The sequence below is a fragment of the Rhincodon typus genome, chromosome 26 (genome assembly GCF_021869965.1).
Source record: "Rhincodon typus isolate 14 chromosome 26, sRhiTyp1.1, whole genome shotgun sequence".
Lineage (NCBI taxonomy): Eukaryota > Metazoa > Chordata > Chondrichthyes > Orectolobiformes > Rhincodontidae > Rhincodon > Rhincodon typus.
The window spans coordinates 25,075,581-25,146,409 of NC_063357.1; the positions used below are offsets into that span (position 1 = coordinate 25,075,581).

The 70,829-nt window shown below is 40.1% G+C and overlaps 2 protein-coding genes across 2 annotated transcripts; one reads left to right on the plus strand and one right to left on the minus strand.

Moving 5' to 3' along the window:
• Positions 1–1,979: 1,979 nt before the first annotated feature.
• On the plus strand, positions 1,980–37,202 carry asl (argininosuccinate lyase). Its single transcript, XM_020528469.2, has 16 exons — positions 1,980–2,277; positions 4,192–4,386; positions 5,424–5,507; positions 12,663–12,719; positions 14,840–14,937; positions 18,927–19,004; positions 20,011–20,088; positions 23,014–23,066; positions 23,473–23,535; positions 25,536–25,650; positions 27,401–27,485; positions 31,771–31,830; positions 32,770–32,853; positions 33,490–33,570; positions 35,013–35,119; positions 36,671–37,202. Exons 1-16 carry the CDS (start codon positions 2,263–2,265, stop codon positions 36,816–36,818), a joined length of 1,401 nt encoding a protein of 466 aa, XP_020384058.1. The 5' UTR covers positions 1,980–2,262; the 3' UTR covers positions 36,819–37,202.
• A 13,116-nt stretch (positions 37,203–50,318) lies between these two features.
• On the minus strand, positions 50,319–65,935 carry LOC125486193 (chymotrypsin-like elastase family member 2A). The gene is made up of 5 exons (XM_048612752.1): positions 65,806–65,935; positions 62,511–62,709; positions 59,632–59,894; positions 53,594–53,736; positions 50,319–50,963 (listed from the first exon to the last, which is right to left on the minus strand). The coding sequence occupies exons 1-5, from the start codon at positions 65,912–65,914 to the stop codon at positions 50,595–50,597; spliced, it is 1,083 nt and encodes a 360-aa protein (XP_048468709.1). The 5' UTR covers positions 65,915–65,935; the 3' UTR covers positions 50,319–50,594.
• Between the last annotated feature and the right edge of the window lie 4,894 nt (positions 65,936–70,829).

The window sequence follows — 70,829 nt, forward strand, 5'->3', positions numbered from 1 at the left end:
CCCTCATTCTTCTGAATTCCAATGAGTATAATCCCAGTCTACTCAGTCTCTCCGCATAATCCAACCCTCTCAACTCTGGAATCAACCCAGTGAATCTCCTCTGCACCCCCTCCAGTGCTAGTATATCTCTTAAGTAAGGAGACCAAAACTGCACACAGTACTCCAGGTGTGGCCTCACCAGGACCCTATATAGCTGCAGCATAGCCTCCCTGTTTTTAAACTCCATCCCTCGAGCAATGGCAGACAAAATTCCATTTGCCTTTTTAATCACCTGCTGCACCTGCAATCCTACTTTTAGCGATTCATGCACAAGGACACCCAAGTCCCTCTGCACAGCAGCGTGCTGCAATTTTTTACCGTTTAAAACATAGTCCATTTTGCTGTTATTCCTACCAAAATGGATGATCTCACACTTATCAACATTGTACTCCATCTGCCAGACCTTTGCCCACTCACTTGGACTATCTATATCCCTCTGCAGACTTTCAGTGTCTTCTGCACACTTTGCTCTACCACTCACCTCAGTGTCATCTGCAAATTTTGACACACCACACTTAGTCCCCAACTCGAAATCATCTGTGTAAATTGTAAACAATTGCAGTCCCAACACTGATCTCTGAGGCACACCACTAGCCACTGACCACCAACCAGAAAAAAACACCATTTATGCCTACTCTTTGCTTTCTACTGGTCAACCAATCCTCTATCCATGCCAATACATTACCTGTAATACCATGCAACTTTATCTTATGTAGCAGCCTTTGGTGTGGCACCTTGTCAAATGCCTTCCGGAAATCCAGATACACCACATCCACAGGTTCCCCATTGTCCACCATGCAAGTAATGTCCTCAAAAAATTCCACCAAATTAGTTAAACATGACCTACCCTTCATGAACCAATGCTGGGTGTTCCCAATGGGACAATTTATATCCAGATGTCTTACTATTTCTTCTTTAATGATAGATTCAAGCATTTTCCCCACTACATAAGTTAAGCTAACTGGCCTATAGTTACCTGCTTTTTGTCTACTTCCTTTTTTAAACAGTGGCGTCACATTGGCTGTTTTCCAGTCTGTGGGAACCACGCCAGAGTCCAGTGAATTTTGGAAAATAATTACTAGTGCATTTGTTATTTCCCCCATCACCTCTTTTAGTACCCTGGGATGCATTTCATCAGGGCCAGGAGACTTGTCTACCTTTAGCCCCATTAGCTTGCCCAGCACTGTCTCTTTAGCACGTAGACTTCCATTACCACACACAGGGCATGAAAAAAAGTAGGAACAAAAACAGAAGTTGCTGGAAAAGCTCAGCTGAACCCAACCACCCCAACACCCACCCGCACAACTATGATGCACATTGTCATTTTCACCTTGGAATTTTGAATTCCCAACATTGGATGCAATTCCCTGGTTAAAGCTGAATCAACGTGATTTAAAGGCTCATCAAAAACTGCCCTGTTTCATAGTTTATGTCTCTATTTTGATCAGGATCCCATGTGCCCTTAAGCATTTTCCCAGTTACTTCCAACAATTTGTGCCACATAAACCCCAGCTCCCTCACATCTTGGGTCGTGTATTTTAAGTTGCCTTTCCCAATTTTAACTCCACACAATTTCCACCTGGCTCTCACCTTCACCTGTTGGATTGGTCCCTTCCCTTTCTCAACATCTCTGTTTCCACTTCTGGGGATAGACTGGCCACTGATATCCATTACAAACCCACAATTACTTTGACTATACATTCTCATACCCCGCTTCCTGTAAAGACTCCGTCCTACTCTCCCAGTATAAATAATACAAAAATAAATTTAGCTGAATACAGTTTCGAACGCTAAGCTCAGCAACACAGAGAACGCTATCACCCTGTCAGCTGAGAGAGGTTTATTTTATTTCAGGACTTGGTAAATGTTAGTGGTCTATATTCGGTTGGGAATTATTTTAACAGGTTTGAATATGGACTACGATTCCCAGCAGCCTCAGATAGTGATTTGCATTCCGCTTCCTGGAACTGGGAGTTTCTGGGCTGAAACCGATCAGAATTGAACTGAGAGAGAGCAGCTGTTACTCCTGACATTGGGTGTTTCACAGAGCGCTGTAGTGCATCCAAAGATCGGTGTGCAGAGCTGAACTGAGCGTTTTGGGGTTGTGTAAACACTAATACTTGTTTATCCCACAGACGGATCGAACATATACCTCCAGGTTGCTTTTTAAAGGCTTCGACTTAACCTGAACTGTTCCTACTGTGCTGAATCCTTGTGTTCGAAATGGCCAGTTCAAAGGTAATGTTTCCCTCAATTTTGTTTTAAATTCAAGACTTAGCTCCATTTTTATACGTCAAGGAGATGTTGCCTAGTATCTCCTGCTGTTGTGTTTTCTTTTTGTCCTGTATTACATAGCTGTCCTATTTTCTTGTTGTCTAGCTAACTTCTTCCTTTAATGTGTGACTCGGGAAGGTGCAGGGGGGAACATTAACTACTGTTCTCACAGACGTGTGGACTGAAGTGATTTGGAGGGCTCTTTCAGAATTGGGCGAAATCCTGTCGATATTTTCCTTTTTGTCCTTATGTTGCCATATTAGTCACGATTGCTACAATGATAGTTTCCATTCAGAACGTGATGAAAGCAGCTGGTTTGAGACACTCTGTTTCCCATATTAACATGGGACAGCACAGAGAGGTTATAGGATGAAAGTTTGTTTTTCACAAGAGGAGACAGATACTTAAGCGTCTGTAAGCATCAATACTCTTTCTTTTTTCCCTACCATTATCTTCTCAATGTTGGCATATTTGGTTTACGTTGTCGTTTGTGGCAGGGGTGTGTGGGTTCTTCACTTCCCCTGTATGGATTTGTCATACAATTCGAGGTAGCTATCTGCTCGCTAATGGAGTATTTTCCTGTATGTTGCAATACACGTTATTTTCAACAGTTCCACAAGGAGTTGCGTATGTTGCTGAACTGAACCAACATCTAAAACATATTTAATTGGGGAGGTGCATTTCCTGCGCCAGTTTAAATTGTTACAAAATAACCTGGGAGGATTTCTTGATCATAAACAGGAGGTATTCCTGTGCACCTTATACCCCTACAATTCTTTTGGACTTGGTTGAATTTCAACAGTGTTGCTCTTTGTGTAAAGCAAACTTTGATAAGGGGAATGTTTTCTGTTTTTTACGTATTGATTTTTTTTAAACAGTAAAGCTCAGTTGCCCTTGTTTCATTGGAATGCCGAAGAAGAGGCAACATAGTTAACTCTTTGTTTAAAATTGTTTTTGTACCCTTGAGAAGTTCTATTCCCAGTCCATTCTATGAATTCATGCAGTAACATATGGAACCTTTACACACATTTTCTGCTTCCAGCCTGGCTCCAGGTTTAGCACATTCCTATGGGCTTCAAACCCCACTGTCAGACTGCAGTGTTAGAATTAAACATTTTTGCTGTGTGGGGAACAGTCACTCACTGGAAATGTCCCCCCCCCCACCAACCCCTGTATTGGCTAATTAAGAACCAGAGGGTAAGCTTGTTGACCAGTTAAGGATGGTGGGCATGAACTCAAAGCCAGAGGGCCAATAGGAGGCCCTTCAGCACAGAAACATCAGCAGGGCGCCTTTAAAGGCTAATGAGGATGACAGCATACCTTTGAAGATTGCCCTTCTCCAACTTTTTCCAAGTTACAATAAAACCCAGAAGCCACTACTGGGGAGTTGGGGGAAACCTTTCCACAGGGTGGCCAATGACTCCAATTGAAACCCAGCCTGCTACACTGAGGCCAATTCCAGCCATCTGCCATGTCCCCCACTGTCTTTGGGAACCTGGAAAATCCCTGCTGACCTCTCTCAATAGACCCCTAACTCCCTCCCCTTCCCATCTCGAGTAAAATGGCCTAGGGTGAAACTAGGGAAACAGTCAACTGTTGGTGGTATGACATTGTAAGTAAACACACCCTTATCAGGGGCTAAGAAATATATCTCACATGTTTATAAAAGTGTAGAGCAAGGCTACTCGGAACACAAAGAAGGTTTAGAAGTTTATCTTTAGAATTAATATTTTGGGACAGTTCAACTGACTATATTCCTAATGGGTCACATAATCATATGTTATTGTTTCAGCAACATAACAGATGATGAATGAATTTCTTGGTGTGCAAATCAAGTCAAACTTTGTAGCCAATGCCAAATATTTTCATGTCCACCAGGAAACTAAACTATGGGGTGGAAGATTTGTAGGAAACGTTGATCCAATTATGGAAAAGTTTAATTCCTCCATATCTTATGATAAGCGAATGTGGGCCGAAGATATTAAAGGAAGCAAAGCCTATGTCAAGGCTTTAGAAAAAGCTGGACTGGTAACAAAAACAGAAATGGATCAAATTCTAAACGGGATGGACAAGGTAAGAAACTTGGCAATGAACTGACCTAACTATCAAAGTAATGAGGTCTTTTGTCCTTATTACAACTTTAGTCTCTCCACAGTTATTATTGAAAAGTCTTGTGAAAGTAAAACCATCTAAAATTGAGTTAAACAGAATTCTATTTTTGTGTTCCGGTGAAATTTGTACAATGGGATTTTCTGGTTGATAGTTCATAGTTGTTCTCCACGTCTATTCTGATGGACAGGAAAGTGTCAGACTGATGAACATGCAGGTGGAACATCCCGATGATAGTCTCTGTTTGTTCACATCACTCTCAAATGACTACCAAACTATATGGTTCTCTCACTTCCTGATACACTGTAATGTGTGATGGTCTCAAGCAAAGGGTCATCAGACCAGTAACTAAGGCCTTATGCCTGACCAATGCCGTAAGGAACCTGATAATTAAGGACTTTGGAAGCAGTAGACGGATGGAAAAGGTGGAGTCTGAATTATTCTGCTTCAAGTCATACAATGTGATTCAGTTCGCATATTTTCTTAGTTCTGATGAAAAGAAATTAGTTGGATCCCTTTCTCTTTCCCTTTAGGTCGGATTAGTATTTTAATTATTTCATGGAAGTTACTATTGAATATGCTTCTTTCTCCTTTGCATTTGGAGCACTCCAAATTGTATCAATTTATATTTTTAAAAACAAGTTTCCTTAATTTTCTACTTTGCTCTTGCCAATTATCTTAAATTCATCCTCTGATTACTGACACTTCTGCAGGCAGAAACAGTTCCTCATTTACTTCATCAGAACCTTTCATTGTTTTGAACACCACCATTAAATCTTCCCTTAACCTTCATTGCTCTAAAGATATCAATCGCAGTTTCCCTGCTGCATGAAGCTGTTAAGTACACATGTTGCAGAACGTGGTACTCATCTTCTTTCAAAGCCTAAACACCAATGTTTCTGAAAGCTGCTGTCCTGATTTTGACTGGTGGAGATGGGATTATCTTTGTGCAAATGGAGTTGTGAATTTAATGCTGAAAGATTTTACTTTCAAACTGATAGATTTATGAAGAATGGCTAAATGGAACTTTCCAGATTAGAGAAGGAGATGAGGACATTCATACAGCTCATGAACGAAGACTAAAGGTAAGAGTGGCTGCTAAATATATTTTTCTCAAAATGAGGTTTTTTTTTAAACCAGTAAGAAAAAGGCAACCTCAGGAATATTCCCATTTAGGCTTAGAATTGCAATTTGAATTGATGACCTGAATTACAGTCACTGATGTTCTGATGCTATTTGATTCAAAATCTATTGCTATATTACACCATTATCTTCATGTTAGTCTGCTTGTGAAGTAACGTTTTTATCAACTGGACAAAAACAAGAGAATGCTGGAGAAACACAACAGGTCTTGCAGTGTCTGTGGAGGGAAAATCAATTAATGTTTTGAAACTCAGTTCTGACGATAGGTTACTGGGCTTGGAAAATTAACTCTGTTTCTCTCTCAACAGATGATGCCGGACCTCCTGAGTTTCTCAGCACTGTCTCTTGTGTTTGTTTCAGATATCCAGCATCCACATTTTTTTGTGTTATATTATCAACTGGACATGTGGTTTGATGTTAATTTTGGACAGCAAGGAATACAAGAAAAGAAATGATACATTAGAGACAGTCTCAATGACAAGTTATTGATTGGCATTTTAATTGCTACATAGGTCAACAAATCTGTCATTAAGTACAGCAATCATTAATCATTCTCAGTGTGAGCTGAATATTGATTCTGTTGTATGTGGGGGATAAATCCTAACAGTCTTAACTTGCTCATTCTAATCTGTTTTTAAGCCCCCAAGGTAGCCCCTTGTCAAGAATTGTTTCAAAATGCTGAATTTACTTTAGGCTAGTTTACTGATTGTAAAGTAGGAATTTTAAAGTTAATGATTTTTTAAATTTTTTGCTTTGTGAATAGTTTGGTTTCTATGCCGCCCAAGTCTTTTAATGAATAATGTAAATATTAACTAATCTTAATGAATAAATGTCTTAATGGAAGATTAGATTTATTAATCAAAATTGATCTGAAGTTTGCTCACAGGTAATTTGTTTTTATTTAAGGAGCTCCCAGCTGTTAGTTATTTGTTAGTGTTATTCAACAATGCTTCAAATGGTGCTGCTAAACATTCAAAGTAGCGAAGGGGAAGATGCTGAAGAGGTGTTGAATGAAGAGTCATGGGACAGAATCAAAGAATTCCATTTTAAGGAAGATCTTAAAAAGGGAAAAACATGTAATACATTTGAGGTGTTTGGGGATTCCAGTGTGCAGAAACCTTATGACTGAATATTGTGTCTTTGAGGGTACTACTGTTACAATTAAAGGCTTTTACAAATTTTTTTTGGGGCAATAGCTTTAAATGTAAGATGAATGACATCTACTTGACAGTAGATCTAGCTGGTTTGAATGTTAGAGATTAAAGGCTGAAATTGTTTTACTGAAAAGGTAAAAGTTGTTTATGCTTGGTGACATTAGCAGTAGTGTCATGTAGCTAACTGAATTTGAGCCTTAACTTTCACACAGATGGAGAGTCTCTCCATCTTTACAAAATTGGCAGGAGAACCCAAGTTCGAAGTCTCACCCCCAATATGACACCCGCTATTTTTGCAGAGGTATGTTCTAATTTGCACAGCTGGGGTCCAGAGAGACACTTACACCTAGTAAAGCACAGTTACCTCAGGATGACCTGTTTTTCATTAGTGAGAAGCCCACAATCTGATTGAAAACTTTAGACCTGGTAGGAGAAAGACTTAAGCTGTCAGACTGCTTTGGAAAGGTAGGGTACACTTTTGGATATGGTGCTGTGTCAAATTCAGAGAACGTAAGGTGTCCTTTGGGAGTACTGTCATGCTCATAGGCATTTTGAATTGTAGTTACTAATGTGAGTGTGGAAGCATATTGGATCTGACAAGCTCATTGGAATTCTCAAGAGGACCATCAGGGAAATTGTCATTCTGATCTTTGAATATTTGAATATAAAAGCTGTCCTTGGTGTAAGCCTGAGGAGTATCATTGCAGGATAAATGCTGCAAGACTGATTTCACAATCTTTCATTAACACACCAGAGTTCTTGTCAGTTTGAGTTATAACTCTAAATGGTTATAAACTCTTTGAAGTGGGATTTGAATTCAAGTGCTTGTTTTTTCATTAGAGATTAAAGAAAGTTAAATGCATGGAATAAGTTTATATCATGAGCCTTTCTCTTTAAAAGAGTCAATTCAGTCAGGGCTATGAGGCATGTGTGCTGGAAGGCTTTTTGTTTGGTTTGTCTCCATTTCCCTGATAAATTGGCAGTGTACCAAGGCTGGCTTCCACCAGAATGAAAATCTGAATTTCTGGGACACTTTTTCCTGAATTACTCTTCTCAGGAGCCAGGAAGTTCAGCACTCAGTCTCTCAAAGCCCCAGGGAAATGTAGTTGGTATTGGATTGAAAATAATTGTGCTGTAAACTGTTTACTTCTAAGGTGAAAGGAATCAAGAATCAATTGTTAGCACTTCTGCCAGCCTTTGTGCAGTGTTAATGTGTTTCGCATTGTCATGGGGTAGAGGTCAGAAGAAGACATTTATTTTTCTTGGATAACAAGGTGTAGAGCTGGATGAACACAGCAGGCCAAGCAGCATCAGAGGAGCAGGAAAGCTGATGTTTTGGGTCTAGATCCTTCTTCAGAAGCAGGGTCTAGGCCCGAAACGTCAGCTTTCCTGCTCCTCTGATGCTGCTTGGCCTGCTGTGTTCATCCAGCTGTACACCTTGTTATCTCAGATTCTCCAGCATCTGCAGTTCCTACTATCTCCGAAACAATTTTTATTTTCTTGGTCAGGATACAGACTTCTCTACTGATCAATGACTGACGCGGCAGAGAATGTATGTGGTCAACAGACAGAAAAGGTTGCATTAGTTTGCAAGCTGATTCTGGAAGGGAGAAGGTCTCTAGTCAAAGAGAGGCATCTTCTACAGACATTGGGAGATTTGGTCTGTCATGGCCAGATGGAATAAAGAATTATTGGAACAGGCTTTCCCACTGTGGTAGATTTAAGAAACTCTCCAAAACCTAAGTCCAGAGACTATCATTCACATTTGGTGAAACAGGGTTACAGGAACATATTGGAAGCTGGAACTAGTGGAGCTCATTAGCTAGAATTCCCCTGAGCATATGATGTGTGACAAATCTAAAGCGAACCTCATGCATATGTCCACACAGAGTCACTAGTAGATCTCCCATGTAATGCTCATGGTGAGTTAATAGACAAGTTGTCTTTTAAGAAGTGTATTATTAATAAAACCTGACAGGGAAGAGTTCATGCTACACACTAGAATTTGTCTTTAGTCATCTACTTTCAAGAAGATAAACAACACACACAAATACATTAAAGTCAATTAGTGTTATTGCAAGTGTATGTTGCCTACAAAAGAGTAGTGTTTAGTCATTTTTGTTTTTGTCTTACTGCAAAAATAGTAAGATTTATGATCATGCCTATTATTCTTTTAGTTGTTAACTTAAAGTTTGATTTGATTTAGAAGTCATCTGTCTTTACAGAGATAGTGACACATGAAAGAGATGAAGGATGCATAAAACACTCAGGTTGATTTTTTTTTTCTGCCACCTGCCCCCGTGTCATTTGTTCTTTTTCCCTCCAGACTTGAAAACTGAAAGATTTGGAGAGAAGTCTGCCAAAATAGAACATATGTATACTTGTTCCAAATATTGGGAGAAATTTGTATTTTGTTTTTAAAGTTCAGCTTGTTTTAACAGGTAGACAGGTTGTAGCATGGTGTATTCGACAAGAATAACAGGTTCCCCTGTAATTGAATATCTTTTCCAATGGTTTCTCAATACCACAGCAGAACTGTCCTCCACCTGTGAGAAAGCAATTTCTCATGTTTTTCCTGCCTTGGGCATCGAGCAAAGTCCAAGCTCAGCTGTAAGCTTAAATAATTAGAAGGAAATTGGAACACCACTTCGTCATCAATTATGGAGCTTGGGAGGTTTAGGGCCTTTTGGTGACTAATGGAGATCAGTATCCAGAAAATCCTTAGCTAAGAGGGGAAGCTGAACCTCATTAGGTCCCTTCAAATGTCTTGCAAGATACTTGAGTCAGCAGGGAATCTGAGTCTTACTGCTACTGTTAGGTTCTCATGTTTCCCACTATGCTGGGAGAAGATTTTAACAAAAATTGAGCAGGGCTGCTGGCACTCCTTATTATTTTAGAAAAACGTTGCAATGTTGGTTGTGTGTGCTATAGGAACAGAGATAGTTTCGCATCTTAGGAAACCCTTGCAAACCGTAGAGCAGTACAAAGGGAGTGAAGACTTGATTTACTGAAACTCTGCTTTTTTACACACTCCGTAAACCTGCGAAATCCTGGAGTTCTCCAGGCAAAGGACAAATGAGAAGATCGTTTTAAGATGTTGCTTGGCCATTTCTGGAGGAAGCAAAAATTGGTGGACATTAACCATTAAAACATTTTAAATGGTTTAATGGGGTGATGTTAGGACAATATTTTCCCAGGCTGGGGAAATCCAAAACTAGGTGATCACTGTCTCAAAATAAAGGCTGTTTGGGGCTGAGACAGTGAGAAAATCCTTCACTCAAAGGATTGTGAAACTGGATTTATTTAATCCCAAAGATCTGTGGCTACTCAGCTGTGAAGCATGTTCAGTAGAGGGGTCAATAAAGTTTCCGAAACAAAGGGAGTTAGGAGATATGGTGAGGAAAATGAAGTTAAGGTGGAAGATTTGTCATGATTATATTGAAGAGCTGAATTGGCTATTCTGCTCCTCTTGTTTACATTGTTAGTAATTGATTTTAATGTATTTGAAAGTAGATGAGCTAAAAACACAGACTGGCGTGTAGCGTGAACTTGGTTCTTTCCTGTCAGGTTTTATAAATAATACCCTTCTCAAAAGACAACTTTTCCATTAACTCAACATGTGCATATCATGGGAGATCTGCTGGTGACTCTGTTTTGAATAGGCGTGAGGTTTTCTCTCAATGATAGCAAGGTAAGGCAGCATCTGGGCTCCTGGCTGCTCTGCTCCGGGGAGCTGCTTCCTCCCTTCTTTCCTTATCCTTTTTGCCTTCTTTCTTTCTTCTTTATCTTCATCTTCTTTCTGGTGGTAGTGGTGGAGAAGGTGACATTGCGGAGGAGGGTGGTCGGAGCAGGACTCTTGGCAAGGCGGTGGCCTGGCCTGGCCTGGCGGTGAAGGTGGGGACTCCTGGTTGTGTTAGGCCCAGAGTGGGGACTCCTGGTTATCAGGGTGGAGGTGGCTGCAGCTCCTGGTTATGGTAGGGCCAGAGCGGGGGTGTCTCCTGGTTGCAGGGCGAGTGTGTGGGTCCAGCATGGGAACCATCGATGGTGTGGGCCTAGCGAAGAAAAGATGGTGCCTGAAGCGTGGCAACACCAACGTTGGGGGTTGTCTGACGCAGGGGGCGGCGCGGGTGTCATTGAACAGCCGGCTCAGGGCTCGGGGCTCATGGTGAAGACGGTAGATTGAAGATAGACTTTCTTTCACCTTTGTCCTTTTAATCTTGAGGTATTTGAATGGTGCCAGATTGTGGCAACAGTTGAAGCTTTTCACTATATTTTACCGTGTAGAGTACAAGTGACAATTAATCATCGTTAATTCAATGGCGAAGGAACCCTACTCCCTGGTTCACCTTGCTGATGGTTTCTCAGAGATTTAGTGGGGTTTTTCTGTGGGAATACCCTGTGACTTGGGGCAGATAGAAAGCCAGGGCAAGCTGACAGACCAAAGCGAAGCCCTCTCTGTAGCCATGATGTGCAGCAGGCAGATAGGAACTCTGGAGAGCCAGACTTCTGCCTCTTACTGAGGTGGATGTCCCACCTTCTGGAGCTGTTGGTCAATCAGATAGCCGGCAGCACCAGCGCTGGGTAGTGGGTCATTGCCAGGAGGACTGAAATGCCCACAAAGGATGTCAGATGAATCCTGGAATGAAGTAAGTCAGAGGTATCACTGAGGGAGCTTTGGACCACCTTTGAAGGAGGGGGATGAGGGGTGGGCTTTGATGGGTAGGAAGGCAAGGAGGGTACCACCTTCTCAGGGCACCTCAATGAGCAAAGGGCACCTGCTAGAGATAGAATTGCCCTTGTTTCCCACCATTTTTAAAATGGTAGCCCACTGCCTCCTGGTTGCACATGCCTTCAGTTTTATGGCATGGGCAGCATAATATTGTGGTCAGTGAAGCTTTTTACAATCTCGGTTAATCCTCAACTGCTTAACTACACATGGTCAATGATCTGCAAGTTTCAGCATCTGCCCACTCTCAATGTTAAATTGCTGGGTTTGCTTCCCACACATCAACAAAAATACATTGAGCGGAGCACGTCATATCCAGTCTCCAGTTTCTGTTTCAGTGTGGTGGCTTCAACAGCGAATATGTTTGTGCAAATTCAGCCAGATTGAAGGTCATTGTAACACGCAGAGTCTGAACCAGAAAGTCCAAAACTGGAAATATAAGATAAATATTCTGAAATACGGATGGGAGTTTTTCATATTCTTTCATGGAATGTGAGCATTGCTGATGAGAAATGTATTAATTGCCCTTGAGATGGTCAGGATGAACCACCATCTTGAGTCACGGTAGTCCAATCGAGTGGCTTGCTCAGTCACTTGAGAAGCCGTTTAAGCTTCAACCCAATCATATTAGGCTGGAGTCACATGTAGACTGGACCATTTAAGGACACTAGATTTCATTTGCTGAAGAACATTAGTGAACCAGATGGTTGATATTAAGAGAAAAATTAAAGATTGATAGAAAACATAATGAATATATATCTTTTTCCAAATCTTCAGCAACAAATTTTGTCTGAAGGAATGAAATTCCATGTTTATAAAATTAATTTTTTGGGGCTGGGTATGTTATTCAGCAGTAATAATCCCTCATTATGCTGTTTTCAATTAACTTTGCTTCTGAATACTATAGCTTTAATATTTTTCAGCTATTTCTATTTCAGAGCTACTCATAAATTCAGAAGATCACTACTTTGCAGTTATGTTTGTATAGACATTTGGAAGAGCAGAAAACCTCTGACAGCAGTTTTTATTGTTATCTATTGCAGTCATCCTAGACAGAAGTTGCTATAAGATTTACCTTGGAAAAATGAGTCCAGATAGTGTGACTACTGATATTAGAGTCTGAGCCATATTTGTTTATGTCAACAAAAATTATTAATGCCTTCTAATCTGTTCTGATTAAAAAAAAAACCATTGGTGTGATTTGCTTTTTCTTTCAGGAATTGATTGGAGAAGCTGGAGGAAAACTGCATACTGGTCGAAGCAGGAATGATCAGGTAAATTGGATATGTGTTACCACCATAATGTCTTGCAGTGCACAAATAATGCATTATAGATTATAACTGTTGTATAGGGTAATAGGAGCCTTGAGCAATATTGCTGTGATGTCACAGAGCTACACATTACTGGGTATAAATACCACAGTGTGGGTGGAGTTAAAGCAATCTGGAAAGAACACAGGAAGAAGCACACTTGAATATGTGATTCCCTAAAGCAGAGACAGAGAATACGTGGACAAGAAGACACAAAGAAAATGGATTAGTAATTATGCACGTCACAGCCTGGTAAAGGATTGTGATATCTGATAATGTTTAGTATGGAAGCCTAGTAAATAGTGTTACTTTGAAGAATGAGCCTGAAGGCAGTTGTCAACTTGCCTTCTCAAACAGTCTGGCTGGATCCAAAATTTAACATGTGGCGTGTAAACACGTGACAAAATATGGAACTAAAGCAAAATATTATGATGCTTGGAGTCTGATAAAGAAACAGAAAATATAGGAGAAACTCAGCCGGTCTGGCAGCATCTGTGGAGACGGAGAGAGACAGATGAGGTGTCAAGTCTAGTATGATTCTTTATGAAGCATTTTCCGCTTTTATGGCAAAACGTGGTGGTAGCTCATGGTAAACTGCTGAAGAAATTATGTCAGCTGTGAAGATTGAGAAGCAGACCTGAAATTACCTGGCAAGAGAAACATTCAGAAAAGCAACTTTTCACATGATCTTCGGTAAAGCTTTAAGAAAAAAGACAGCACCAGAAATAATCCAAGCTGAGACTTTTGTGAAGAAAAGCCACTGAGGGGAAGAAAAAATATACTCCAAACAGCAGAATCCTGTGGAAAAGATCATGACAAGTAACTATATATCTAATTGTTTTACAGCTAGTTATAGTGGAAATGAGCTTTACAAAGACTGTGAGCCCAATTTAAAAAAAAAAGTCCCCTGCACCTAACGTTTGGATTGACTATCTAAGCAGTCAATTACTGTAACCCAAAGCAGATTTGTTCCTCGAGAAAAAGGGAGATAAAATTTAAGTCACTGTTATAAATCATAATTTTGCTTCCAAGCCCAGTTTCTTAGGTGACTTTAACAGCTTATAACCACTCTCTTGATGGTGAGTTAAAAGAACAGCAAGTTAAGATTGACTTTCAAAAACAGGCTTACATAGACAGATTGGAAAAATCAGTAATAATAATTGATTATTGGAATGTGGAGTCTTAGAACTCTAAGAGGGAAGAAAGTGATTTTATTTTTTCAGACATGTTTGAGTGATAAAGCACAATATTATTTATGTTTGCATTTTTAATGCAGCATCTGTGGAGGGAAAATGAGGAAATATTTTGAGTCCAATATGACTCTTCACACAACAAAGAATAATGTTACTGCATTTATAATAATAAAGGCTTTGCATTTCCCTGTTTCCCTACCACCTTCCCTGTTCTTTTACAAATATTTTAACTTTTGTCTGACTCTCAAACTAGTAACAGTTTCTCTTAATCTACTCTATTTAACCACTTCACGATTTTGAAGACATTGTTTAAATTACTCCGCAACCTCTGCTCGAAGGAGAAATATCCCAGCTCCTCAAATTTCCCATTTTAACTGGCTGTCCTCCAAAATATTATTCCAGTAATGTACTATCCAAGGCCTTGAAAACCTTTTATGACATTGACATAACTGAGAGCACAGATTACATCCCGAGGTGGCCTATTCTCTTTGGCTCAGTTTTAATTATCCTAGTTGTTGAAAGAGATGTGCAAGAAATATTGAGTGAATTCCAATGAATTGAGGAAAGCAAGCTTCACTTAAGACTTAAATTGATGCTATTTTACCATGCCAGCTTGCATACACTGCTCACATATTTTACACATTGGCCAATGAGCTGTCAAATGTCAATTTAGAAACTTTTGTCTATTGGTATGAGGTAAAGGCCTTTTTGAAAAGAATCCGCTCCAGTTGATTTTGCAGCAAATCCCAAGATGCTATTTAAACCATTTTTTTTTTGCGCCATTTACCTCACAGAATGCTATATGTTGATGGATAGAGATAATGGGCTACACAGTATTTACCATTGTAATATATTCTATGCCTAACTGAACATAATGAATATTTTGCACAGGTCGTAACTGATATGAGATTATGGCTACGTGATAATATCTCCGTTCTGATGGATCACTTGCTGCAGTTGATTAAAACGATGGTTGAAAGGGCTGCTGTGTAAGTTCTTTATTCTGTATCTCTTTGTTCCTAGACAGTGTGTAAAGGATTCTTTTAATTAAACCACAGATAACAGATTAGTCTTAATTATTTATTCAATCTAAGCAACGTAAGCCGAGCAGAGCTTCCAATTTCCATGGGGAATATATATTTACTCAAAGTAAAACTTTTGGACGTTGCCTATGTTCACTTTGCGTGTTGACTATCCAGCTACAGCATCGTTATTCCCTCACGATGTATGGCACTAGTATAGCCAGGTTAATTACTGACACCATTTGTTTTTTTTTTCTCATGTTTATCAGTTTAACTTGCCCCTAAGCTCCTGTGTACAGTCGGTTCTGCTATAAAGCGATAGTTGCATTCCTGTGCCGTATCACGTTATAGAAAATCGCGCTATGGAAATAACGGGGCATGTGGGAAAAGTGGGGTTGGGGCAGACCACCAAAAAAAACTCGATCAAAATCATTCAAAAGCCTAATGCAAAGGATAGCACAATTTGAATAAATGTTTAACTCGTATCTAATAATGAAATAAAAGTAAATTTAACACTTTACCTTGAAAAAACTGTCAAGATGTCTTGATGGGGGAAGGAGGTCGTACTGTGTACCTCTCAGAGAAAACACTTCATGACAATGCCCATGAAATTATCATGTAATGTGGGTGCAGAGTCTCTTTCAATGCTAACGTTGCACGTATTCGCGAGAGAGCCTGTGAAATGATCATGTGATGTTGACGCATACCCCAGCACACAGTGATGGAATTGCATTTTAGAAATAGTGTTCCCCAATTTGTAAATCAAGTTACAGCCAACTCGCATTGACGGAACATGCGTTATAGCAGAACCGACTGTGGAAGATGCTGACCCCGTGTATGGTACTGCTCTAGAGTATGCAGCTGTCAGACATCTCCTTTTGAATGACCATTCTTTTCAGCATTAACCCAGATACTGGCTTTTGGAAGGCTGTTAACCATGAAATGAGATTAATGTTCAAATCAGGGCCACGCATGTTCCAGTCCTCTCTGACTGTCTACATTTCCTGCATGAGTTACTTTGACGAGCAGGAGCAAAGACCATGACTATTTTTCCACTTCCCTTTCTTTTTGCATAAAGTTAAGGGAGAATAACAACTATTGCAGAACCCTGTTGCCACCAGCATCGACTCAACAGTCACTGTAATAATCACAGAGTAGGAAGGAGGTTCGGGGTGCTAGAGGTCAGCATAGCCAAGTTCTTGTTTTTAAATTCCATTTTACCTTTACTCCAAATTGCTTACATCAGAAGGACCTGTTGTAGGAAGTATATTATTAAGCTGGACAGGGTTCAGAATAGGATGTTGCCAGGACTGGAGGGTTTGAGTTATGAAGAGAGGCTGGATAGGCTGGGACTTTTTTCATTGGAGCGTAGGAGGTTGAGGGCTGCCCTTATAGAGGTTTATAAAATCATGATGGACATAGATGAGGTGAATGGCAGGTGTCTTTTCCCTAGGAGGGGGAATTCAAGACTATGGAGCATATTTTTAAGGTAAGAGGAGAAAGGTTTAAACAAAAAGACATTAGGGGCAGCAGGAATTGGGGGAAAGTGGTCCAGTTACAATGTTTAAAAGACATTTTAGATAAGTGCATGAATAAGGAGTGTTTGAAGGGATATGGACTAAGCACAGGCAGGTGGGACTAGTTTAGGTTGGGATATGGTTGGCATAGACTAGTTGGACCAAAGAGCCTGTTTCCATTCTGAATGACTCTATGACTCTATAAGGTGTTCAATAACAATATTAAGTGGGATTGCTGGTTTATTTTAATTTCTCCACCTTGTCCCTGATTCTTAATACTTGATACTTAATCAGCTGTACCAGCAAACAAACCATTATTTTATTATTGAAAGGAGTAATTAAATGTGGATAATGAAGACCAGACAAGAAATGCAGGTCCCTTTAAGGGTAAACCAGAACAGTTCCAGTGGTGATTGATAACCAATGATGTTCATTAGACTTTGCACTGGTAGTGTATCTATCTCTGGGCCATGAGGCCTGGGTTCAAGTCCCACTTGCTCCAGAGGTGTATCATAACATATCTGAACAGGTTGATTAAAATAAAATTTGGGTCTGAGCTGTTTAAGACTAAACAGTAAGCTACTATTTTGTAGACAAGGATAAAAATAGGATGATGAAAAGTCATAGGAAGAATTATTTTTCTGTCTCTGGTAGGTGGTGCTTGTAAATTGATGTTTGTTTTAATTTGTGAGTTTTTTTTTTAAAAAAAGAGCTGTGTTCAAAGATTTTTGTGGTGCACTAGTAGCGTCCAGGATTCAAGTCCCATGCGCTCCAGGGGTGTAAACAGTAAAGTCATCATGATTCTACCAAACCATGGTCCTGCTTTCAATTAGATCCCAAAATTGTCTTCATTACTACATGACTATCCTTCAGCATTAGCAGCAACAATCAGCTTTGTTTTTTACCCAGCTAAGTTCATTAGATGCAGGTCGAAAAGCATTCCTTAAATTTGAGGCATCAGAAAAAAAAAGTGTTGAAATATCACATCAGACCAACCAGGGAGATTTCAGTCCTGGTGGCATAAGAGAGGAGGACATGGAATGGAAATGGCGAGGAAAGGCTATTTGCCAAGATGGGAAAACTTCCATATTACAACACAGAAAAATATTAAAAAGGGTGAAAGTAAACTTTGAGGGTCAATTTGTAAGTAATATTAAGAAAGACAGCAACAACTTCTTCAAGTGTGTAAAAAGGAAGAGAGGGCAATGTAGGAATATAGAATGAGGCTGGGGAAATAATAATGGGGAACTGGGAAATGTCAGGAATTGAAGAACATTTTGTATCAAGCTTTATGGCAGAAGACATTAGAGCATTCCAAGAATTCTAAATTATCAAGGGACAAAATGTGGAAGGCAAATAAATACTTTTTCTCTAGTGATAGCTATTGTATTAGGGTAACTAATGGGCCTAAAGACCAATTAGCCCCTTGGACTTGATGCAATGTGTCTTAGGATAGTAAAAGAAATACCTACAGAGATAGTGGATGCACAGATGTAATCTTCCAAGAGTCCTTAGATTCTGAAAAAGGCCTGGAGGATTGGAAAACCGTCCATGTAACACTCCTATTCAAACAGGAAAGGAGACAAAAATCAGGAAATTATAGAACAATTAGGTTAATGTTTGTTATTGGGAAAATGCTTAGCATGTATTAAAAAGTATGTAATAGCAGAATATTTAGAAATGCATTATAAAATCAAATTGAGTCAGCTTGGCCTTATGAAGGGGAAATCATTCTTGAACATTTCATTAGAATGTTTGAGGGGGTAACAAGCAGGATATATAAATTAAAAGCAGTGGATGCAATATGTTTGGATTTTCAGGAGACATTTGATAAGGTACCACACGTTGGTCTACTTAATAAGACCAGGACCCATGTGTTGAGGATAGTATAATATTGATGGTTGTGGTAACCCACTAGGTGCAGGAATGTTTTTGTAATGGAAACGAGCCATTCAGTGTGTGTAATAAACATTTCTGGATATTTTTAATAAAAAAAGGAGGAGCTGGGTTCTTAAGGCTCTCTTGTAATACCTCTGAGCGAGAATGCTAGGGTTCACGTCCCACCTGCTCCAGAAGTATGTAGTAACATTTCTGAACAAATTGATTTTAACAAAAAAAAGCTGGGTTCTTTCCAAGTGGGGAGTTGGCTTGCAGACAGGGAAGTAGTTCAGAAGTGAAAAGTGGAAACTGGTGTTTGTGTTAAACAATAAATTTAAAGTCTTTTCTTGCCAAGTGCAAATGTGCACATCAAGTTGTCATACACAGCTTGCACCTTCTGGAGTCTGAGTAACTGCCCTATTCATGAATTCTCTCTGCTCAATTCAGTTCTTTTATTTTTTAGCAATTATGAACTACTTTTTCTAGTCCCTCAAGTGTTACTGCATTTTTAAAATATTTTCTGCTCTGTCTATTAATAATGATGTATCCTTTGTCCATTAGGGAAATTGATATCCTTTTTCCTGGATACACTCATATGCAAAGGGCACAGCCAATTCGTTGGAGTCACTGGATTCTGAGGTGATTACTATTTTAGTTGGTGTTAGATTAATCAGCTGAGATTTGGAAGTTACACTACAAGTGGAAATATTTATCAGGTCCACAGTTACTTTTGTTAAGACAAATAAAAATAGATGTCATCACACCATTGCATACTGTGTGGTGCATTCACACCATTAACACTTATTTTCAAATGACTTCTGTAATGTCACAGATTTGCAAAGAAATGGCTAGAATTAGACTACAAGGTCTTTTTTTTAAACTGGTGAAATTCACAGTGATTTCAAGTCTGCAACATGGGTGGATGTTAGTTCGGGATGGTTGGAGTTGATTTTTATTTCCAATTTGAAGGCTGGGGTTCTTTTTTGTGTCGGCTGAACAAAAATGTTTAAACATTACACAATAGATGGTTGCAATCTTACTTTTACATTCGGCAAGGGAATCTGTCATCCCTCCCTGGTTTGACCTGCAACTGTGTCCAGGTCCAGAGCCAGAGCAATGTGATTTGACTTTTAACTGTACTGCCCTCTGAAATGACCTAATAAACTGCTCAGTTTAAGGGCAATTAGGGATGAGTAACAAAATCTGGCCTTGTCAGCAGCACCCATATCCCAATAAAGAGTATATATTTTTTTAAAAATCCCCTGCCAAAATGTGCAACCAAACTCTACCTGTCTACATACATGGAAGAAAATCTTGTGACATTATTCCAAGAGTTGTTCTTCCGACATGTTGACCAATAGGAATATCTCCAGTGTTGTTGCTAAAAACGAATGACCAGCTCCTCTGTGGTTGGTAGGAAGCTACCTGACGTGATAGTGATCAAAATTGACATCAATGTGGGGCATCTTGAAACTGTTACATTAATGTAATTTAATTTGGCACCAGCATATTGTTCCCCTCATGGTTAACAACCAGTTTTCGGAAAATTATTAACATAAATGAACTATGGTGTTAACTAGAGAACTGTAAGAAGTTATTTTGTTGGTACATTTTGTGAAAAGAATGTATTTGTTTTGTGTTCTAGTCATGCCGTTGCCTTGTCTCGTGATGCTGAGAGACTTGAGGAAATTAGGAAAAGAACTAATGTCCTGCCATTGGGAAGGTGCTATTTTTATGTATATTGTCTGTATCTCCATTGCCTTAGACAGAGAAATAACATATACGATTGTGTAGAATGCACAGCGCAGGAAAAAGTCCATTCAGCCTAACCTGCATTTGCTTTTCATTCAAGCCTCCTCCTTTTAGTTTGTCCTTACCCGGATTCCCTGTTAATGCACACTTACTATTTGGCTGAACCACTGCTTTGATTTCTTGGACACTGTCTATGAACTTGAGTTTTGCTTTAACCCACAAATTGAAGTATTTTCACTGTGCCTTAAACTATCAAATCCTTTCATGATTTAAGAAAAACTCTATTAGATTGCCCCTTAGTCTTTTCAAGAGAAATGAGACATAACCAATTCATTCTTTTCTTATATCTATAACTTCCACCATCCTTGTAAATACTTTTTGCAATTTCTCCAATGCCTCTGTCTCCTTTTAAATTGTGGCCTGACTAAGTTCGAGTATCATTTTATTGTAGACTCTCAATTTTTAGTTCTAGAACTAAACCCTGATGCTTGATTTGCCTTTGTTTAGCCTGATTAACCTGTATTGCTGCTTTGAGTGATTTCTGTATTTGATCCATGATCTTTGCTGCTCTACCCCATTTAAATTATTTTCCAAGTAAAATATCATCTTAGCTTTCATATCCTGAATTTATCAATGCTAAAATTAATTTAGCAAATATACCATCACTCTGCAAGTCCATTAGTATCTTGTATTTTGTGGCTTTCCTTCCCAGTGTTGAACACTACAACCTTCTTCTGAAGGGTCAAGGCCCGAAACATCAGCCTTCCTGCTCCTATGATGCTGCTTGGCCTGCTGTGTTCATCCAGCTCTACACCTTGTTATCTCAAACATTCTTCTGAATATGTGTGCCATTAATCTTCCTGACAGATATTAATAATTTACACCTTGGTGTACAGGACATCATTTCAAAATTTGTAGATTGCATACAAGTTGTGTAAATTTTGATGAAGATGGCGTAGTATTTCTGAGGACATGGATAAGTTGGTGAAGTGGGCAGGTAGATGGAAGATCAAGTTCAATGTGTTTTGTTAGGAACATGGAGAGACTATATAAAGTAAAGAGTACAGAGAGTCTCACAGTTGTACAGCATGGAAACAGACTCTTCGGTTCAACTCGTCCATGCCAACCAGACATCCTAAACTAGTTTAGTCTCATTTGCCAGCATTTGGCTCATGTCCTCCTATTCACGTACTCATCCCAGATGCCTTTTAAATGTTGTAATTGTACCAGCCTCCACCACTTCCTCTGGCAGCTCATTCCATACATGCAGAGGCCAGTGGCGGAGACTGGTACAATTACAGCATTTAAAAGGCATCTGGATGGGTACGTGAGTAGGAAGTGATTAGTACATCTCTAAAATGAACTGCATCTATATGTGTATAAGTCAATAAAAGTGGTAGGAGAGAAGGAAAGAACAGTGAATAAAGCACACAGCTTCCTAGACTTTATTAATAGGATCATTGAGTAAGGACTTAGATTGAACTTATATAAACCATTAGATTGGCCTTGACTAGAATGTTGTGTCCAGTTCTGAGTGCCCGACTTCGGGAATGAAGGGAGAACATTAATGAAAATGCAGAAAGGGATTACAAGAATGGATCCAGGGATGAAGAATTTCAGTTATGAAGGTTGATTAGAGGAGTTAGGATTTTATCTCTTGGAAGAAGAGAAAGCTACGAGGTGATCTGATTGAAGAACTCAAGATCATGAGGGGCTTGACACAGTAATTAGAGAGAAAATGTTCCCACTCCACAGAGAGGATCGAGAATGAAAGTACATGTATTTAAAATAACTTGTAAAAGAAGCAAAAGTTATATGAGGAAAAGCCTGATGAAGCATATTTGGGTTTGGTAGGCATTGTCTGAGAGTGTGGTGGAGGCAAATTCAATGGAATTAAATTCAATAGGGAATTAGATGATTATTTGAAAAAGAACAATATGCAGGGTTACAAAGAGAAGGCAGGACAGTGGCACTGAGATACTCATTTTGAGAGTTGGCACAAACGTGATGGGCCAATCAGCCTCTTTCTGTGATGTAATGATTCTGTGGACTAAACAGATTGTAGGAGTAGCTGTTGCATTATTTATTCACATCTAGACATTAAATTTACAGCAGCTGAAGATGCTAGAAGCTAACCAAAGGTCATGACTAGGTAGCAAGTAATGAATTTCCATTTGCTATGTAGTGTACAGATATATTGCTTTTTATTCAATCAGGATTGCTGCATATTTGAATGCCAAGTGCATTTTTCCTTTAATCGTCTCAGCTCTGCCTGTCAGTGTTGTATTGGTGATCACTGCAACAAAACTGAGAGCTTAGTTCCCCATTTTTAACCACCCAAACTAAGACTGGGAGTTAGCCATCATGCTGCTATTCTGGGATTGGTTTCCTGTTGTATTTTTGGAAAAAATAGCTCGAACGTTGACTGGCAAGACATTCAGGCACTCAATTCCCCAGTTGAAAACACAAAGTAAATGTCTTTCTCATTATTTTTTGTGAAGGGTGTTTTTATCTGAAATGCAGCATTTTTAGGAATATGGTACCTTGCATTGATCTTTTTGAAATCATGTTATTTTCTTTTAAACACAAAGCACTATTAACTCTTCATTCCACTGAACTGAGAGAAAACTATGGACAGATAGAAGACACGTGATTGACTTGGTATGAATCAAATGCCTTATTCATTATGTGAATGGAAAACCCAAGAGATAGCAGTTTTAAAGCTAAGAAAGTCATCTCTCATCTTTTTTACATGAATGCATTTTGTAGAGAATCAATTTCATTCTTCATGTGGTAATTTAATCTGCTCACTAGCAAACCAGGACACTGTTACAATAACTGCATCAATTAGAACGTTGCACAATCTCTTAATTTAAACTTACTGTTTTAATCCTAGTGGTGCTATTGCTGGAAACCCATTTCAGATTGATAGAGAATTCCTTTCGAAGGGTAAGTTTTCAAATGCTCAAGTATTTATAATTAGTGAGGACTGTGCTAATTAATAACTGGTAATTTCAGTAACCCTATAAGCCAGTTTACATAACTTATGGAAATGCAAAAAAAAGACAAGCAAATAAAATTATTGATGTTCCTAAATTGACCTAATGGTGTCCAAACATATGCTTTCAGCTATAGTTTGCCCAAATTGATCAGGCAATTGGGGGGAAGAATGACTGGAATCTTACTGACAAATTATTTTGAGAAGGAACCCAATGTGTTGTGTCATCTTCTTCATCTAATTTGTCTGAGACGTACAATGCTTAAAATGGATCTTCAATAAGTTTGGGTTTTTTTTTGTTCCATTGAGAATTAAACAGCATTAAACCAATTGTTGATCTGTTTGTTTGACTTTCAGAGTTGCAGTTTGATGCCATCAGTTTGAACAGCATGGACGCAACCAGTGGACGAGACTTTGTCAGTAAGTACAATTCCCTTCACTAAGTAAATAATTTATAAATGATTATATTAAAAGTAAATAGATTTGGTAACATGGCATCACCTGATCCACTAACCTTTGGGAAATCTCTTAGATGTTGCTGTCTGATGACTTACTTCTAAATTTCTCATTCTTGTTTTCAAATACTGCGTGTGGCCTCAGTCTTTCTGATATCCTTAATCTTCCACAGTCTCACAACTCCAACATTTTGCATCCTCCATGTCTGGATGTTGCATGGCCCTAAGTTACAACCCTTCACCTTTGACCTGTGGTCCTTCAATTGCCTAGGCCACGAAATCTCAACCTTGCTCCGTAAAACTTCTTGATCTCTCATTCCTCCTTCAAGACTCTCCTTAATACCGACCTCTTTACAGTTGGTTATCTGCCCTAGTTCCTTTTTGTGACTTGGTGCCAGGAGTGAGAATTCTCTCATACTTACTCCATTAAACACACTATATGAATGCAGATTGTTAATATTATATATATTCTAGTCATCTATCTGCACATTTTGAAATGTTAAATATGAATAAAAACTTAATTTACTCCATATATGGATTTAATTATCATTTTATTGTCTTGCGACTTAACATTTTTGCCTATGAATGGGCCGGGATCAAGGGAATTTTGCCTGACAGGATGAATGAGGGCAAGTTCTTTCTGAGAGTATTAACAGATCGGGTGTTCTTTGTGATGGGGGACTTCTAATTATTAAAGAGGTGGGGAATATAATTTGGTCTCCAACAATGATAGGAACAGGGATTGGTGGAAAATGCGCAAGAAATTATCATCATTTTCCAAATCTGCCCAATATTTCAAACCTGGCAAGTTAGACAAAAAGATAACTTAGATAGTTTTGTGTAACAAATTTCTACCGGATTAGAAGGTTTGCTATAACAAAAAGTATCGCAGAAAAGCATTCAGAATGAGAAACTATGATTCATGGAGAATGTCAAAGATTCAATTACAAAAGAAGCATAAAGTGGATATATTACTAGAGATACGAAGTGTTAGGAATTTTCTTTGGCAAATTTCTCTGCACAGGGGGCTTGTTGGTATAAATGCCAATAATTTAAGAGAAGGGCATGTGAGAATAGTTGATTGGGATTTTTAGATAGGAAAAACAAATCAACTGTCTGTAAAACATAATAATTTTGATATACTAATAAAAGGCAAGTTTAGGATTCTTGGCATGTGAACATTGTTGGCAAGGCCAGCATTTCCTTCTCATCCGTAGTTGCCCTCCAAGTGTCTTGCCGAGCCATTTCAGAAGACAGTTAGGAGTCTGGAGTCAACAAACCAGATGTGTTTTTTTTAATACGGGTACTTTTCAAACAGTGCATTGAATTTCTGAATATAGTAGTGGAAGCAAACTGACAGAATTATTTCAGAAACAGGGATTTGGTAGGTCTGGAATGGTCATGTGTCCATAAATGAGCTACAAAGATTAAATGACCTTCATTTAAATCTGTGTTGTGACCTATGTAGTAATATCTTCCTTAATTGCACACTTAACTGCAAGTTGGGAACTGAAACATTGGAAACACTCAATAGAAGGGTAGGCTGTACTTCTGTTCTCTTTACAGATACTGCCTGACCTGCTGAATGTCTCCAGCATTTTCTGATTCATTTTATATTTCCAGCATCTGCAGTCTTTAAATCAAGATGGCCAAGCAGGAACTGAAGAAATTCAGTAGGGTTTCAGAAGCAGAGTAGAACAAGAGAATTATTGAATGGCTACAGCACAGAGGCCATTTGGTCCATCATGCGAGTACTAGTTCTCTGCAGGAACATTCAGCTGGACCTTTACCCTCTCCTCATTTCCCTTTTTTGTTTTTGAAAGACTTTCAGTAGCTTGTCCCATCATATTTGAAAAAAATAATGTCGTAACAAAAATGTCCATGTGTGCATTTTATTTGTACAAGGAAACATCGTGTTTGTTTTCATAAGTTATGTGCTTAATATTTTCCTCTGATTAATTGAAGGTGAGATTCTGTTCTGGTGCACCTTGTGTCTGATACACTTGAGCAAAGTATCTGAGGATCTCATCATTTATAGTACTAAGGAATTTGGATTCATAACCTTGTCTGATGCCTACAGGTAATTTTGTCACACTTTCTTTTGAAGCTGATATTGAAGAACATGTTTGGGTTTGGTATAAATTTTATCTAGTATTAAATGTGTTAAAATTCATGGTTGCAATTGGTGTTTGAAGCATCATAATCACGGTTTATACAAAGAGGCTCTGGCAATGTGCAAAAGGAAATGTATCCATAAATGAGTTGCACATCACAGATGACGATGAATTTCTTCTCTCAGAGGTTAGTTAATCTGTGGAATTCTTGACCACGGATGGCTGTAGGTGAGGGTAGTTATGTATATTCAAGGCTGAGATGGAGAGATTTTAATCTGTAAATGAGCCAGAAGTTATGGGGAAAAGGCAGAAAAATGAAATTGAGGATTATCAGATCACCCATGATGTCATTGAATAGCAGAGCACGCTTGATGGGTTGAATTGCCTACATCTGCTCCTATATGTGCTCCTATATCTTGTCGTCTTTTAAATAACAGCACTTCAATCTGAGCCCTGAAGCTATTTCACCTCATCGTTCAAGGCATAAGAACTGCTGCCATTTATTTCTAGTAGAATTTCTTCATGGGTGCCTTTTTTTTAGCAAAAATGATATTTCTCCTGTTATGCTTTTGGTTTGAGTGCAGATATTTGTTTTCCTGTGTGGTTTTCTCCTGTAACGTGACATTGTGACTTTACATAAAAAAAAAAACTGGAAAAGAAGAGCTGGTTGATTTTCTTTGCATTAGCTCAGTTAATCACTCTGGGCAGTCCAGTGGAACATTGCAAAATTGCTGTTATCCTAGCTAATAAGGAAGCTGGAGTTCAGTCCCAGTTTCAATACTTGCACTTGAATCAAATTTATATTCCATAGATATTTGAACATACCACTGCTGGCCTTATGTGAGTGTTCTGAAACTTCTGTGTAGGGTGATGTGTCATCAAAGCAGATCATGTCAGCTGCACCTGCTCAGCTGTTGTGCCCATATTTGTTGTGTGCTTCAGTACTGTCTGATAGTTAGAGGGACTTTGAATTGTTAAGGGGGTGCATGTGTTTCACCTACTGTTCAGCTGAGGCAGGTGGTACAAATCCAGTTCTGGCTGCTCCAGAGGATTACATGACTCATAAGAGCGCCATGGTGCCTCACAATCTCGGAGACCCTGGTTCAATTCTGGCCTTGGGTGACAGTATGTGCTTTCTCCCCGTGTCTCTGTAGGTTTCTGGTGGGTGCTCTGGTTTCCTCCCGTGGTGCAAAGATGTGCAGGTTAGGTGGTTTAGCCTTAGTAAATGCAGAGTTATGGGACAGAGTGCGGGTGTGGGTTTGAGTGGATGCTGTTTGGAGAGTCATTGCAGACTCGATGGGCTGAATTGCCTCTATCCGCACTGTAGGAATTCTGTAAAGAGGATCAGTAGGGAAATGGGGGTACGGGGAACGCAAAGGAGCTACCCTCTGTGTTATGCTGGGAGAGTGGGCACTCGGTGCTCGCATACTGAGTGGCTCTACCTATCTGCTTTAGATTTGAGGCAAGTTTCTAAGCTGTAGCAGTGACATTGAGAACTGATTCCTCAAGTAGTTGCTAAGTGTGAACATACCGCTTGAGGAAGTTGCACTCACTCAATATGGATAATGATGAAATTCGCTGAAAGGCTTCTGTCACTAAGTGTTTGCAGCCTGCTTCGCTCCACTCCATCTATTCAGAACGGTTCATCTAGGTGTATCTGTGCGGCTGGGTGAGGTTTTTTAAAATATTTACAGTAAAATATTCATGTGCTTTCAGCACTGGGAGTAGCCTGATGCCCCAGAAGAAGAATGCAGACAGTTTGGAACTGATTCGAGGAAAGGCAGGACGTGTGTTTGGGCGAGTAAGTATGTTGGGGATGTTTGTGACCAAGTAATCGAGGCCCCTAATTCATTCAGCTGTTTCTTCACTCTGACACCGTGTGTATTTATAACCGAGCTGCACATTTCAAATGTCAGTCAACAAGTTCAAACACAAACTAAAGATAGGAATTGGTGTGCACCAGTCAGCCCATCAACCCTGTCCCACCATTCTAGATCATGGCTGACCATCTCCTCAGTGTCATTCTCCTGCACTACCTTCATATCCCTTCATGTCATCAGTCTCAGAAACCTGTTGCATTTCATCTTGAACCAGTTCAATGATTGTGCTTCTGCAGCTCTGGGGTAGAAGATTCACCACCCCGAGTGAGAAATCTCCTCCTATCCCAGTCTTAAATGACCTTTCCCCGTATTCTCAGATTATATCTCCTGTTTCTCAAGTCTCTAGCCCAGGGAAGCATCCTATCTACATTCACCTTGTCATGCACCTTAAGAATTTTGTAAGTTTCAATGAGATCAACTCCCATTCTTTGAAACTCTAGAGAGTGCAGATCCAGTTTTCTCACTGTCTCCTTCTAAGACATTCCTGTCATTCCAGGGGTTAATTTGGTGAATCTCTGTTGCCCTCCCTCTGTGGTAAGTACATTCTTCCTGAGATTAAAAAGATCAAAACTAGACACAGTAATCCAGGTGAAGTCTCACCAAGGCTCTGTACAACTGTAGCAAGACATCTTTACTTTTGTATTGAGAGCATTTGCCTTTCCAATTGCTTGCTGCACCTGCATGCTAACCTATAGTGACTCATCGACAAGGGCCTTCAGATCCTTTTGGACACAGATCTTCCCAACCTCTCACCATGTATGAAATATATTCTGCCTTTCTGTATAGTTTTACCAAAGTGAAGAACTTCAGACTTATTTATATTATGTTCCATCTGCCATGTTCTAACCTATTCACTTATCCTGTCCAAGTCCTCTTCAAGTCTCCTTGCACCCTCTTCTTACCTTTTCACTCAATTTGGTGTCATTAGCAAATTTGGAAGTATTGCAATTGGTCCTACGTCCAAATAATTGAGATGGATTGTGAACCATTGAGGATTTAGCATTGACCCTTGTGATACCCCACGAGCAACAGCGTGAAATCCTGACAATGAGCAAGTTATTCCTACAGTCTGCTTTTTATCATTAATCAACTCTTAATCCATATCATTATATTTCACCACCTGCTACAATCTCATGTGGCGTTATTTACTAACCTCTTGTGTGGGACCTTCTCAAAAGCTTCTGGAAATCCAAATACACCACAACCACTGGTTCCCATTTGTCTATAGGAACATAAAAACAGGAGTGGGCCATTCAGCCCCTTGAGCCTGTTCCATCTTTCAGTGAGATCATGGCTGATTTGTACCTAATTCCATATACTTGCCTTTGGCCCACATCCCTTAATACCTTTGCCTAACAAAAAAAAAATCTCAGATTTAAAGTGCACAACTGATTAGCAGTTGATGCTCATTTATGGAAGCAAGTTCCCAACCTCTTTCACCCTTTACGTGTAGAAGTGCTTCCTAACATCTTTCCTGAACAGTCTGATATTAATTTTTAGACAATGCCCCCTAGTTCTAATGGAAATGATTTATCTTTATCTACCCTCGCTTTTCCTGTTAATATCTTGAATACGTCAATCAGAAAACCCCTTAACCTTACAAATTAGGCTGGTTTTCTCTAGAATTTATATAATATCTTCTCATAATTGAACCCCTGAGGTCCAGGTATCAACCGATTCTTGTAAACCTATGTTGTACTCCCAAGGTCAGTATATCCTCTCTAAGGTGTGGTGCCCAGATCTGCTCACAATACTCTAAATGGGGTTTAACCAGAGTTTTGCATAACTGCACCATAACTACTTCATTCTTATACTCCAGTCCTCCAGATAGAAAAGACAGGATTCCATTAGCTTTCTTGATTATTCCCTATGCTGCAACTAACATCCTTAAAATGCTCCAAGTCTGTCAAACATGACTTCCCTTTCCCTTTTATAAATACATGTTCACTCTGTCCAATTTTGCCATTCTTTTCGAAACAATCGATTATCACATCCTTTATAATAGATTTTTTTAACATTTTGCCTATTATTGGCTTAAAACCAACAGGTTGACAACTCTCTACTCTTCCACTTTCTCCGTTCTTAATTAGTGTGGTAACATTTGCTACTTTCTGAATTAGCAGGCACTTTTCCAGAATCTATAGAATTGTGAAAGATAACCTATCTCTATTGTGATATCCTTCCTCTCTGGAATGAAGCTCATCTGGTTCAGGAAACATTAATCCCCAAACCAATTATATTTTCAAGTATTCCCTCTTCACTAATACTCATTTCTTTTAGCTCTTCAGTTACACAAGTCTTTGGGTTGTCAAACATTTCTGGGAGATTTTCTGTATTACCTCTGTAAGGACAGCCACAAAGTAACTGTTTAGCTTGTCCACCATTTATCTGCTCTCCACAATAAATTCTGTAGTCCCCATCTGTACTGGGCCCACTAACATTTTTCATTCTACATATCAATTGAAGCTTTTACAGTCTGCCTTTACACTTCCCTTTTTAGCTTTCATTCATATTCTTTTCTTTTCTTGCCTTATCAGTCTATTGGCCCTCCTTTGCTGGGTCATAAAATGTCCCCATCCTCAGGCTTACCACTATTTCTGGCATTCTTAAAAGCCACTTCCTTTGATCTAATGTGATCTTTAACTTCTTGCACAGTTTACTTACCTTCCCTTTAGGTATTTGTGTCTTAGGGGAATTCACTTATGAAATATAATTGTTCAATTTATAAATTCCATCCCTTTTTTAAAAAAGAAATGTCATCAAGGTATTGAGAAATCACTATGCATTCTAAACCACATGTGTGTTTAGTCACAATCAGACATGGTAATGTTTGCTGTTTCCACATAAACACACTGCAAACTGCAAAATATTCATGACTCAGCACAGTTGTCTCTCAGCATTTGTGTGGGTCCACGTGGACTTAATTCCTTTCATTAGACCCTGAATTCAGAAACAAGGCATAGAATAATTGGTTACAGCACAGAAAATGGGTATTGAACTTTCGGTCCATACCAAATCTCTGCAAGAGCAATTCAGCTGGTCCCACTTCCCCATGCATACCTCATGGCCTTAGATTTTTTTTTACTCATCAGATAATTACCCATTTCCCTTTTGGAAGCTACAATTTAAATTTGCCACGCCCACACTCTTGGGTAATGCATTTCAGATCCTAACCATTTGCTGCATTCACAAAAACATCTTTCCTCTGTCTTCTTCATGTTTTCTCAGTTGTACAAATGCCACAATGCAAAAATTAGACTTCCTAGTTTATAATTCCTCACTGTTGACGTAAGCCAACTGGAAACAGAATTTTTGCAACCAATATTTTTCATTCCTGTTGGCTGAGTTCCAGTTTCATAGGAGCCTTGACTTCAATACCATGCCCCCAAGTGTCCATGGTTCACATGAGCTATAGGAATGAGCATTGGCTGACTCCTAACCCACTGAAGCATTACATCGGAGTCTGGTTCTTGTGTAAACTTTCAGCAGCTGTTATATGAACAGCACCACGTGTTCACAACCCATCCTCATGTTAGTGGCTGTCTCAGCTGAGGGTCACTGTAACCAGTTGTAGGTCCCTCATTGAAGAGACATTTCAATGAATGTTTGACAGATAGCTCATAGAATCCCCACAGTGTGGAAACAGGCCCTTCAGCCCAACAAGTCCACACCAACCCTCAGAGCATCCTGCGTAACCCACCTAATCTACACATCCCTGAAAACGACGGGCAATTTAGCATGGCCAATCCACCTAGCCTGTACATCTTTGGACTGTGGGAGGAAACTGGAGCACCTGGAGGAAACCCATGTAGACACGGGGAGAATGTGCAAACTCCATACAGACAGTCACCCGAGGGTGGAATCAAACCCGGGTTCCTGGCGCTGTGAGGCAGCAGTGCTAGCCACTGAGCCACCGTGCCGCCCCAACTGTGGATGCAACTGTGAACTTTGTTAACAAAGTTTTTAGTTGATTCTATCTCACAGCAATGCTCCATTTTCTATAAAACTCCTCTGCATTAGTTGAAATTTCAGTGAAATATTCAATGATTTGGATAATATGATGTGTGCAAAATAAAATTGATAATTTTCCAGCAGCCCTAGTATATGTGTGTCCAACCAATTCACTCAATATGACAATGTTTGAAAGCCATCAATCCCCATATCTGGTTTCCTTTTAAAGTGTACTTTTTATTTTGTATTTTACAGTGCTCTGGATTTTTAATGAGTCTTAAAGGTCTGCCAAGCACATACAATAAGGATTTGCAGGTATACAGGACCTGGTTCAGGATATTCACTCTACTTCAGTAAAGTTGCAGACATTCATATAATTTGTTTGGTTTACTTTCTCAATATCCATATGAACTTTACAGTGACATTTAAAGTTAGCATTTTGTGATTAAATGTAATGTCAAAGAAATATTTTGGGTAAGTGTTTCATACTGTCTTGTAGAGTTCTTCCATATTCTAAATCCATTATTACAAAACTGTTACCTCCTTGGTTCCCTCACCATCTGCTGTAAGACCCAGTCTTGTAGCTATGTCCTTTAGGACTTGACCAGCTCGATTAGTTCTGCTGCTGTTGAGCTACACTTGGTCGTAGGCATTGAAACCCCACACCCAGGGTACCTTTTGCATTCTTGTCACCCTCAGGGCTTCCTCCAACCACTGTTCAACTTGAGGTGAGCACTGACTCATCAGCTGATGGTGAACAGTGGTGGGGCTATGCAGTACATGGTAACCAGCAGAAACTTGCCTTGCACATGTTTGACCTGATGCCATGAAACATAATGGGGTCCAGAGTCAGTGTTGTGGACTCTTGGGGCAATTCCCTCCTGAATGTATACTACGGTGCTGCCACCTCTGATGGGTCTGTCATGGCGATGGGACAGAACATAGCCAGGGATGGTGACTGTGTTTCCTGCGTCATTAGGTGTACAGTATAATTCAATGAGTATGATAGTCAGTTTCTTGACTAGTCCATGAGATAGCTCTCCCGATTTTGGCACTAGCCCCTAGATATTAGAAATGAAACTAAATACCACTGAACTCTCTAAACTGTCCTGTGCTGTGCCTAAAGCCATTTTCCTATAGATTAACAATAATTTGAACTGTTTGGGAGGTGAAGAAAATTAGGATGAGGAAGAATGTAAGTAAAGAAGGAAATATCCCCTTTGCAAATTATAAAAATCTGTTTGTCTTTTACAGGAAGACAAGGAGGCAATGTTTGAAGCTGTTGACACCATCACTGCAGTACTGCAAGTGGCATCAGGTGTATTCTCCACACTAAAGGTAATAGTCTCCTTGTTTTACTCTTTCTGTCATCCTCAACACTTGCCTTCCCACCCATTTTGTGTCATCCACAAACTTGGCTATAGTACATTCACTTCCCTCATCCAAGTCATTAACATATATTGTAAATAATTGTGGCCTCAGGAGTAATCCTTGTGGCCATCCACTAGTTACAAGTTGCCATCCTAAAAATGCCCCCCTTTGTCCACCCTCTGAGTTGGCCAATCCTCTACCAATGCTGATAACTACCCCCAACACCATTGACTCTTATTAAGTAACCTTGGCTGATCCAAATTTCCCCAGGTCAGATTCGGCTGTCTCATCTGCGCACCACCACCACCAACCACCGTCCACCCCACAACTCCCCAAACCTCATGTACTTTCAGCATTGTTGTGGAGGTGTTACACTATGCTGGGGCAAATATTTTAAACTTTCATTAAATACTTCCAGAAATCAGGAACTGACATCTTACACTGAGAATATTAATCAAGAACTTGACAGTTTTCTAGTTCTGTTGTTTTTTAATCATCACTTCAAATTTGCATGAGATGGTGTGGGAGGAATTTTTGACCTTCTTGCCCCTGTGAAGAAGACACTGTTCCATTAGTTGTGTACGATGCTACTTTTTCTTGAAGGTTCACGAAGATGCCATGAGGAAGGCTTTGAGCTCTGACATGCTAGCTACCGATCTGGCCTATTACTTGGTTCGAAAGAAAGTGAGTATTTATTCTATGTGTGAAAGCTGAAGCTGTGTTTCTTTGTTTAATGCCAGTAAGGAATACTCAGTGAATTTAGCAGCTTCTACATGCAGCAAATGGTACTCTTTTGGGCAAGAAAACCATTGAGGTTTAGGAAGAAACTTCTTCCTTAAAACTCCCAGTCAATAACAATATTCAGAAAGTTAAATCCATCTGCTCTTTGCATTGATCAATTCCAAAGAAGTTTGTTTACGATTAGCTAATGATTTACAGTCTAAAGTTCTAATCTTTACCATCCTGCCCTTGTATCAAAAGCCACTGAGTATATAGTACAGTAGAATGAGTAGTTGCATCCCAATTTCTAGCTGGATGATAAGATTCGCTAGTTTGCTGTACAACTCAGTTCTAAACCACAGAATTCTCTATTTGATCAGCCTTTTACTGAGGATGATGGTGATTAGTACCCATAATCTCTTATACTATATTAACAGTCTGCTTCATTAGAATAATAATTATGGCCAATTAACAAATACACAAGTCAAAGTTATTTCTTTCTCAAAAGAGTCTCTCCATACCAATTTTAATGAAGAAATTTTGCAGTAATATCAATTCCATTAACAAAATTGATGTGTGCATCTTTGTTCCATATGCTTTTTGGCTTTTCTGAAATTTGCAGATTCCTCTGTTCGTCACAACTTTAGCGGTGATAATAATTAAAATCTACTGTCTGTGTTTTTACATAGAAATACAGATTCACATGGGTTGTTGTTACAGTTTATCATGCATTAAGTAAGTTATTACAGGGATCTAAGCTTTGTTTCAACAATTCAGAATTTTCAGCTCAGGCTGGTTAACCCCCTCATATTCTGGTTTCTAAAGTCATTCTGAATGGAAGTGTGCTGCTTGGTCCTGTTAAATACTACAAAAAGCCCACAAATAATGGTGACATTATTGTACCTTTTATAGTTAGAAATTCCCCAATTATTTAAACTCTGTGGATGGGTGTGTCTGTCTGTGTGTGTGGGTGGGTGTATACAGAAGTGGGGGACTCAATTACTAGGGGTCACAATTTCAAGGTGAGAGGGGAAAAGTTTAAGGGAGATATGCGTGGAAAGTTCTTTACGCAGAGGGTGGTGGTTGCCTTGGACACGTTGCCAGCGGAGGTGGTAGAGGCGGGCACGATAGCGTCATTTAAGACGTATCTAGACAGATACATGAATGGACAGGGAGCAGAGGGATACAGATCCTTGGAAAATAGGTGACAGGTTTAGATAGAGGATCTGGATTGGCACAGGCTTGGAGGGCCGAAGGGCCTGTTCCTGTGCTGTAATTTTCTTTGTTCTTTGTTCTTTGTTCTTTGTGTGTCTGTGTGTGTGGGTGGGTGTGGGTGTGTGTTGGTATCTCCTTTAGTTATGTTTGTGATTACACCTGAATTCTTGACCAGATTTGTCTCGCTCTAGATGCCATTTAGAGATGCTCACAGTGCTTCTGGAAGAGCTGTGCATTTGGCAGAAAAGAAAGGTATTGAAGTAAAAGATCTGTCCTTGGATGATTTGAAGACCATTAGGTAAGTTTAAAGTTTTTGAGAAGATCTGTAGCTCGGGTTGTGGATGAGGTTATAGACTTGCTCGCCGAGCCGGTGCGTTTGGTTGCAGACATTTTGTCACCTTGCTAGGTAACATCATCAGGGCCCCTCCGGTGAAGTGTGGTTTGTGGTTCGGGTCCAGTTCAATATGTTTGTTGATGGAGTTCTGGTTGGAATGCCAGGCCTCCAGGAATTCCCTGGCATGTCTCTGTTTGGCTTGCGTTGTTACGGATGTGTTGTCTCAGTATACACACCGACAAAGATGGACACAAATTTGACTGGGACAACACATCCATAATAGCATGAGCCAAACAGAGACATGCCAGGGAATTCTTGGAGGCCTGGCATTCCAACCAGAACTCCAACAACAAACACATTGATCTGGACCCGATATACAAACCACTGAAAAACAGAACTGGAAGTAATACCATCCACCCCAGCAAACCGAGGCATATAAATAACAAGCAGGACAGAACACCAACGCTTCACTGGAGGCGCACTGACAATGTTACCTACCAGGGTGATGAAACGTCTGCAAACAAACACACCAGCTCGGTGAGCAAGTCTAAAACTTCACCATTAGGTATGCATTATTGATCTATTGAATTCACCTTTTATTGCTAAGAGTAGACATCAATACATCAAAAAGTAGTAAGTCCCAATCAGTTCACTGTTCATGCTAGGACATCTCCAATATTATTGCTTGGCGTTTAAAATATGGAGAAAATAAATATGTGTAAGAGGGTAGTGTAAGGAGTAAACGGGGGTTACCTAAAGGTGGGTAGGCAGTTACAGTTGTTGTGCAGCTTTTTTGGGCAAAGAACAAGCAGTAGGAAGCCTAGGACAGGCTGAAGCAGTGCTGTGAAAACACATTGTGAAGGCAGAAGAATGATGAGAAAGAGGTGGAACACCACCAGTAGGGATAGGATAGAACTTAACTATTTCTAATGTTTCTTGGTTGCACCTGAACATTGCAACAGGGGAAACAATGGATTCCTGAAAGCAAACTGAATGTTTTTCCGTAGTATCAGAAGGGATAACCCATTTGTTTGTTTTCCTGATATTTACTTACTTTTCCCACTGTAGATCTAAGTTTCTCAATGGTGCTTTTATACCTATGAGTTGGTATTGTTTCAACAAATTATCATATCTTAAAGTTTATTGGCAAAAGATTTTATTTTGAATTTATTTGTTAGAATCACAACAAGAAAGGAAACAATTTTAGATTAAGGCACAAAATCGGCTGCTCCAATGTTGGAAAATTCTTGTACACCCATTAAAGAGTTTTACGATTCATTTCAATTCTCTCTACTGTTCTTGTGTGCCCACTGTAGGCTTAATTTTCCATTTGAAGTGGGGATGTGGGTGCGAAATTAAACAAAGAGATCGTCTAGAGTAATTCCAATGAAGGTTCAGAGCAAGCATGTGTTGAGCCTTTATCATAAGTGTTTGATTCGCATTATTTTAATGTCGTATACTGAAACAAAGATCTAATTGTGTTTCCCTGATAAAATGAGCTCTTTTTATTTAAAGCCCTCTGTTTGACACTGATGTGTCAAAGGTATGGAATTACGAGAACAGCGTCGAACAGTACACAGCAGCTGGAGGCACTGCACGCAGTAGTGTGACTTCGCAGATTGAGCAACTGAGAACATGGCTAAAAAGAAGACAGAGCACTTAAGGTTGTCTGGCTAAAAAGAAGACAGAGCACTTAGGTTGTCTGCTCATGTTAATGCCAGCAGTAGATAACTTGAACATGCAAGAAATTTGTATTGGATGTACGTCAAATATTTCCAACAATTAACTATGGTCAAAGTTTTCTATTGAAGGAAAAACTTCTGCTAAAAAGCAGATGCTTTTGATTAAGACAAAATTGGACTGGCAAGTTGCTGTGGTGTTAGTGTCAAATTGAATATTGATGATTGACAGTAGATTAAGCTGAAATCTATATTCAAATTGTGTAATGTTTACATTTATAAAGACTAGACTACAGTACTGTATTCTAGTGTCATTCATAATTGATCTCTAAGATTTTATCAAAATAAATCTTGGTGGAATAGTCTGAGACTGATTTCAGTGTGTTACAGACATGCACTTCCAGCTTAATCTGCAGCTCAGCCAGCTTTTATAGCCCATCAGGAGTGAAAGATAAATCTCAAACTGAAGTAGTTAATAGGCATTTTAAGAATGGAGAGTTACATCCTGGTTCAATTCTTGAATGCCGCCTTATATGTGAGGATGTTTTTTTACAATAGGCACAATGGGCAAGTCGGGGTATAATGGCTATTGTGAACTGAAGCATTCCTGAGCACCATCACACAGCTTGTAACATTTTACAGAACTAAGGACATCTGCAGGAATCCATCTGCACGTTCTTTTGAAAAGAATTTTAAACCAGCTTTTCTTTTCTTATTTCAGATGTTTTCTTTTCATATTCCTGTTTGCCTCACTGCCGAACTAAAGATCACCACCTATGCTGTAGAACTACCTTTTCTGCATGGTTAAAATGCTGGAATATCAGTAGTAAGGGGTTTTAATGTGTAACACAAAATAATGAAAAATTGCTGTAGCAAACAAAAAAGACTTTTAAAGATTTAACATAATTAAGTGCTGTAGTGAACACGTTTTAAAGATAAGTGTAGGTCAATTTGATAATTTTTTTTAATGTAGAGCCTATAAAGTTGGCCTTTTTGTTTTATTAATGTAATGGTGTGACTCAATTGCCATACTTGCACAGGCCTAATGCCTGATCTCTGCCTGGATTCTGTTGACACCATTGTATCAGGTGGCAGCGTGGGACTTTTGGCCAATGATCCATTTCACAGGCAAGTCTAGTTAGTCCACCTCTGTCTTTCTCGCGTCTTGTTGCCCATTTCAGAATTATATTGATAGAAACCTAAAATCAGGTCCAACTAAAGGACTAGGAACAGTTGCATAGCAGATTGATCAGTTGGACAAAGTCTCAAAATAGCTGTTCATGAACATGCTTTTCATAGAATCCTTACAATGCGGAAAGAGGCCATTCAGCCCATTGTGTCTGCAATGACCATTGGAAGAACCACCACCCTATCCCCATATTTACCATGGCAATTCACCTAGCCTATACATCCGTGGACAATACGGGCAATTTAGCATGGCCAATTCACCTAACCTCCAAATCTTTGAATCATGGGAGGAAACCAGAGCACCCAGTGGAAACCCTGTAGACATGGAGAGAACGTGGAAACTCCACATCGATGGTCACCCAAGGCTGAATCAAACTCAGGTCCCTGGCACAGTGAGGCAGCAGTGCTAACCACTGAGCCACCATTTCACCCAGTATTTTCATACCAATATCTTCCATTCAGCTAGTGTCTTTCAAATCCTCAGGACCTCATAACCCAGGAGTTAATTTTCAAGTTTAGCTAATATTATAGGTACATTTACACAAAGCAAAGTTACACAACCAGCAAATGAGGTTTGTGTTTTGGAGCTGTTCATTGACGGATGAAGTTTCACCATGAAAACCCCTTGCTGCTTCAGCAGAACTGTGGGATTTTGAATGTAACTGAATTGGAAGATAGAGTATTTGTTTAACCTGAGGTAATTTTCCCTTTGCCGTGTATTTTCTTTTCAGCATTTCAAAATAAGAAGACACTGGGTGACAAGGAAATATTAGTATTAATCTTGATTTAAATGAAACAAATGTTAAGCACCTGTCATGCTCTCGGATCAGTTTCAAGCTTTATGTTTAAGGTAACAATAATTGGTAGAACTGATTGTGTCTATTGTCTCCTAAACAGATTTACCTCACACTTTGCCTGTACCCATATACTAAGCTAACTTGTTGAAAACCATCAATAAGAAAATAAATCTCTCAGTGTAAGTGTAATATGTGACATGAGAGAACGGACTTGCTGATTTTAGTTTTTTTTGTAATGGAGATTTAAACGACCCTTTTGTTCTCTTGGAGTCAACTCTGATGTAAAATATAAATCTCCAAGTCTAATATGAAGCAGAAATGCACAAGAAGCCCTGATTTTCACCGATCCAGCAATGGAACTGGTCAGTATTCCTCTGCCAACTGAAAGGGCACAACCTGTTTGCCACTTGTTGGAACTTAACCATGGGTGCAAACTGTATAATCCACTTTAAATTTCTTTCATTGCTGGTAATGCATACAGTAACTTATAGCTTGGTACACCTTTTACCTTACCAGCTCTAAAGTAATGGCCCCACCAGACACATCTTTCCACACTGTGCTTTCAACATTATAAAGAGACTCCATGGCCCCTTGCTTTGCTCCTCAGTCACCTCTGTCAAGTTATTTAAATAGCCTGTCCTTTAAAAAATTGTGAAAATAACAAGCCAGTGACTGAGTGTTTAAAAAAAAAAAACTGTGCCTACAGATTTATTATATCCCTAAGTTATATCATTATAGTTAATCATCATCTTATTACTGCTCAGCTGCTTTCCACAACTTCTCATTATCACGGGGTGAGGGTCAGGAAGTGGGGCCTGTACATTGACTGTTTTATTGGCAACTCAAACAGAGTATTAAAGGATTCAATGTCCTTGATGAGGGGGTCACGATTTTTTTAAATTAAATATATGAATGGATTCAAATAAACTGAATGGGTTTTCATGATTTAGGGTTTTTGTTATAGTGATATCTGAAATAGATACATAGCCTATTTTGTTTCATCTCAGCAGGGCTCTTGGATTCATGGATACTGAATGAGGTAGCATAAAGAGTGGGAAGGCATAGTTTAGTAGGAGTGGCACTAGGTTAGCACAGAGCTATTGTGGTGGTGGGTGTGGAGCATGAATTGGCATTATGTTCGCCATATGGAGCCAATATGGGATCGGTGGGATGGGGTGTGGTTGGTGGGAGGTCATTGTGTTTTCTTCCACACGCTTACCAATCTGAAACAAGGACGCTGAACACCGCTTGTTTGAAGACATGCTACAGGATTGCTGAGCAGATGGAGTTGTTGTAGAGGTTCAGCAACTTTTACAGGAAAGTATGATTATTCCCCTTCACACAACATGAAGCAAACTCAACTATGCAAAGCCTGCTGGTCACATGTTCTACATCCTGCATACTTGCTCATCAGCATGTTCCCTCTTAAAGTGATGACATAATAGTTATGTATTAGCTCTAATTTGATATAGCGAATAGGGAGGGCCATGGGGATGACTGGAGGCAGGGACATAGCTTGACATGAGTTTGCAAGAAGGCATGAGGAGCAGCTCAGGGGTGAGGTCCAGGAGTCTAACATTTAACAAAGCAACTGGAAGAAAATTTTTTTCTGAAGAAGGGTCCCAACCCAAAACATCAACTTTCCTGTTCCTCTGATGCTGCCTGGCCTGCTGTCTACCTCCAGCCCCACACTTTGTTACCTCTGACTCCAGCATCAGCAGTTCTTACTAGCTCTGGAAGAAATACAGGCCAAGGTGTGTTGGGGAAGTGGCCTGCTTTGGCATTTAGTGGCGCCTGAGGCCATCCCTGATTTGAATCCAGGAAGGGAGACCCAATACCATCCTGCCCTCCTTAATCCTTCCCCTAAACTGCAGAACAAAGATCCTGCTATTGGGGACGCTTTTCCTGAGATGGGTGCAGAAAGCTGGGAATTTTCCTGACTGCACAATACCTCTGAAGCAAATATCCAGGTCCATAATTTGGAAACATTTGTATTAATTAAATTTCATCCTATTAACTGTAAGGTTGGTCACATTATTAAGACATTATTTAGTTTAACTGCCTCTTTTAATTTGTACTGACATTAAATGTTCTGACTAAATTAACTTTACACACGTTGGATTCTGAGATGACGCTATTGCAAAAGAGTTAGGAGCAGTGAACTGATCCCTTTCCTTGTTCCACTTCTCTACTAGTTTTCAAAAGGCATGATTTTCCCTTCATGAAGCTGTGCTGCCTCTCCTTGATTTTATTATGCATTCCTAAATGTTCTGCTGTCATGTTCTTTATGGTAAACTTTAGTATTTTCCCAGTGACAGATGTTAAGCTAACTGGCCTATACTTACCTGTTTTTCTCCTCCTCCTTTAACAAGGATGTTACATTGGCATTTTTCCAATCGTCTGGAACTTTCCCCAAATCTAAAGATTCTTAGATGATTACACCAGTGCATCCATTATCTCTGTAGGTTTATCTTTTAAAATCCTAGCATGCAACCCATCAGGTCCAGGAGATTTATCAGCCTTTAACCCCATTATATAGACAAAATGTCCTCTATTGTGAAGACTGATGCAAATGACTTATTCAACTCCTCTGCCATTTCCTAGTTCTCCATTATTTCCCCAGCTACATTCCCTAAGGAGCATATGTAACAAGTAGATGAACATTACAGAATAATCTATTTGATTATATATAACATCAACTTAGCTATGTATCTGTTAATCTAATTACAGAAACTAATTCCAAATTAAAATATTTAGGATTGTTATACACTTTAAAAGAAAATAACTATTTCTTTGTAAAGCACTTCTGAGTTTAAAAGCTAAGCCAATCTAGTACTTGGCTGTGCCTTAAAACCCCATCAAAAGCTATTTCATTTCAAAATGGCCTCATTATCCCATAAATGCAGCAAACCATTAAATTGAATGAAATTTAAATTTAAGAAGGCATGATTTCCCCCTTCAAGAAGCTTCTACAAGGCACAATTCAGGAGTGTGATGGAATACTCCCCACTTGCCTGGAAGGATGCAGCTCCAACAACATTCAAGAGCTTGACACCATCCAGAACAAAGCAGCCGACATCGACAAGTATCCAGCACTGAGTTTATGTTAAACTGGGATCATTTGGTAAATGTCATCAGTCAGCCACAGACAAAGGCATAGTGCAATTTTTTTTTTTTAATTCATTTGTGGGATATGGGCATCGTGGCCTAGCCAGCATTTATTGCCCATCTCTAGCTACCCTTCAGAAGATGAGTAGGCAAGCTGCCTCTTGAACTGCTGTAGTCCATTGCTGTGGGTTGACCCACAATGCCATTAGGGAGGGAATTCTGGGATTTGGACCCGGAGAAGTGAAGGCGATATATTTCCGCATCAGGATGGTGAGTGGCTTGGAGGGGAAGTTCCAGGTAGTGGTGTTCCCATGTATCTGCTGCCCTTGTCCTTCGATATGGAAGTGGTCATAGGTTTGGAGGTGCTGTCCGAGGAGGTTTCTTGAATTTCTGCAGTGCATCTTGTAGATGGTACACACTGCTGCTACTGAGCATCAGTGGTGGAGGGAATGGATGCTTGTGGACGTCGACTGCTTTGTTCTGGATGGTGTCAAGCTCTTGAATGTTGTTGGAGCTGCATCCTTCCAAGTGGGGAGTATTCCATCACACTCCTGACTTGTGCCTTGTAGATGGTGGACAGGCTTTGGGGAGTCAGGAGGTGAGTTATTTGCTGCAGTATTCCTAGCCTCTGACCTGCTCTTGTATCCACTGTGTTTATGTGGTGAGTCCAGTTGAGTTCCAGGTCAATGGTAGACCCCAGGGTGCTGATAGTTGGGGATTCAGTGAGGTAATGCCATTGAATGTCAGGGGGCAAGGGTCAGATTGTTTCTTATTGATGATGGTCATAGCCTGGCATTTGTGTGGCATGAATGTTTCTTGCCACCTGTCAGTCGAAGCATGGATATTATCCAGATCTTGTTGCAATTGAACATGGACTGCTTTAGTATCTGAGGAGTCATGAATGTTGCTGTAATTAGTGGGGAACATCCCCTCTTCTGACCTTACGATAGACAGAAGGTCATTGATGAAGCAGCTAAAGATGTTTGGGCCTAGGGACACCACAGAGATGTTCTGGAGCTGAGATGACAGATCTCCAACAATCATGACCATCTTCCTATGTGCCAGGTATGACTCCAACCAGCGGAGAGTTTCCCCCATGATACCCGTTGATTCCAGTTCCGCTAAGGCTCCTTGATGCCATACTTGGTCAAATGCAGCTTTGATGTCAAGGGCTGTCACTTTCACCTCACCTCTGGAATTCAGCTCTTTTGTCCATGTTTGAACCAAGGCTGTAATGAGGTCAGGAGCTAAGTGGCCCTGGCAGAACCCAAACTGGGTGTAATCCAGCAGGTTTTTGCTGAGCAGGTGCTGCTTGATAGCACTGTTGATGACACCTCCATCACTTTACTGATGATCGAGAGTAGGCTGATGGGGCGGTAATTGGTTGGGTTGGATTTGACCTACGTTTTATGTACAGTGTTGTAACTGCACTGGAACAGCTTGGCTAGGGGAGCAGCAAGTTTTGGAGCAAGAGTCTTCGGTATGATTGCTAGAATGTTGTCAGGGTCCATAGCCTTTGTAGTATCCAGTGTCTCCAAAGTTTCTTTATATCATGTGGAGTGAGTTGAATTTGCTGAAGACTGGTATCTGTAATGTTGGGGACCACTGGAGGAGGCCAAGATGGATCATCCACTTGGCACTTCTGGCTGAAGAGTGCTGTGAAAGCTTCATCCTTATCTTTTGCACTGATACATGTCCTTGTATCATTGAGGATGGGGGTATTTGTGCAGCCTCCTCCTCCAGTGAATTGTTTAATTGTCCACTACCATTCAAGACTGGATGTGGCAGGACTGCAGAACCTAGATCTAATCTGTTGGTTGTGGAATTGCTCAGCTCTGTCCATCACTTGCTCTTTATGCTGTTTGGGGTGCGAGTAGTTCTGTTTGGTAGCTTCACCTCATCTTCAGGTATGCCTGGTGCTGCTCCTGGCATGTCATCTGCAGCCTCCATTGAACCAGGCTGGATCCCCTGGTTTGATGGGAATGGTTGAGTAGGGAATATGCCAGGCCATGAGGTTACAGATTGTGCTGGAGCACAATTCTGCTGCTGTTGATGGCCCACAGCATATTAAGGATGCCCAGACTTGAGTCACTGGATCTGTTCGAAGTCTGTCCCATTTAGCACGGTGATAGTGCCACATAACATGATGGAGGGTATTCTCAATCTGAAGGCAGCATTTTGGATTGTGCAGTGGTCACTCTTACCGATACTATCATGGACACATGTATCTGCAGCCGGCAGAATGGTAAGGATGAGGTCGAGTACGTTTTCCCTCTTGTTGGTTCCCTCACCACCTGTCGCAGACCCAGTCTAGCAGCTATGTCCTTTAGGACCTGACCAGCCCAATCAGTAGTACAGATACTGAGCCACTCTTGATGGTGGACATTGAAATCCCACCCAGAGTACATTTTATGCTCTTGCAACCTCTGTGCTTCCTCCAAGTGTTGTTCAATATGGGGAGTACCGATTCAGCAACCAAGGGAGGACAGTACGTGATAATCAGCGGGAGACTTCCTTCAGGAATAAAAACAGAAGTTGCTGGAAGCTCAGCAGGTCTGGCAGCATCTGTGAAGAAAACAATCAGAGTTAACGTTTCGGGTCTGGTGATCCTTCATCAGAACTTCCTCATATTTCCTTGCCCATGTTTAACCTGTAGACATTGACTCTGGACCCCATGAAGACTTAATGTTGAGGACACACAGGCCAACTCCCTCCTGACTACATGCCACCATCTCTGCTGGGTCTGTCCTGCCAGTGAGACAGGACATATCCAGGGATGGTGACGGTGGTGTCTGTGACATGTCTCTTAGGGTATGATACTGTGAGTGTCACTGTGTCAGGCTATTGCTTGACTAGTCTGTGAGACAGTTCTCCCAATTTTGGCTGTAACCCCCAAATGTTAGTGAGAAGGAATGTGCATTAAATTGATCACAATTAAACAGGATATAATATTTATGCCTCACTTGCTTGATCATTGTATGTAACTATTTTACAACAATCGTTTGTAGTATAAACTCAGTTTTATATTGGGTGTTTTCCTGGATCACAAAGGCTGGCTAATTGCTTTCTGGTTACAGAGGCGTAGGCTTGAAATTCTCCTCTGCAAATGGCCCACTTGCTATGAGGTTGTCCAGTGTATTTACAACTCTCAGACTTTGCCAAGAAAGATTTCAGGAAAGAGAGAGAGTGTGTGTGTGAGAGAAAGAGAGAGAGAGAGAGAAATAGAGACTGTTGCGCTAAGCAAGTTGCCTCTCTCTGTTCAAATCCAATAATTTTATTACACCCAGAAACTGTGTCATGTGATCTCACTTTGAACACATCATAGACTTGGTGACTTCAGTCAAATAGTTTGTGTCCTTTGTAAATGTAACACGTTTTACCTGCGGTAGCCAGTGTTCTTTCGAAGAAATTCACGATCTAGCTATAAGTCCAGTCAATAATATCCAAAATTGATTTTTCATGATAATACATCTTCACAACAATTATTCAGATGATACAATAAGATGTTTCTCAGTTGAAAATGGGAAATTGATTTATTAAATTCAGTGTTCCTGTTGACTCTGGTGAACTTTAATGGAGGAGTTGAACACATCTGGCCATTACTCTGGAAGTATTTCAACTAAGAAAGGTTGGGCATTAAACACACAGATCTTGAAATGATTAAAATTAATCTTTTAATTCTGATCTTGATAGGGTATTACTTAAATATTAACAGACATTATCAAATTAAGATTTAGATAAATATTTTACTCTATGAAAAGCAGCAATACAAAAGCAATGCAAAGCTTTGGTTGACTTTATGTAGTGAACAATTTCAGCTAGCTCACCCTGCTAAATATCTGACAAATGACAAATTACAAATCTCAACACTTGCTGCTATCAGGGTTGAGCTACATTTTGCAAGTATCCACCTCTTGCTAAAACAGTAACCAAAGTGTAAAAGAGAGATTTTTTCATAGTCAATGTTTCAGTGTACGTTTCTGTAGTAATAGGAAAATGAAGATCATAAGAACTAATAGGAACAGAGATAACAAGGTGTAGAGCTGGATAAACACAACAGGCCAAGCAGCATCAGAGGAAAATATGTTATTTAACTATTTATAGAGTCATACAGCACAGAAATAGACCCTTCAGTCCAGCCACTCCATGCCAAACTAGTCCCACCTGCCTGCTGCTGGCCCACAGCCTCCAAACCATTCCTATTCATATATCTATCCAAATATCTTTTAAAAACATATAAAATAAAACAAAGAACTGCAGATGCTGGAGATCTGAAACAAAAATAGAAATTGCTGGTGAAACTCAGCAGGTCTGGCAGCAGTGGGAAGAAAGCAGAGCTACCGTTTCAAGTCCAGAGAATCTTCATCAGACTTCTGATCATGGGCAGCCAGTATCAGCCTATGTTAGGGACAGCAGGAAGAAAACATCTATTCTGCCTGCAATCCAGTAGTCCTTCTGACAGCAGATTGGGTGATCTTTGATTATTCACAACCTGGGGAGGATAGCATTTGATCCAGAGGTGGAGTTCTACCACATATCTTGCTCAACTCATCTGCTGCAGAAGCCCTCATCCATGCCTTTATTACCTGTAGCCGTGACCTGATCACCTTCCAATATTCCACCTTTCCATATTTAGCACATCCAAAACTCAGTTGCCTGTACCCTAACACAAACCAAGTCATGTGAACATATTGAACCTATCCTCACTGACCTACGGTGGCTCCCATTATCATCATGCTAAGATTTTAAATTCTCATCCTTCCTTTGGAAGCCATCCATGGTCTCACTCCCTCCCTATCTGTGTAGGTTTCTCCCTAAATATGACCCTCCACAACCTCTGCATTTTTCAAATTCAGACATATTGCACACTCCTAATTTCAATACTCTACCACCAGTGAGCCTGGCCCCAAATCTCCTCCTTAAATCTCTTTGACTTTATGACTTTCTTCAAAACCTAATTCTTTCGATTGGTTTTTGGCCATCTGCCCTAACCTTACTTTATGTGAATTGGTATCAAAGTTTGATCAGAATGCTCCTGTCAAAAAAACCACAGGACAATTTATGTTAAAAATGCTGAATAAATACGAGTTGCTGTTATTGTTGGACCTATTTCAAGTTTGGGTAAAAAAACTTGAGCACAGAAATCAAACAGTTCATTGCAGCATTGACCAAAGGGAGTGCTGCACTGTTGGACGTTCCTTCTTTTGAGTCGACTTCCTCAGGTAGACACAAAGAATGCACGCACTATGTCAAAGAGAAACAGGATAATTAAACTGGGTGCCCTGGATAATATTCATGCCTCAACTAAAAGAACTAAAATCAGATTACCTGTTCATTATCATGATGCTGTTTGAGAGGTCCTGTGCACAAACTGATATTAACATGGGCACACAGTCACTGCCTAGTGTCTCAAGACAAGCTGCTGGTGAATAGAATATCCTGGAATTATCTGATCTATTTCTCAAAGACCCCACACTGGCATCTCACATTATGACTGCAGGCTCTTGACTATACATGGATACTCCCAGGATGGTCATTTGAGATCAACATTCAATGACAATGGATGGTTTGTGACCTGATTCCATGCACCTGTCAGTGTCCAAATCTAGGAATACTTCTGGTTAACTCCAATCTATCAATCTCATTTTTAAAATTAACTTAAGTAGTATTATCAACCATTTGTTTGCGGAAGAGAGTTCCCAACCCTGCCGTCCTTTCTATGTCACGTGTTCATTCCTGCAAGGCGTACCTTCAATTTTAAAACCACAGGCTGAAGTTTTTTCAAACATCAGTTAGATGTAAATCCCTACACGGTTTCTCTCAGTATGTGCTAGCGTGTTTTTCCACACACTTCTCCACTGTTCAGCTCAATAAGTATGCACCGTGCCTCAACCGCGCCACTCACTCTATCTTAGCTCAACAGCAATATATAGGTACTCACTGACAAAGGAATATTCTGAGTATCCCGGCATTAGTATTTAAATCTCAGCTGTGGACTAGTTCAAACACTAAGCCAAGAAGTGCCCTTTACAGTAAAGGCAGTGAGAAGAATTGCCCCAGGTAGGGCCAACAAGGCAACTCTGAACATTACTGTCCTGGCCCTGATGGATGGAATGGTATGGAGTAGGGTCATCCTGTTTCCTTAGGGCTGTTAGGAGAGATAACGGTGCCAGTCTGGTCTGAAGCAACCACAATGGTTCAGTGCAATATCCACAGGCTGAAAGAACGCTCAGAAATTCCCAAGAATATTAATGACTTTCACAAGATATGTGCCAACATCTTCTCTCTGATGCTTTATACTCGCTTAAACTTGGCTAATACATACCCCATCACCAAAGCTCATGTTGCATGAAGATCTTCCTTCAATAGCCCTCGAACACATCATCCCCGTCCCATTCCCCAAATACTAACCCTGCATGCCTCTGTACTTCCTACTCCCTCACTTGGGGCAACTCACCAGTTTTTCCTAACTGCACCAACACCAGTTATACCATCCACTACCATCTCTCTCAATCCCTCCCTTTGTCTCAGAGCAGACGAAAATGGCCCACAATAGGGCAGAAAGGGCCAAGGCAGGTGGTGCACTGCACAACATTTTTCTCCTCATCCTTTACAAAAGATCCTTGAGCAAGCTTGCGGGAGAGTATAGCAGGGTTGCTGAGACACCAATGGCCCAGAAACTAAGTATGATTCATCATGTCATGCTGCTTTCCCTTTAGCCTTATAGTGCTACTCATTCCATCTCTTGTCTTCTTCAGGCACAAATGACATCTGCACAGGCTCTGCTTTGAAGCCCTTCTAGCCAGCACTTTCTCCTCCATTTCTGAGGGGAAAAAAAATCACAGACCTCTCTAAGGAAGCATCAGCAAGGCTGTCTCTGCACTCCCCATCAGCTCAGATACTAAAACCTCAGTGGTACATAAGCTTTATTACATATGGGAGCATGTTATGGTGAGCACATCACTGACATCCCCACAGCTGCTAGGGTTCAAGATATAGAAATGATTTCATAATTTATGGCTACATTTAAAAGATTGTATGAACAATGTACAAATAAATGATAGCATGTATAATCTGAAGAATAATTATGTATTTTGTAAACAAAAGGTCAAACATAACAGATATCAGAGATTAGCAAATTGCTTAAAAAGCTACAACAGAAGCTTTGGAACCTTTTACTGATGCTATTAGTGAACTTACTACATTCCAGTTTAACACAAATTCATAGTCTCTTTCTCATTTTTCAGTGCGAAATGAAAGACAAAGTGCCTTTTTATTGAATAACCTTAGAAGTAAGGACGATGCCAGTAATCTCCGCAAATTTGCAAAAGATGATATTTTAGGTGAAGCCAAACTTACATCTTAAAAGCCTGAGATTTGTAGAAACAAAAACAGACTTAGGAGGACAGGTGAGAAATGTATTCTCCCCAACTAGTTAGTCATGGGGATTTAAAATGAAAGATCTTTGGGGCACAGAGGAAGAATTCTCCTTATCCAAGTCGAGGATCAACCACTTACCTTCAAAATGGCTAAGTGCACTAGACAAAGCAAAGCGTACAGACAGAAATGACATACTAGCTGTAGTGCGTGGATGTGTATTCCACAACTAGCCAGGCATTCCTCTCACCAAAGCTGTTCCAGTTTGCTACAACACTTAGCTACCTGACAATGTGAAAAATTGCCCAGGCGTGTCCAATCCACAAAAATCAGGACCAATTCAATCCAGCCAATATCGCCCCACCTGTCTGTTCTCAGTTATCAGAAAATTGAATGAGTTCCTGACTGTGCAGTCAATCAGCATTTGCTCACAAATAACCTGCTCACTGATGCTCAGTATGAGTTCTGCCACGATCACTCAGCTCCAGGCTTTATTACAGCCTCAAACAAAAGAGACAGAGGAGTGTTGAGCCTGGCACAGACCCCTGACTTCAAGGCCACATTTGGCTGAATATGGTTTCAAAGAGCCATCACAGTAGCAATTGGGTGTAAACTCTCCACTCGCTGCAGTCATACACAGCATACAGGAAGATGATTGTGGGTTTTTTTGGAGGTGAATAACTCCCAGAACATTGCTTCAAGAATTCTTCAGGACAGTGTCCTTGGCCTAAAATCTTCCCAAACTTCATAATGACCTTTCATCCCGCAAATGGTCAGCATTAGGGATGTTGACCATGATTGCAGAGTTTGGCCCCACTTGTGTAGTGAAGCAATCATCTTCATCTGCATCAAAGTAGCAACAATATTCTTCAGGATTGCTAAACAGCAAATGACATTTGCACCACACAATGTCAGACAATAACCATCTCCAACAAGAGAGTCTTTAATCACATCTCCTTGACTTTCAATGATATTATCTGTCATTATATAATTAGAAACTTAATTAAACAGTTTCAAAAACAATGTGGCGACATAAGCAGGTCAAATTTTAAGATTTCTGAGGGAAATAACTCATCGCCTAATTTTGCAAAGCCTGTCAATCATCTGGTAGGTATATGTCAGCTTGGTATGAGGGCAGCTCCAATGAGTGTCAAAAAGCTCCACACCATTCAGGATATAGCAGCCCACTTGTTTGGCAACCTTAAACATTCACAGTTTTTCTAAAACAACAATTTTACTGTCTATCTCTTTCTGAAAAGTATTTTAATTATTAAAAAAATGGATCTTGATTCAGGAACAAAAGTGATACAAAACAATAATCAGATTTAAAAGGGGAATAGATCGTCCTGGTGAGTTTCTCCGTACCAGTGAGATAGGCTGCACCACACCATGAGGTTTAGTGGTGGGCACTGACTGTTTTTCTGTTAAACTCTCTGTTTCTGTACCACCATTGTCAATTGCAAATTCCACACCAGCATCTTCACTTTGGGAAATCAATATTCCAGTTTTCTGTTCAATCCAATCACCATATGTGCTTGTACTTGTGTAAACGCCAGGCTTAAAACGCTGTGCACAGCCTTGTCCCCAGCTTACGACTCCAACCACGTAAAACCGATCTGTACCTTTCAGCTGACATGATAGGGGTCCACCACTATCACCCTAAAGGAAAAATAAAGGCAGACCAGTATCACTAAGTGTTGCCTGTTCACAAGCACCAAGAAGGCATTTTATACATATATTTGCATTTTACATACATTTTCAGTTTGTTTTATTTTATTTTATACATATTGTTGAGGTTGGTTGGCTCGCCGAGCTGGTTTGTTGTTCCGCAGACATTTCGTTACCGTGCTTGGTAACATCCTCAGTGCAGCCTCTGATGAAGCGTCGGTGTGTTCTCCCGCCTGGTTTTTAAACTCTTGGGTCCATTGCGATGGATTGCCTCACTTCTGGGTTTCCTCCGTGATGGAATGTATATGGGGTCGAGTTCAATGTGTTTATTAATAGCATGCTTTGTGGAATGCCATGCTTCCAGGAATTCTCGTGCTTGTCTCTGCCTAACCTGTACCAGGATCTTGGTGTTGTCCCAGTCGAAGTCGTGGTTCTCCTTGTCCATGTGGATTCAGATGAGTGAGTATTGGTCGTGTCTTTTTGTAGCCAGTTGGTGTTCATGTTCTCTTGTTGTTAGTTTCCTTCCTGTTTGTCCGATGTAGTGTTTCTCGCAGTCTCTGCAGGGGATCTTGTAGATGACATTGCTCCTGTCCACGGCAGAGAGTGGGTCTTTAGTTCGGGTGAGCACTTGTCATAGGGTTGATGTGGGCTTGTGTGCCACTTCTACGACCACTGGGCATCAGCCACAAGCACGGTAACGAAACATCTGTGGAACAACAAACCAGCTCGGCGAGCCAACCAACCTCAAAACCCACAATCCGAGCTACAGATCTACTCCAAAACCTTAGATTTATACATATTGTTGAGGAAGGCACAAATGCAATAAAACTTCAAGTATTGCAGCATTAACTTACTTTAGAACAATAGGAATGACACAGCATAGAAGGAGGACCACTTGGCCCATCTTGTCCATGCCAACCCAAAGACGCCCAGATGCCCTTTCTAATCCCATCTTCCTGTACGTGGCATATAGCCCTGCAGCTTACAGTACTTAAAGTGCAGACCCATGTGCTTTTATTTTAAATGTGGATAGCATGTAGGTAACAGGATTTATAGTGTCACACAAAGTATCAATGGAGCAGACAACCAGAGTGCTTAAAGAAACACTTCTACCGTTTGAGAGGAGTTCTGCCATCTATAGCATGAGGGTTACAGTTTGCCAAGATCCTCTATATTCTAAAAACTTCCCCATCAAGAGGGCATAACCCTTGCTGACAGGAATTTGATAAGGAAGTGGATGCTCACCAATGTGAATGCAATGCCAATTCTCCAGTTCCACAGCTTGCCCTTTATAGCTATGAATTTTGGGTGGAAATCCTAAACTATGGAGATTGCTGATAGGTGAGAGATGGAGATGAGATGCATGGAGCAGACTGTTGAGGCTACTGATGCAATTAATAGGCTATGATATTTGAAACTAAGGCTTTTGGCACACTGGCCTTCATCAGTCAGGGCACTGAGTATAGAAGTTGGGAAGTTATGTTGCGGTTGTACAGGACGTTGGTGAGGCTGCACTTGGAATACTGTGTTCAGTTTTGGTCACCTTGCTTTAGGAAGAATGTTAATAACTGGAAAAAGTGCAGAGAAATTTACAAGGATGTTGCCAGGGCTTAAGGGACTGAGTTACAGGGAGAGCTAGGACAAGCCAGGACATTTTTCTTTACAGCATAGGAGACTGAGGAGGGGTGGATTTTAAAGAAGTGTATAAGATCATAAGAGGCATGGATAGGGTGAATGCATTCAGTCTTTTTCCCAAAGTTGGGGAATCAAGGACTAGAGGGCATCAGTTTAAGGTAAGAGGGGAAAGAATACATGGGAACCTGAGAGGCAACTTTTTTTTTTACGCAGAGGGTGGTACGCATATGGAATGAGCTGCCAGCAGAAGTGATTGAGGCAGGTACATTAACAGCATTTAAAAGGCATTTGGATGAATACATGGATAGGAAAAGTTTAGAAGGATATGGGCCAAATGCAGGGAAATAGGGTTAACATGGATGGACGTTTTGAATGCCATGAACCAGTTTGGGCCGAAGGGCCTGTCTCTATGCTGTAGGACTCTATGACAACTCGTGTGAAGTCACTGAACTTTTTGCAGCACTCCTTGCTGGGACTAACTGTGACATCTATCCGCTCCTACCCACTGTCTTATCAGTGTCTTTCTGAGGGCCAACCATGCAGCAGGCTCTCCTCCTGTCTGCCTCCTATAAAAAACCCTCTGTTGCTGTTTTAGAAGAGCTTAAAACCCACACGCTACTGGATAGTATCATTCTTGTGCTGTTCCCCAGCTAAATATCATTCTAGTATCACTGCTCCAGGTAAAATGCATCTCTCTTTAAGAACTGTTGGCTGGCTTTACACAGGACAGGTCAGCTGAACTTGTGCGACCTGCTCAGAATTCCGTACAACCTGCAAAGGTGTGCAACTTGACACTAGCTGCGTGCCACAATCATGTCAAAAAAAAAGGAAACGCAACGTTTGCATGCTACCTACAATCAGAAGAACAAAATGGGGCCAGGTTAATCCCACAATATAGGCCACAAAATTCATATGTTGTGAATCGAGCTCTGATCATACAATGAAATGGTATTCTCAAATTACCAGCCAAGGAAACTGGGTTTTACCTGACAGGCATCAATGCCTCCGCCTGCAAAACCTGCACAGATCATTTTATCGGTTACGCGGTTGCCGTACCAGTTGACCTGTTGACAAGTTTCCAAAGAAATCAATTTAACTTCAGCTTCCTGAAGTATACGTGCCGGTGCACCTAATCAAAAATAAGGATGTGTTAATTTTTTGTGGAAAAAACATATTGCGTATGCCAACAAAATTAGCATTGGTACAGCTTAAATGAATGATCTACTTATGATCGATGATAGAAAATCCTCAATACTTTCCACAGAATATCAAACAAAAGAAAAACATCAAAAGTTCCATATTTCAGGATGATATGTATTATATATAGCCACTGAGTTTTTAAGTTTTTCTGTTCACTACATTCATAGAATCCTTTCCATGTAAGTCTCATTTTCCTAACCGTCTGGCTTTGGCCTTAGTGTTCTGCAGAGATGTGATTCTAGTAATTGTTGTTGACATTCATCCTGGGCAGTATATGATGGATGTTGATTCTCCTGTGGGAGGAGCACTGAACAGATGAACTTCTCTGTTCCGAATGATATTAAGTTTCTTGAGTGTTGTTGCAGCTGCACCCATACAAGGAAATAGCGAGCATTCCACCTTGAGACACATAGATGGTGAAAAAATTCTGAGGAGTCCAGAGTTGGAGCTCTCCAGCTTCTTCCATACTCTTGTATTCTCTGATGTTTGTAAGGCTGGCTCACTTCGACTTCCGGTCAATGATAAATCAAATATATTAATTAGCGTCCCCTCCCAATTCAACATAATGATAGGGATGGTTGCTACTGAATTATCTGTATGACCACGTTCACCATTCATTAAATAATTAACTACCCAATCCCATCCCCTGATTAATTCCTCTTTATTGTCTTACAATGGGACAGTTATAGCCTAGATGAAGATCTTTCACATGTGGAAATAAGGAGGAAATTACTCAAAAAAAAATTCACTTACAAATACACGGGACTCAGAAACACAAAGCTCCTTACAGTGATATAATTTCTACACCAATACTGATAACTTATGTGAACAAATGTCTTTAGATAAATTAGCTTGCCTTAGAAAGTGATTATTTCAAAAAAGAATTGGACAACAGTGTTACAAGCCTGTTGAAATGTTGAGGAACTATTTCTCTCTGTGGGAGCAGCTTGAGCTCTTTTCATGTTAATGCCAACTAAGCAAAGATTGACAGTTGAATCTGCTTATTATATTTTTCTTTGTCACTTGTTCAAATTCATTTGCCTTTTCCCACAATGTGGATTTTCTGTGATGCTTTGAAATCTTTGTTCGGATTTTGATGTAAAAGTCAGGTTATGTTCTTGTCACTTAGTTTGCAGTATTAACTTCATTCGATGAAATGTATTCTCAGCTCCATGAATCATTTAGGTACAATGAACAACTGTACCTCTGTCAATGACAGTCAATCTCCAGTTTTCTCATTTACCACCATTCATCGCTATTAGGTCACAACATTTGTTGTGTTCAGATTCAGATAACTCCAACTGGTTTCTGATTTGTGAGATAGTAGAAGCGTCCAGACCCGAAACATCAGCCTTTCTGCTCCTCTGATGTTGCTTGGCCTGCTGTGTTCATCCAGCTCTATACCTTGTTATCTCAGATTCTCTAGCATCTGCAGTTCCTACTATCTCCCAACGCGAAACGTCAGCTTTCCTGCTCCTCTGATGCTGCTTGGCCTGCTGTGTTCATCCAGCTCTACACCTTGTTATCTCTGGTTTCTAATTTGTGTCAGCTTGTCACCAGAAGTAAGTGAAGATGCCACTTGTCAGACTTTGCCGTATTTCCACTTCAAAAGTAAGTAAAAGCAATTTCAGATGTAACTGACTGTGATGCCAGAACAGCTGTAGTTCAGGAAATGTTCTCTAGCTGTTCAGTTCCGTTCCATTTTCACAGGCAAAGGCAGCTACATAGCAGGTGCATATCCTTCTTTCTCTGCAGCAGTTGCTCCATCTAGTGGTATAGTTGGCCTGGCACTGACAGTGCATGAAGTTCCAATACAGCACAGCTGCTAAAATACTTTGGCACGGCACTTGAATCCCAGGAAGCATTATCAAGTTGTTTCCATTATCCTCAAAAATGGAAACATGTCCAAATAATGACGAGTGGCGTGAAGCCAGTTGAAGTGGTTGTTAAATTGCTTCAGGCGTTGGACAGTGTCTGTCAAAGGTATTTGAGAGATTTACAAAGTAATAATTCATATCAAAGGTCATTCAAAGAAAGCATTACTCCTCTTCCACAGAAAAGTGATGCCAGGATAACAAACTTAGGTTGTGTACCGGACTTCATCGACATATTATCAACATATCAATGACTGTCATAGTCTATTTTGCTACTCAACGTGCACACAGTATGGGTACTTAGCATAGCCAGACATTGGCTTTGTCAACAATTTTGGTGGAGTGTCAACATTATTGAAGCAAGCTTTCCACATCAGCCCTAATAAGAAACAACTGATCCAATGTTTTAGGTACGTGTAATTAGATTAGAGCCACTGCTTCATAAATTTCACGGGAATATGGAATACTGAAAATATCCATGTAACTGCCTCCTCGTGGTCTAACTTTACCTTCTTCATTATCGTGACATTTCATTGTCATAATAATATTCTTTGGCATTTAAGGCCATCTTCATGATGCAACTCCTTCTCCTCTGATAAGTTTTCTACTGAATCAAACATGCTAATTATTTAAAGGTTGAACAAGTGTATTGTTGTTATCATCACCACTGCAGTTTTGGTAATTCAAGGAATAAATCAAACAAAACTGATGATGGACATTAAGTTCCTTTCTTTTTTGCAAAAATAGCATAAAGATTGTTGCATATAAACAGATTTGTCACTGTAAATAATTCCACACTGTCCCTTGAAGTCAGATTTTGCTCATGCTTACAATGTTACTAATTTTTTTTGTTCCAGGATATTGATAGGAATGCAATGAAGTTTTAACAACTGTAATTGTTTTCGTCTGCATTTTTAAAACTTCACAACTTCAATACAGCAAGTTGATAACACTTGGTCCATTTCAATGGTCTTTCTTTTCTCTAATCTGCAGAGTCAATGGTACAGTTGCCGTCTGGATTCAATCAATGTAATGAGAAGTGATGTGGGCATTGGGGTTGCGGGAAGCTGTTGCTGGCTGGTGTTCTGGACAATTCCTATAATCCCTCAAATGTAAATGCCCGAGTAGCAAAGTTAAAAATAATGTCAATAACTCTCCCAATGACTGGTAAAAAAAAAAATCACTTTTTTATTTACAGTGTAACTGGTCTTTTTTCTGCCAAAGAACATACATCATTAAAAGTCAGATTTTAATATGGTCTCTACGGAGACCTATAACAGTTTAAACAGAAATTTGAATCTCCAGTTATTAAAGGATGACACATAAACATTTTATGTTTCTAAAGAATGTTTACTATATGAGTGACTAGATACAGAACACTATTAATTAAACACTACATTCTTTACATAGGCAACTTCCATTTTAAACCTCCAAAGTGAATTGGCCCTTTTCTGCTTTACTGGCAAGCAAAAACCTCAACCTTGTTGTTAATGGAAACTTTCACTTCTCCTGGAACCAATCCAAAGTGTTTTACAGCTTCCAAGGGTTTAACTTCTGTTCTTTGTCCTCCCTCAATACCATCTACCACAGTGACAGTTTCCATAGACATTCTCCTCTAGCTTCGGCTAGGTGAGCCCTCTAACCTTGTTTTGAAATCCACGTCAACTTGGTTTTCAATTTGACCGTCAGCTGCCACCCATTTTCGCATGAAAATCCAGAGAGTCAGCATTTTCTCTGTTTTAGGTGCAGACTTGGACAACATCTATTTTTTGCTATATCCTCCCCTTCTCATTTAAGAGAAAAACTGCAATTCCCTTCGGTCTGTGATATTTTGGGTTTATAGGGAAATAAATAACCTGATCTAAAATAGCATGCTCTATCCCCTTCTGTATGAGAACAAGAACTTTATTAGCTTTGTATGCAAAGAGAAACATTAATCAGCTATCTCTGATCATAATAGCCTTTTATTTAGAAACACAAGGACAGGTTCTAGCACAATATTTTCCAATGTGATATCAAAAACACCTTACTGGGTCATAGGAGACCTTGGGGCTCCTCATTGTGGATTTATTAAACACCTGTCAGGTGTTAAAATCCAGCACCTCCATCTCAATAATGTAATCGAACCCTCTTTGATTTTAACAATTAAAAACCCCAGCCTAATTGTCAGGAAGACTCCAACATAGATCACTAACTCCTTTCATTTCCCTGAAATTTAGACACAGTCTCAAACTATAGCCATCTTACAAACCAAAAGACATAGTTCTATAACGTAATGATCCCATTAACCTCACAGTTGAAAAAATATCAATCACAAAAAGTTTGTTTTGGCAATCTATGAATGTAGACTGGCAGAGCAATTTTTTCAGTGCATTCCACTTTGCAAATATAAGTTTGAGTTATAAGGAGAGGCTGGGTAGGTTGGGAGTTTTTTTCACTGCAGCATAGGAGTTTGAGAGGTGACCTTATAGAGTTATATAAAATCATGAGGGGCATAGATAAGGTGAGTGGCAGGTATCATTCCCCTAGGGTGGGGGATTTCAGGACTAAAGGATATATTTTTAAGCTGAGAAGTGAATGATTTTAAAAAAAGACATCAGGGCACAGACAGTGGTTCATGTGTGGAATGAACTTCCAGAGAAAGTGATGGATGCGGGTACAGTTACAACTTCATAGAGTCATAGGGTCTGTTTCTGTGCTGTATGACCCTTCAGTCCAACCAGTCCATGCTGAACATAATCCCAAACTAAACTAGTCCCACCTGCCTGCTCCTGGCCCAGATCCTGCCAAACCTTTAATATTCAGGTACTTAGCCAAATGTCTTTTAAATGTTGTAATTGTACCCACATCCACCACTTAAAAGACATTTGGATAAGTACATGAACAAGAAATATTTGGTGGGACATGGGCCAAGCACAGGCAGGTGGGACTAGTTTAGTTGAGATTATGGTCATCATGGACTGGTTGGACCGAAGGGTCTGTTTCCGTGCTGTATGACTATGAATGGAGTTTCACACTCCAGCAGAGCAAAATAAAAAGAGAAAGGATGGTCTTGAACTGCCCATCCATCAGCATTTAAATGGAGGAAACGTTATGAGGAACATGGATCCGAGTTTCTGATGTGCACTGTTTCTTGTGGGCACTGGAAGCATGCATCTGGTTACCTCAAGCCCCAAGTATTTTTTTATTCATTGACAGGATGAGGGCATTGCTGGCTAAGCAGCATTTATTGCCCATCCCTAATTGCCCAGGGGGCAGTTCATAGTCAACCACATTACTGTGGGTCTGGAGTCACATGTAGGCCAGACCCGGTAAGGTTGGCAGTTTCCTTCCCTAAAGGACATTAGCGAACCACATGGGTTTTATCAAAACAAAGGGAGAGAGCAAGTAATTCAATTCAAACAAGGTTGAATGTGTTTTGGCAATGTTTCATTGATACTAAGAGAATGTAGTGATGTTGAGCCCTATTGTATATTGTACATTCTCTCATATTGTGTCTTTTCTTTTATCAAAAATACAAGTTAATCTGAATGGCAATAACATGCTCATATTCAGAGTATATATATTTCCTCTTGTTTTAGATAAATGTAACACCTGGAATCCCTTTGAATATTGAAACATTAGGATGCAACACCATATTCACCATAACTGCAACATAACTGCACAGGTAAAGTGTTACTAATTAAATTTGTAGTTACAAAAATTATTCATTTTGTGTTTCAATAAAGAATGGGGTTTCTCAAAACCACAGTAAAGGTTTACACAGCAGAAGCGACTGTCTCTGTTATCAATTTCTCCAATGCCCAGTCAGGTTGATCTACAGCGGCATTTCCAAAGTAAGATAACGCGGAAATTTAAGTCTATCCCAAAAACTATTTATTATGACAATACTACCCTTTAAAAGTAACTTTATGATTTCTCGATATAAATATTGCTGGGAAGAATACTACCATTTTGTTCCATAAGTCCCCATCCAGTAACATGACAATGATTCCATTTCTCAATATGAAATTTGCCTGGTTTTGGTAAACATGCCGCTCTGATGTAGTCTCCAAATCCGATCACTCGGTCCACTTTAAGCACTGCTATGTCATTTTGGATATTGTTGTATTTTTCATGCAATATTAAGACATCAATTTTCCGAGTAATTGTCCATTTAGAGTGGATTGACAGGTCTCTCAGTCCCATCACAGCTCTCCAATGATTTTTATTACTATCATGATACAAAAGAAAACAGACATGTTGAAACCAAAAAGCTGAATGGGTTCCTATCTACATTACAGCAATAAAGCCTAAATAATAGCAGGTCTTGACAATGTCTGCAATTACTATCAGAGAAACATTCCTGATCAATATTTTTATAATAAAATCTAAATAAAATTAGTCTTTCATGATATATGTAATTAGTACTGCAGGTATGTATTTATTTGATATTAGATGTTACTTAGTCTAATTGGAAGGGTAAGCTTTTGTGCTTTAAAGCAGTAACTGGATATTGACTATGCTGTCAACTAATTGGTACTCAACCAGCCAGTTTTAGTGAAAAAGGCCTCAGACTGAAGTTGTAATGATGCAAGGCCAGTCTCTCTTTCCAGAGAACGGTCAGCAGTTTGCCCTACCTCTACTATTTGTGGTCTGGGAAAACTTTGAGCTATTGGTGAGATGACATCTGAAGTACTGTATACAGTTTTGGTCTCCCTATTTAAGAAATATTAGTAACAGTGCAGAGATGTCTGACTCAACTGATTGCTGGAATGAAAGGGTTGTCTGAAAAGGAAGGGTTAGACTGATTGGACCTGCATTCATTGGAATTTAGAAGAATGACAGGCAAATATATTGAAATCTATATGATCCTGAGGGAATTGATGGGGCAGATGATGGAAGGATGTTTCGACTTGTGGGAGAAACTGGAAGAGGGGAGCGCAGTCTTTATAAAAAGAGACTTCTCCCATTTAAGATGAAGTGGAGCCAAAATCATTTCTCTTAAGAGTATCATTGGTCCGTGAAAATCTCTTCACTAGAGGGCAATGGAGGATGTATCATTGAATATTTATAAGGCTGAGTTAAATAGATTCCCAATTGACATGGGAGTTAAAGGGTGTAGGGCTTAAATGGCACAGTGGAGAGGGGGTAGACAAGAAGATAGAGGGTACCATCAGATTAGCTATGATTGAGGCTCAAGGGGATGAATGGCTGATTCTTACTCCTAATTCATACGTTCATGGTGACAGTGAGTACAAAAACAAAGTAAAAAGGTTTCTCGAATACTGAGAAGTACTAGATCCTCAAAATAATGCATCCAAATTGTTAGCAAATTTACAAGAAATCCATCCCAAAATTGCTCAGTTCAGTCGTCAAACTCCAAGGCCAGAGTTAATGTTGCCAGTTTCAACATGATCTGGAATGTACAGGATTTAAAGACTGATCTCCATGACATTGCTATGGATAACAAGGGGTGCAGGGATTCACTGGGTGCTTTTGTTTGGTGGTTCTAAATACATAAACTGCAAGACAGAAAAGATGTTTGACTAACGATCAAGGATCATTCAACGGACAATGGAAAATCATTTCATCTTCCCTGGGAAGGTTTTGCACAAGGTGGCAGGACTTGGCAGGTGATCAATAGTAGATAGCAGGGTGATGAGAAAGAAGGACTATGAGGCAGTCTAGTACAGAATTGTAACTTGCATCAAACAGGAAATAGTGAAGTTGATGTAGCAAAAACAGTTAGTTTAAGGAACTGATATTTCTAATCAACCCATTCAGAAACATTACGACACACTTCTGGTGCAGATGGGACCTGGACTCAGGCTTCCTGGCTCATAAGTGGGGAAACTGCCACTGAATTATGAGAGCCCTTGGTTTAAGGAACAAACTTAAGAATGTTTACAGCCGGACTAGGTTAGAAGTCTAGAAGATAAAACTAAATCTTAAATATTTATGGCTTCTACAAGTGGTTTCACTTAACATTGCACAGCTTGTGGGTGGAACTTTCATTTTAGTTAATATCAACTGATGGATGTTTCAGGCCTGTAAGGCAGTGGAAAGAGGCAGGGGAATGGGAGTTTCAGTGCCTGTCCACCCAAGGACAGTCCTGTGCATCTGGGCTACAAGGAGAGCAATGGAGGTGGAAGGTGATAATGAACACTACAGGCAGATCAACATATCAAAATGTTACGATTGAAGTCACAGAGGCCACTACTAGTCTCTTAGACTAGGGTGGACTTGGCAGAAGGGCAGAAAGTGAGCATAAGGGATTCGAAAAGGGAGTTGTGGGAGAAGTATGCTGGGAAGTGGAAATATGTTCAAGCATCTTGGACAGGAAGAAAATTGTTGATCTAATTTTGCTTTCCAAAGTCTGAAAGTCACAGAGTTGAACGAACAACAAGATTTTGCTGCTGTTCTGAAGAAGGGCCACTGGACCTGAAATGTTAACTCTGCTTTCTCTCCACAGATGCTGGTGAGTTTTTCCAGCAATTTCGCTTTTTGTTCCTTGTTTCTGTGCCTCCCTCTCCGATGAGAAATTCTGACATTACTCCAGGATCATTCTGGACAATCGGGATAAACCACAACTCCTTTTAATCGAAAAATTTTACTCTCCCCCCCCATCCATTCCATCCTTATCTCTAACAACAAGTGTAGGAAACTCCTGTACTTCCACTTGTAATCTATTGCAATTTTGTGAATTGAACTTCACTCTTAACACTTGTGCTGTTGTGGTGTAAAGGGAACTTTTAATCAAGGAGGAAAAAATAAGCAACTCTAGGCTGCCCCATAGTTTCCTACAGAATATTAAAGAATATAAGAAATAACCTTATCTCAAACATACTTGAATCCATTGGTAGATGGAAAGCAGTGCGCTGCTGACAAGAGCCACCATTGGCTGATCACTGTGGCTCCACACACGTGTGCATGTTTGTTTGTTACTTGAAGGCTGACTTGCCAAGGCCAGGCACCTTCCACTGCATCCCGACCTCCTACTATTCGGGACTGACTTGTTCTTACTGTAACAGCTCTTTTCCCACATGCTGAAAAGAAAGATGTTTTAATTTACTAAGCTTAATTTCTCACTATTTTACCAAAAGAATACATAAGATTTCTTCATAGAGGCATCATTGGTGGTCTGGAGCCAATGCATCCCCCAGTAGGTCAAACTATTAAAGACGATGTTCAGTGCTTGCTATAGCCAACAACACACTAACAAGATCAGCACAGACTTTTTGGGATGTTAAGATTTTGGCACTGTGATGGCAGTTAAAAATCAGCTGTATATATACATATATATATATAGCTACTGTTTTTTGTAAAACATATTGCGCAGTTAGTGGAGATGGTTATATTACCCTTTTTGATCTGCAGTTTGCCAACAGCGAGCTAGAAAATTGGCATAAGGTGATGGCAAAAAGTGATAAATCAAAAACAACTCTATATTTCACACTAACATGTATAGTTACACTGTAAATGTCATTCCTGTTTCATAATTTATGCCACAAATACACCTAATAGTCCATCAGATATCTAGCAGAGGAGTTTTGGCTAAAACTGCAGATGCTTCATTTTGTTTCAGGAGGAGAAGTTGTACTTATTGTGAGGATATATATTGGTATTCACCATTGCTAAGTTTACTTTTAACAATTATTATTGCAGGACTGAATTTCCCCCATCTAACCACTTGGTCATTTCAATACATTTTTTGACCTCTAGTCCAAGCATACTGATACTATTGTCCTCATTATTTTCATCATTGTCATCGGTACTCATAACCCTGCCACTGTTCTCAGGTTAGGCCTCATGCTCCTGCTGCACAACTAGATCCAAAACTGCAACAGGCTGCAAGCAGGAATTGAAATCCCAGAAATCTGTGCTAAAGTAGAAATTCCTGCCTCCCCTTTTCATCCCAGACTCAGAGTATCAATACAAACTATTCTATAACTTGATGTAAATTATCTTCATTTGATACAACCATGAGAAATTTTAAACATTGTTGATTATGATCCACAAATGCAGATAAGTGGACATTGGATCTTAGATGTTTATTGTCCACTTGAAACACAGTTGATTGATGTATTAGATTAATCCATATCCATGTAGAGTAATACATATAATACTGGATAACAACATTCCTATACTACAACAATGGTTATACTTTCAAAAGTTCTTCATTGGCTGTAAAGGACAACTGATAGTTGTGAAAAAGTGCAATATGAATGCAAGTTTTTCTTTCCTGTTGGATCAGTAACTCCAAGGTCATGAGTACAAACTGCGAAGCCGGAATCAATTAATCTGGCAAATTGAGAATTATCACCAATAAGAAATTGTGAAAGGCGCTAAATACTCAAAAACCCAAGCAATTCACTAATATCCTTCAGCGAAGGAAACCTGCCAGCTCTCCTTGTTCTGGGCTTAATGTGATTTCAGTTTACATGACAAGAATGAGTGGAGAAAAATGACTCCATGATGCTATTAAAAATTAGACTCAGCAACAAATGGCATCAATTCACGTCCACATGAATCCTGATGTTCTAAAGAATGAAGGAAAGCCTCTACTACAACTGTTGCCATAATTTTCAAACTATGTTAAAAATGCCTGTCAGTTAAATTGTGGCATTGCCTGTTAATGCCTTCAGAAGTGGTGGAACAACCTATTCAATTGTACAAATGGGCACAATTCTACAATTAGAATGGGCAATCAATACGCAATTGCTTACATCACCTGCATGCTGGAAAGAAGTTATTTTTGCACAAGCATAAAAGCAAATAGTCTGTACCATTTCCATCACATCATTATAAAATCCTTCAATTGCTTTAACCAGTGTTGAAAGTAACGTTAATCAGTAAAATGTTAAGCTAAGATGTGGGCACTATGTGGTCTTTTGAAATTAATCTATTCAGAGAGAATATTGTGCACCTCTGCAGCAGGTGGGACTTCAGCCCAGGATAGTAACATAACCACTGTAACACAAGATGGCCAGTCAAGCCCATTGCACCTGGTATTCCCAGGCAGTTTCCCCATCCAAGTACTAACCAGGCCTCAGCCTGCTTAGTTTCCAAGAACAGGTATTTTCTGACCAATATCACCACAGGCCACTGGCCACTGTGTGTTTCTAGTATGTGATGTTGGTTACCTTAATGTGTTGCCAGGTGCCTTGGGGACAAGCCAATGTGGAAGACACCCAATCTTCTTTATCCCTTTATAAATACGGAATTTGTGGAACATTTCCGTCAATTTAGCAGTAGTAATAAGCTGGAATAGGAGCATTTAAATTGCTCAGTTATATTGTCACCAAAGCCTGGCAGGTGAAATTAACTTAAAAACTGCTGACATTTCAACACTTTGCTTGAAGAAATTAACATTTGGCAGATATCATTGGTGACAACATTCTTTCCCAAGTCATGGCATCAACAAATTCAAGAGAGAATCGGATAGCTACTGGCCTGAGAACGGTGTGAAAGATGGAGGACTTTTTGAATTTCTGATTTAGACAGTTAGATAGCATTGGAATCTTCTAGTTCCCATTTCCTGTTTTCTACCAGGTCATTAGATTGAATCTCCTCATAATAATTTGGGAATGTATTTCAAAATAATCAAATGTTGCTGATCTTTAATATTTGTTGAAAGGTACTGTGCATATACCAACTTGCTATGGTTAAAATGTAGACAACGTTTGTTTCAAAATTAAATTTCCATATAATTTGTAAAATTGAGTATAAAATAGTGGAAGAATATTGGCTGGGGCCAAGATTTGGTCACAGATAATATTTTCTCATGGCCTTGAGAATGCTGTAATTTTTGTTAACTTCAGAATTTCAGCTTTTTCATAGCTTTTTGAAGTTTCATCAGATCTGTTAGATTGTATTGACCTTTGTAATACCGGAAAAGACTAGAAAGCAGTCGCTGTATGAAAGATGACATTCCTATCTACCTTTTAATCATAAAGACTGAAGGTTATGCTTGACAGTTGAAATCGTTCATTTTCAACCTGGTACATATAAAATATATCAACAGGCACAAAGACCAACGACTACCAGCTTGTTTCTCCAATCCCCTCAACTCTTTCTATCCCTTTTTAAAAACAAGTGAATATTAGTTATGGCGAGAACGATAGTGAGCCAGCAAACTTTACCTATTCGCGAATCGCCATTTGCTAAAATAACGAAATGCGATAAAATGACTGCAGAGAAGAATAGGCCACTAAATACGCCGCTAAAAACTGCTCGGAAATCCGTGTTCATTATCCAGATTGGTTTGACTGCCACAACCCTCAGCAAAACTGCAGCGAACGTCACGCTGTCACTTTATGACGATAAATATCCAATGAGTGCTCACTTCACAATGTCCTTCAGCAGAAAAATAAAAGGGCAATGAATGCAGGGAGGCCTTAAATGAAATTGGATAATAACACCTCAGACCAACTTAATCAGAAAACAGTTTCCTTACTGTCTGAAGGGTACCCCGTTATAGGCTAATACCACAGAACTCTCAGAAGCCACCTCTCAGGCTAAGGTCGACAAGAAGGGACCGTTGTAGCAATCTCAGGTGGTGTGAGGAATTGAAACCCACGCTCTTGCTATCAGTCTGCATTACTAACAAACTGTCTAACCAACTGACCTAAGACAGTGATGCCCACAGCCCATGAGTGAATAAGAAACTATATATTTCACCTGGTTCCAACTGAAGTACGACAGCTAGTAGGAAGATAATGTTTTTAATGACTTTGGGATCATTAGTCTCCTTCAGAGAGACATCAGGAACTCATCCCAGTCCCTTGTGAATGTCTCCAGTGAATCCACACTCTTGCTTAGTATCATTGGAATTTGAAAGGCCTATTATCCCTGTTACACATTCCAAAGGGGTTTATGGATTTAGAAAAGGAAATTCAGGATCAATTATTCCTAGAGGAGCGAAGGTGAAGAATTGGTGGCCAAAGAAAAGCTGTTTTGCAGCTGAACATCAGTGTTTTACATTCAGTTTGAGGGAGAAGAATTAGCCCGAGTTTGGTATTTTAAACCTTGAAAGGATAATTATTGACTAGCATGGACATGATGGGCCACAGGGTCTTTCTCTGGGTTTTAGATCTCAATGAGGGCAGAAAGCAGAGCTGTCTAAATTGAATTAGCAAGTTAAGGAATGATTCAGTAGAGATGCAGTGGCAGACGTTCATGGGATATTTTAGATAATACAAAATAGGTACATTCCAATGATGAAAAAAGGAGGACACACCATCTAGGATTTAACAAATAGAGTTTAAAAACATATAATTGTGTAAATCAGAGATTGGAAGATCACAAGGAAACAAAGACTGACTACAGGATTAATAAAGGGGGGAAATTTGTGTATGATAAAAGCTAGCTAGAAACAGTTTTTACTGCTATTTAGAGTTATGGTTTTGTGGAAGTGAAATCATGTTTAACAAATTTATTGGAGTTCTTTAAAGAAGAAACATGCACTGTGGATAAAGAGGAACCAGTGAAAGTACTGAACTTGGATTTTCAAAGGCATTTGATAACGTGTTGCATCAAAGGCTATTGCAGAAAATAAAAGCTTCTGGTGTAGGGGTAATATATTGGCATGGATAGGAAACTGAGAATAGGCATAAATGGGTCATTCCTTTGTTTGCAACATGTAACAAATGGTCAAGGCACAGAGTACAAAACTTGACAAGTCATGTTGCAGCAGTATAGAACTTTAGTAAGGCCGCATTTGGAGTGTTGCATACAGATCTTGTCATCACACTACCAGAAGATTGTGGAAGCTTTGGAGAGGGTAAGAAAAGATTTACCAGGATGTTGCCTGGTTTGAACATATTAGCTAGTGTCCTAGACCCAATCAAGTTCATCTTTTTCATCAATGGTCTTTCCTCCATCATAGGATTAATTTTGAGATTTTCTGCTGATGATTGCAGAAAGTTTAGCACGACTCACAACTCTCCCTGTACTCATCTCCAGTAAGACCTGGAAAAAATTAAGGATTGGGCTGATAAGTGACAAGATAAGTGCCAGGCAATAACACTCTCCAACAAGACAGAACCTAGCCATTTATCTTTAACCTTCAATGGCATTACCATTTGCAGAATCCACCACTATGAAGATCTTGGTGGTTACCATTGACCAGAAGCTGAACTTGTCCAGCCATATAAATACTATGGCTGTAAGTGCAAGTCAAAAGCTGGATGATTTGTGCCAAGTAACTCACCCCCTGATCTATGTTCCCTCTAATTTTTCCTACCATCACGCAGATCTCTGAATTCCATGCACGGCAGCCACCTCCAAAACTGGAAGTTAACTATCCATTTACGGAGATAGTAGGAACTGTCAATGCTGGAGACTGAGATAACAAGTTTTAGAGCTGGATGAACACAGCAGGCCAGGCAGCTTCAGAGGAGCAGGAAAGCTGACATTTCCGGTCTGGATCCTTCTTCAGAAATGGGGGAGGGGAAGGGGTATCTGAAATAAATAGAGAGGGGGAGGCGGTGATAGAAGGTGGATAGTGGAGCAGATAGGTGGAGAGAAGACAGACAGGTCAAGGAGGCGGGGATGAAGCTAGTAAAGGTGAGTGTAGGTAGGGAATTAGGATGGGGGTTGGTCAGTGAGGTGGGAGGAGCGGATAGGTGGGAGAGAAGACGGACAGGTCAAGGAGGCAGGGTCGAGAGGGGGCTGGTCTTAGGATGAGGCCGGGGTTGGAGAGATTTTGAAGCTCCTAAAGTCCACATTGAGACCATTGGGCTGTAGGCTCCCAAGGTGGAATATGAGGTGCTGTTCCTCCAGCTTTTGGGTGGCGTCATTGTGACACTGGAGGAGGCTCAGGATGGACATATTGTCCAGGGAGTGGGAGGGGTAATTGAAGTGGTTCGTGACTGGGAGGTGTTGTCGTTTGTCATAAACCGAGCGTAGGCGCTCCACAAAGCGGTCTCCGAGCCTCTGCTTGATCTCCCTGATGTAGAGGAGGCCACATTGGGAACAGCAAACACAACAGACCACATTAGCGGATGTGCAGGTCATGTACAGGAGGCGACTCCACGACTCCCTCATCCGCTCCACACTCCCCACTAGCCCCACCACCCCCAGCACCTTTCCCTGCAACCGCAGGAGGTGCTATACCTGCCCCTACACCTCCCCCTCACCCCCATCCCAGGCCCCAAGAAAGCCTTCCACATTAAACAAATGTTCACCTGCAACATTCACTTCCTACCTACACTCACCTACTAGCTTCACCCCGCCTCCTTTTCCTGTCTGCCTTCCCTCCCACCTTACCTGCCCCTCCCTCCTAACTGACCAACCCCAATCCCAACTCCCTACCTACAGTCACCTTTACTAGCTTCATCTCTTCCTCCTTGGCCTGTCCGTCTTCTCTGCACCTATCTGCTCCACTACCCACTTTCTATCACTGCCTCCCCCTCTCTCTACTTATTTCAGAGCTCCCTTCCCCTCCCCCATTTCTGAGGAAGGGTCCAGACCCAAAACGTCAGCTTTCCTGCTCCTCTGATGCTGCCTGGCCTGCTGTGTTCATCCAGCTCCACACCTTGTTATTCATTTACAAAGCCTGCCAGTGACTGCATTAGCTGTGCAGCTTACAGGGAACATTGCTGCTGACTTCCCAGAACCTGTGTACCATCTATAAGGGCAAGTCAGGAGTGTGATGGAATATTGTCCATTTTCTTGGATGAGTAAGGCTTCACAGAAACATCCAGAAAAATCAGCTGGCTTCATCAGCATCCTGACCACCACATTAAACTTTCCAGTAGATGCATGGGAATACCACTACATGTAAATTTCTTCCAAATGTTAAGGGGACGCAATGGCCTGGTGTTATTATCACTGGACTGTTAATCCAGAGACCCAGGTAATGTTATGGGGAGAGATAGTAGGAACTGCAGATGCTGGAGAATCTGAGATAACAAAGGTGTAGAGCTGGATGAACACAGCAGGCCAAGCAGCATCAGAGGAGCAGGAAGGCTGATGTTTCGGGCCTAGACCCTTCTTCAGAAATGTTTTTGATGTTAGCAAGGCAGCATGGAGATAATAAATAAGTGGTCAGAGCAGATCTTTGGAGGACCAGAATAAATATGTGGCAAGAGGAACTATTGGAGTTGATTCTCTGCCAATGACAGGATAAATGAGAATGGAACTGACAGATTGCAGTCTCATCCAACGGGACAACAGAGGAGGGGCATTGGAGGGAAGTGTTTTGATCAAACTTGACAAAGTCTGCATACAGGTAAAGAAGGATAGTGAAGGGTAATTTAGCTTTGCTGCAGTTATGTAGGATAATGTTTGTAAGCTTGATAAGCATTGTTTTAATACCATTGTGGACACGTGATTGAATAGATGAAAACATTAAATTCCAGGAAAGATGAGCCACAAATTTGGGAGGAAACAACACTTTCTAGAGCTCTGGACGGGAAAGGGAGTTTGAAGATGGGGCAGTGATTCACAAGAATGAAAGAGTCAAGATTTCTTCTGAGGAAATGTGTGAGTACATCAGATATGAAGGTGAGGGAGTTAGTGTATCAAAGTACTAGATGACTATACCTATTGAGTTTGTTCATTAAGGTCCTGACAGCATTCAAGTCAGCATCACGGACTTCTTGTATTAGGATAGTGTCGTACCTTCGAACAAGCTACAAAGAAATAAAATGTAGAAATTTAATTCATTTGGCATCGCGCAAGAAGAATTGTATTCATGACTCAGCCATATATTTAGAAATGAAACCTGTTTCTTGCACTTTTTTTCCTAAACTAAAAGGGGAATCAATCTTCATTGAAATGATTATACTTTGTTGGCGCATTTTATCACCTTCTAGAAAGTTCTGCAAAATTACTCCATGTTTTTCTCAGTACAAAAGGCAAAATGTGTGTTCTTATTTTCTAATTGCAGGGCTGAGAGAATGAAATGATAGATAAGCCAGCAATAAGCTGAAACTTGCACTTTGTCTTTCTGTGCTCCTAACTTTTCCTCTTCAATGACAGAAAACAGGTTTCTATAACGGTGTTGCTATTTAAGATGTCATTCCTAACTTACAAAGAAAGATGAGGCAGATTCCTATGGGTGAATTGAAATGATCAGGAAAGAATGAACTCATCTGCTGAATTGAATTGATTCAAAGATAATTTAATATCTAACAGACAATCTGTACAAAATGGATTTTCC

Bases quoted from the DNA above. Each gene is read 5' to 3' on its own strand.
- asl (XM_020528469.2), top strand. The intron at 20,089-23,013 runs GTGCTATTTTTA...TTTTAATCCTAG, and splicing joins AATGTCCTGCCATTGGGAAG to TGGTGCTATTGCTGGAAACC. The intron at 31,831-32,769 runs GTATACAGGACC...TGTCTTTTACAG, and splicing joins CATACAATAAGGATTTGCAG to GAAGACAAGGAGGCAATGTT.
- LOC125486193 (XM_048612752.1), bottom strand. From the start codon at position 65,914: ATGAACACGGATTTCCGAGCAGTTTTTAGCGGCGTATTTAGTGGCCTA. The intron at 62,710-65,805 runs GTAAAGTTTGCT...CTTTCTTTTCAG, and splicing joins AAATGGCGATTCGCGAATAG to CATGTGGGAAAAGAGCTGTT. The intron at 50,964-53,593 runs GTAAAACCCAGT...TTTTTCCTTTAG, and splicing joins GAGGCATTGATGCCTGTCAG to GGTGATAGTGGTGGACCCCT.